General features: G+C 38.8%; 2 protein-coding genes across 2 annotated transcripts; one reads left to right on the top strand and one right to left on the bottom strand.

The window, feature by feature from the left end:
• The first annotated feature begins 19,054 nt into the window (after positions 1–19,054).
• Positions 19,055–24,673, top strand: LOC114279163 (putative L-type lectin-domain containing receptor kinase S.5). Its single transcript, XM_028221362.2, has 2 exons — positions 19,055–20,587; positions 23,523–24,673. The coding sequence occupies exons 1-2, from the start codon at positions 19,309–19,311 to the stop codon at positions 24,365–24,367; spliced, it is 2,124 nt and encodes a 707-aa protein (XP_028077163.2). The 5' UTR covers positions 19,055–19,308; the 3' UTR covers positions 24,368–24,673.
• Positions 24,674–26,916: 2,243 nt separating this feature from the next.
• Positions 26,917–55,132, bottom strand: LOC114279164 (2-oxoglutarate-dependent dioxygenase DAO). Its single transcript, XM_082891195.1, has 3 exons — positions 54,544–55,132; positions 27,617–27,932; positions 26,917–27,343 (listed from the first exon to the last, which is right to left on the bottom strand). The coding sequence occupies exons 1-3, from the start codon at positions 54,888–54,890 to the stop codon at positions 27,095–27,097; spliced, it is 912 nt and encodes a 303-aa protein (XP_082747321.1). The 5' UTR covers positions 54,891–55,132; the 3' UTR covers positions 26,917–27,094.
• Between the last annotated feature and the right edge of the window lie 16,957 nt (positions 55,133–72,089).

Raw genomic sequence — 72,089 nt, 5'->3', positions numbered from 1 at the left:
ATTCTTAGTTATGCCATTCGGAGTCACGAATGCCCCTGCTGCTTTTATGGACCTCATGAACAGAATTTTTAAACCGTACCTTGATGACTTTATTGTTGTATTTATCGATGACATATTGATTTACTCCAAAAGCATAGAACAGCATGAACATCATCTGAGACTTACCCTACAAACCTTAAGAGAACAGAAATTGTATGCTAAACTGTCTAAATGTGAATTTTGGCTTGACCATGTTATGTTTTTGGGGCATGTTGTTAGCAAAAATGGAATTTCTGTTGACCCGCAGAAAATTGAAGCTGTAGTGAACTGGCCTAGACCAACAAATGTGACTGAAGTCCGAAGCTTTTTGGGACTGGCTGGATATTACAGAAGATTTGTCAAAGATTTCTCCAAAATTGCCCTACCATTGACTCAGTTAACTCAGAAGGGGACATCATTTGACTGGACTGACCAAAGAGAATCTGCTTTCCAGGAGTTGAAAACTCGATTAGTGACTGCACCGGTTCTTACCTTACCTTCAGGTACGGATGGTTATACTGTATTTAGTGATACTTCTCATAAGGGTTTGGGATGTGTTTTAATGCAGAACGGGAGAGTTATTGCTTATGCTTCCCGATAGTTGAGACCACATGAAAAGAACTACCCGACCCATGACCTGGAACTTGCTGCAGTGGTGTTTGCACTGAAAATTTGACGTCACTATCTGTATGGGGTGACATGTGAAGTATACACCGACCACAAGAGCTTAAAGTATTTCTTCACACAGAAAGAACTGAACATGAGACAGCGGAGATGGCTGGAACTGATTAAAGACTATGACCTACAGATATTGTACCATCCGGGAAAAGCCAATACCGTTGCCGATGCATTGAGCCGGAAATCGATTGGAAACTTAGCCTGTTTGCTTACAGGACAGAAAGAGTTGCTTTGTGACCTTGAAAAATCTGAAATTGAAATTGTTTTACGAGAACAAGGTGGAACCTTAGCTGCTATTTCTGCTCAACCGGCGCTGATTGAGGAGATTAAAGAGAAACAGCAACTGGATGACTTCTTGAAGAAGATCATCGAAGAAAGAGAATCTAAACCGAGACCGGGGTTCAAATTTGAGAACAATGTACTGAAATTTCATGAAAGACTGTGTGTACCAAGTGATACTGAACTGAAAAGAAGAGTTCTGCAAGAAGGCCATAATTCGAAATTGTCTATCCATCCGAGGAATACGAAAATGTACCAAGATCTGAAACCGAATTTCTGGTGGCCGGGAATGAAGAAAGAAATTGCTGATTTTGTATCCAAATGTCTTCATTGCCAACAGGTCAAAGCTGAACATCAACGACCTGCCGGACTATTGCGACCCCTACCCATACCAGAGTGGAAATGGGAGCATATCACCATGGATTTTATTGTGGGATTACCTCGCTCCAGAAAAGGTATGGATTCAATTTGGGTTATTGTTGATAGATTAACCAAATCTGCTCACTTCTTACCTGTCAAGACAATCTATAACGCGGACAAATTGGCTGTTATCTATATTGATGAGATTGTAAGACTGCATGGAGTGCCTGTGTCTATTGTTTCTGACAGGGATTCGAAGTTTACATCGAGGTTTTGGCAAAGCCTACAAACTGCAGCGGGTACTGAACTGAGACTGAGTAGTGCCTATCATCCTCAGACAGATGGCCAATCAGAAAGGACCATCCAAACTCTGGAGGATTTACTGAGAATGTGTGTCCTTGATTTTCAGGGAGACTGGGAAAGTCATCTGCCATTAGCTGAATTCGCCTACAACAACAGCTACCATTCGAGTATAGGTATGGCGCCTTTCGAGGCATTGTATGGCAGGAAATGTAGGTCTCCAATTTGCTGGGCAGAAGTTGGAGATGGGCCTTTGCTTGGGCCCGAGATTGTGTATGAAACAACTGAAAAAGTGAAACTGATACAGCAGAGACTGAAAACTGCACAGAGTAGACAGAAAAGTTATGCAGATGTCAGAAGACGGGACAGAGAGTATGAAGTGGGTGATCACGTTTTTGTGAAAGTGACACCAATGAAAGGCCAGACTCGTTTTGGAGTCAAAGGCAAGTTAGCGCCGAGATATGTCGGACCGTATGAGATTATTGAGAAAATCAATCCGGCGGCGTATCAAGTTGCGCTCCCTCCTGAAATGGAACACATGCATAATGTTTTCCACATTTCTATGTTAAGAGATTATCTCCGGGATCCGTTCCATGTAATAGAGCCTACCCACGTAGTGTTGAGTGATGACTACACTTACGAAGAACGGCCTATACAGATTGTAAACCGACGGATCAAGAAACTGAGGAACAAAGAGATCCCGCTAGTAAAAGTTGACTGGCAGAACCACGGTGGCGTGTATGCCACTTGGGAAAGGGAAGATGACATGGCCAAACGATATCCTGAACTGTTTCCACTGAATCCTGTTTTCTTCCAGAATGAAGGTAACTCGAGTTTAGAGGACTAAACTCTTTATAAGGAGGGGAGACTGTAACAACCCCCATACTGTTTACTGATTAATGACCGATTGATTACCGATAATCACCGATTACTGTTAAACGGAACTGATAATGACTGATAACTGACTGATAATTGAACTGATTAAAAGTACTGAACTGACTGACTGAAATTGGAAACCGAATTGATTGAGTATATGTTAGTTAAATTGCATTCTATCTGTTTGACTGTATGATTATCTGTTCATGCTTATATGTTTAAACTGTAAATTGAAGGCCATATCGGCGGCCGAATTAGAAACCGATTGATGTTCCATGATCCTCAGAATTAATGTGATTTTATGGTATAATTATCTGAAAATTGATTAGGTATGATTAAATTAAGCTAATTAAAGAGTTGGACTTAATTACCGTTTTGCCCTTGAGTGGGCCACTATCTCACACATCTTTAAGCCTTGTATACACTCATACACTTGAGCCAAAGACAACATTTCCTCAGCCATTTCCCCTCTCATTGCCGACCATAGAGAGAGAAAAACTAGAGGAGTGGAGTTCATCTCAATTTTGCTTGTAAATTGCTTGGTAATTGAAGAAATTGTTGAAGTGATTGCATATTTGAGCTCCCTTCTTGAACTACAAGACTAAAGGTAGCTCCATTGTCTTCTTGTTCATGTTTTGAGTTGATTCTTGCATGATTCATGTCATATTGAAGGAGTGTAGAGCCAAACATGGTTTAGATGTTGAATTGTGGCTTAATTGTTGCATGCATGTACATATATTGAAGTTTTGAGGTTGTAAGTCCATGTTTCCTCACATGCATGTCCATCTTTTGGTCATACTCCATGAATTCATCATGTTCTTGAAGAAATGAGTCCATTTGAACAAGCTTTGAATGTTGAATTTGGTTTGAATCCATGCATGTTTGCATGTTCTTCATATTCTTGAAAATGGGTTTGAATATGGTTTTAATTGACTCACCTTTGGGGCTTGAATTCATAAATTGAGCTTTGAAACTTGTTATACATTGAATTTAGTTATGTTTTCCAGAATTTGGGCCCAAGAGGTCGAGTTTGGAGTGGTAGAATGCTTGGTTTGAGCTTGGGAGGCAAATCTGGAAATTCCAGATTTGGCTTCCTCGCTCGAGCGAAGGGTTCCCCGCTCGAGCGAGCACCTTTGCCCAGGGCTCCGCTCGAGCGACCATCGAGCGACCATCGCGCGTAAAATCTCAGCATCCAGTATTTTTACTGTTTTGCAGACCGCTCGAGCGAAGGATTACTCGCTCGAGCGAAGCCTTTGATTTTGGACTTACGCTCGAGCGGAGAAAGTCTCGCTCGAGCGAGGCTCCTAGTTTCAGCAAAGTTTGCAAAATGTTTTCTAAGTGTATTTTTGCATCCTCATCCCATCCTAGGCATTCTTAGGCCTAGTTTAAGACATTTAGATGAGGATATCGTTGTAGAACACACCAAGGCAAATTAGGGATTAAGTTATGATATTTCCCAACTGTGTAGCTTAGTGTGTGTTCAACCTGTGAACTGTGTAGGGTTGGCAACTGGGGAGACACGCTCTAGCATACTGTAGCCCAGAACTCTGTGAGTAACAATTGTGTAAAGATATGTTCAACTGATATCTTTTGAATACTGAACTGAACTGTTTATTGAACTGGTATTACTGAATGAATGTATGTCCTTTATTTCTGAACTGTACTGTGGCATCCTTAGTACCTACTGCTTACTGTTACTGTTACTGTTATAGAGATCTCTGTTGGTTCCCTCGTGGAGCCACTACTGTTTACTGACTGATGGCCATCATTACTGTTCGGTCTTTTAAGACCTACTGTTACTGTTATGCTAATGGATGTACCACATATGACTGTTTACTGTACTGAACAACTGAAATACTGATTGAATTGAACTGTTTTCATTACTGTAAGGACATTCATTCTAAACCCCTTTACGCTTTATGTTATTCACTGGGCTTTAGCTCACTGCTCATATATATATGTAGGTGTACAGGCACCAGATCGGAGCTAGGAGCGTCAGGGTAACTCCAGTTTTGTCAAGCTAGCCTTTGTGCCTCACTGCGAGGTTCCGAGTTGCCATGCTATGGCTTGGGGATGTTTTGTTTATTTTCCCCCGCCTGTCTTCATACTGTCTAACTGTTCTGTATAGACTGTCAGTTGCTAACTGTACTGTTATCAAGGGATTAGGTCCCTGTACTGTGTGACTGTAAATTTTGTATAGACTGTACTGCTTGTACATGTATGAATGCATGAAGAATCTTTTGGCATACCGACTGTCACAGCTCATTGGACATTGTATAATTACTGTATTGGCTTCCGCCGGGCCCTGTACTCTGTTTTACTGTATTACTGTTCTGCAGGCCTTCGGTAATCTCGGATTACTGGCCGGTTATGGTACTAAACCCATAGGGCCGGGTTTGGGTCGTGACAGAGTGGTATCAGAGCGATACTTACCACGAGTTATACCGCACACACGTGTCCAAGTGAGCTATAGGGTGTCCTAGAAAAGTTATTAGGGCATCTCATGAGCATGGTAAGTGTGTGGTTATGTTATGACTGAATACATGCTAATGTGGTAAACTGCTAAACAAATGACTGCTTATGTTTAAAACTGTTATAACTGCTTATAGTGAAATGGACAATGCAAATGAACCTGAATCCTCGTCTAGCAAGGCAAGAATGGAAAGAATGGAAAGAATGATAGAACTGATAACTGCTAGACTTGAACAACAACAGAACCAACCGCCCCCACCTCCTCCTCCTCCGGTACAGCCGGAACCTAATGTTAATGTGAATGATGGGGATATTATTGCTCTGACCCAGAAGTTCAGCAAAATGAAACCGCCATCCTTTCAGGGAGGCCTTGAACCGTTAAAAGCTGAAGCTTGGGTTCTGGAAACAGAGAAACTATTTGAAGTATTTCCGTGCTCAGAAGCGAATAAGGTATTGTTAGCTACCTTCACCCTCCAAGAAGAAGCTAGAAGGTGGTGGATGTTGATCCGTGATACAAATACTGTTATGACTTGGGCTCAGTTCAAGGAGTCCTTCTTTGAAAAGTACTTCCCTCAGTGTGTCAGGGATAGAAAAGTGACTGAATTTGAACAGCTGAAGCAGGGCACAATGTCCGTTGCAGAGTATGAAACCAAATTTACTGAACTTGCCCGTTATGCACCGCACATGGTGGATACTGAATATAAGAAGGCCAGAAAATTTGAAGGTGGCCTTAATGTGGCAATACTTGACCGGATAAATGTTTTGAAATTACCGACTTTTGTGGGTGTTCTCGACCGGGCATTGATGGCCGAGTCGAACATTGCAGCGGTGAAACAATCTGAAACACCAACAACTGAATGGCATGGTAAAAGGCAGGGTTTCAAATTCCAGAAAGGCAAGCACAACCCAGCCAACAAGAAACAGAATACGGGGTCGACAACTAGCCCCAGCCAAGGGAGTGGGTTCATACCACCCTGTCCTGAGTGTGGCAAGAAGCACAAGGGGGTCTGCTACAGAATATCTGGAGCCTGTTACAGGTGTGGCAAGGTAGGCCACATGGTTAAAGACTGCCCCTCTGCTCCACAAGCTAGTAGTAAAGCTGCACCAAGCGCAGCAGCATCAACTGTAGCACCAAAGCCTAACCCTAGAGCTACCGGGAAAGAGCCTGTGAGGCAAGGCCGAGTGTTCGCACTAGTACCGGGAGACGTGCAAAATACTGAGACCGTTGTGTCAGGTATTCTCTCTATTTGTACACAAAATGCATATGTATTGATTGATTCGGGGTCTACACATTCTTATGTATCGCATGCTTTCTCATGGAAATTGAATAGACCCTTAGAACCTATGAACTATCTGCTAGCCGTATCATCACCCGTAGGGGGATCCATGACATGTGCTTATATGTACCCCGTGTGTGAAATCATTGTTGGGGATATGCATCTGTTTATTGACTTACTACCATTGAACATTGATCATTTTGATGTAATATTGGGGATGGATTGGTTATAAAAATATCATGCCACTATTGATTGTGTGACCAAGCAAGTTGTTTTCTGTCCACCTGGTTTGCCAGAATTTGTGTTTAATGGGAGTGGAGTAGTACCTCCTCCGTATTTGATTTCGTCAGTGAAAGCTGTTAAATTAATTAGAAAGGGGTGTAAAGGATATCTGTGTTCTGTACTGACTGTGTCTACTGATGATAGTATTAAAACTGATGTGAATTGTATTCCTATAGTCAGAGAATTTCCAGATGTTTTTCTAGATAATCTTCCAGGAGATTTGACTGACAAGGAGATTGAATTTACCGTTGATGTGATTCCCGGAACACAACCAGTTTCTAAAGCTCCTTACCGAATGGCTCCAACTGAACTGAAAGAACTGAAAGTGCAATTGCAAGAACTGTTAGACAAAAAGTTCATCAGACCTAGCACTTCGCCATGGGGTGCTCCTGTTTTGTTTGTCAAGAAGAAAGATGGCTCACTGAGACTGTGCATTGACTACCGTGAACTGAATAAGGTAACTGTAAAGAATAAATACCCATTACCGCGTATTGATGATTTATTTGATCAGTTACAGGGTGCACAAGTGTTTTCCAAAATCGATCTCAGATCGGGGTATCATCAACTGAAGGTTAAACCAGAAGACATTGATAAAACTGCTTTTAGAACAAGGTATGGCCATTATGAATTCTTAGTTATGCCATTCGGAGTCACGAATGCCCCTGCTGCTTTTATGGACCTCATGAACAGAATTTTTAAACCGTACCTTGATGACTTTATTGTTGTATTTATCGATGACATATTGATTTACTCCAAAAGCATAGAACAGCATGAACATCATCTGAGACTTACCCTACAAACCTTAAGAGAACAGAAATTGTATGCTAAACTGTCTAAATGTGAATTTTGGCTTGACCATGTTATGTTTTTGGGGCATGTTGTTAGCAAAAATGGAATTTCTGTTGACCCGCAGAAAATTGAAGCTGTAGTGAACTGGCCTAGACCAACAAATGTGACTGAAGTCCGAAGCTTTTTGGGACTGGCTGGATATTACAGAAGATTTGTCAAAGATTTCTCCAAAATTGCCCTACCATTGACTCAGTTAACTCAGAAGGGGACATCATTTGACTGGACTGACCAAAGAGAATCTGCTTTCCAGGAGTTGAAAACTCGATTAGTGACTGCACCGGTTCTTACCTTACCTTCAGGTACGGATGGTTATACTGTATTTAGTGATACTTCTCATAAGGGTTTGGGATGTGTTTTAATGCAGAACGGGAGAGTTATTGCTTATGCTTCCCGACAGTTGAGACCACATGAAAAGAACTACCCGACCCATGACCTGGAACTTGCTGCAGTGGTGTTTGCACTGAAAATTTGGCGTCACTATCTGTATGGGGTGACATGTGAAGTATACACCGACCACAAGAGCTTAAAGTATTTCTTCACACAGAAAGAACTGAACATGAGACAGCGGAGATGGCTGGAACTGATTAAAGACTATGACCTACAGATATTGTACCATCCGGGAAAAGCCAATACCGTTGCCGATGCATTGAGCCGGAAATCGATTGGAAACTTAGCCTGTTTGCTTACAGGACAGAAAGAGTTGCTTTGTGACCTTGAAAAATCTGAAATTGAAATTGTTTTACGAGAACAAGGTGGAACCTTAGCTGCTATTTCTGCTCAACCGGCGCTGATTGAGGAGATTAAAGAGAAACAGCAACTGGATGACTTCTTGAAGAAGATCATCGAAGAAAGAGAATCTAAACCGAGACCGGGGTTCAAATTTGAGAACAATGTACTGAAATTTCATGAAAGACTGTGTGTACCAAGTGATACTGAACTGAAAAGAAGAGTTCTGCAAGAAGGCCACAATTCGAAATTGTCTATCCATCCGAGGAATACGAAAATGTACCAAGATCTGAAACCGAATTTCTGGTGGCCGGGAATGAAGAAAGAAATTGCTGATTTTGTATCCAAATGTCTTCATTGCCAACAGGTCAAAGCTGAACATCAACGACCTGCCGGACTATTGCGACCCCTACCCATACCAGAGTGGAAATGGGAGCATATCACCATGGATTTTATTGTGGGATTACCTCGCTCCAGAAAAGGTATGGATTCAATTTGGGTTATTGTTGATAGATTAACCAAATCTGCTCACTTCTTACCTGTCAAGACAATCTATAACGCGGACAAATTGGCTGTTATCTATATTGATGAGATTGTAAGACTGCATGGAGTGCCTGTGTCTATTGTTTCTGACAGGGATTCGAAGTTTACATCGAGGTTTTGGCAAAGCCTACAAACTGCAGCGGGTACTGAACTGAGACTGAGTAGTGCCTATCATCCTCAGACAGATGGCCAATCAGAAAGGACCATCCAAACTCTGGAGGATTTACTGAGAATGTGTGTCCTTGATTTTCAGGGAGACTGGGAAAGTCATCTGCCATTAGCTGAATTCGCCTACAACAACAGCTACCATTCGAGTATAGGTATGGCGCCTTTCGAGGCATTGTATGGCAGGAAATGTAGGTCTCCAATTTGCTGGGCAGAAGTTGGAGATGGGCCTTTGCTTGGGCCCGAGATTGTGTATGAAACAACTGAAAAAGTGAAACTGATACAGCAGAGACTGAAAACTGCACAGAGTAGACAGAAAAGTTATGCAGATGTCAGAAGACGGGACAGAGAGTATGAAGTGGGTGATCACGTTTTTGTGAAAGTGACACCAATGAAAGGCCAGACTCGTTTTGGAGTCAAAGGCAAGTTAGCGCCGAGATATGTCGGACCGTATGAGATTATTGAGAAAATCAATCCGGCGGCGTATCAAGTTGCGCTCCCTCCTGAAATGGAACACATGCATAATGTTTTCCACATTTCTATGTTAAGAGATTATCTCCGGGATCCGTTCCATGTAATAGAGCCTACCCACGTAGTGTTGAGTGATGACTACACTTACGAAGAACGGCCTATACAGATTGTAAACCGACGGATCAAGAAACTGAGGAACAAAGAGATCCCGCTAGTAAAAGTTGACTGGCAGAACCACGGTGGCGTGTATGCCACTTGGGAAAGGGAAGATGACATGGCCAAACGATATCCTGAACTGTTTCCACTGAATCCTGTTTTCTTCCAGAATGAAGGTAACTCGAGTTTAGAGGACTAAACTCTTTATAAGGAGGGGAGACTGTAACAACCCCCATACTGTTTACTGATTAATGACCGATTGATTACCGATAATCACCGATTACTGTTAAACGGAACTGATAATGACTGATAACTGACTGATAATTGAACTGATTAAAAGTACTGAACTGACTGACTGAAATTGGAAACCGAATTGATTGAGTATATGTTAGTTAAATTGCATTCTATCTGTTTGACTGTATGATTATCTGTTCATGCTTATATGTTTAAACTGTAAATTGAAGGCCATATCGGCGGCCGAATTAGAAACCGATTGATGTTCCATGATCCTCAGAATTAATGTGATTTTATGGTATAATTATCTGAAAATTGATTAGGTATGATTAAATTAAGCTAATTAAAGAGTTGGACTTAATTACCGTTTTGCCCTTGAGTGGGCCACTATCTCACACATCTTTAAGCCTTGTATACACTCATACACTTGAGCCAAAGACAACATTTCCTCAGCCATTTCCCCTCTCATTGCCGACCATAGAGAGAGAAAAACTAGAGGAGTGGAGTTCATCTCAATTTTGCTTGTAAATTGCTTGGTAATTGAAGAAATTGTTGAAGTGATTGCATATTTGAGCTCCCTTCTTGAACTACAAGACTAAAGGTAGCTCCATTGTCTTCTTGTTCATGTTTTGAGTTGATTCTTGCATGATTCATGTCATATTGAAGGAGTGTAGAGCCAAACATGGTTTAGATGTTGAATTGTGGCTTAATTGTTGCATGCATGTACATATATTGAAGTTTTGAGGTTGTAAGTCCATGTTTCCTCACATGCATGTCCATCTTTTGGTCATACTCCATGAATTCATCATGTTCTTGAAGAAATGAGTCCATTTGAACAAGCTTTGAATGTTGAATTTGGTTTGAATCCATGCATGTTTGCATGTTCTTCATATTCTTGAAAATGGGTTTGAATATGGTTTTAATTGACTCACCTTTGGGGCTTGAATTCATAAATTGAGCTTTGAAACTTGTTATACATTGAATTTAGTTATGTTTTCCAGAATTTGGGCCCAAGAGGTCGAGTTTGGAGTGGTAGAATGCTTGGTTTGAGCTTGGGAGGCAAATCTGGAAATTCCAGATTTGGCTTCCTCGCTCGAGCGAAGGGTTCCCCGCTCGAGCGAGCACCTTTGCCCAGGGCTCCGCTCGAGCGACCATCGAGCGACCATCGCGCGTAAAATCTCAGCATCCAGTATTTTTACTGTTTTGCAGACCGCTCGAGCGAAGGATTACTCGCTCGAGCGAAGCCTTTGATTTTGGACTTACGCTCGAGCGGAGAAAGTCTCGCTCGAGCGAGGCTCCTAGTTTCAGCAAAGTTTGCAAAATGTTTTCTAAGTGTATTTTTGCATCCTCATCCCATCCTAGGCATTCTTAGGCCTAGTTTAAGACATTTAGATGAGGATATCGTTGTAGAACACACCAAGGCAAATTAGGGATTAAGTTATGATATTTCCCAACTGTGTAGCTTAGTGTGTGTTCAACCTGTGAACTGTGTAGGGTTGGCAACTGGGGAGACACGCTCTAGCATACTGTAGCCCAGAACTCTGTGAGTAACAATTGTGTAAAGATATGTTCAACTGATATCTTTTGAATACTGAACTGAACTGTTTATTGAACTGGTATTACTGAATGAATGTATGTCCTTTATTTCTGAACTGTACTGTGGCATCCTTAGTACCTACTGCTTACTGTTACTGTTACTGTTATAGAGATCTCTGTTGGTTCCCTCGTGGAGCCACTACTGTTTACTGACTGATGGCCATCATTACTGTTCGGTCTTTTAAGACCTACTGTTACTGTTATGCTAATGGATGTACCACATATGACTGTTTACTGTACTGAACAACTGAAATACTGATTGAATTGAACTGTTTTCATTACTGTAAGGACATTCATTCTAAACCCCTTTACGCTTTATGTTATTCACTGGGCTTTAGCTCACTGCTCATATATATATGTAGGTGTACAGGCACCAGATCGGAGCTAGGAGCGTCAGGGTAACTCCAGTTTTGTCAAGCCAGCCTTTGTGCCTCACTGCGAGGTTCCGAGTTGCCATGCTATGGCTTGGGGATGTTTTGTTTGTTTTCCCCCGCCTGTCTTCATACTGTCTAACTGTTCTGTATAGACTGTCAGTTGCTAATTGTACTGTTATCAAGGGATTAGGTCCCTGTACTGTGTGACTGTAAATTTTGTATAGACTGTACTGCTTGTACATGTATGAATGCATGAAGAATCTTTTGGCATACCGACTGTCACAGCTCATTGGACATTGTATAATTACTGTATTGGCTTCCGCCGGGCCCTGTACTCTGTTTTACTGTATTACTGTTCTGCAGGCCTTCGGTAATCTCGGATTACTGGCCGGTTACGGTACTAAACCCATAGGGCCAGGTTTGGGTCGTGACAGGAGGTTAATGTAATTTTATCAAAATTATGAGGCTACTCATAATTTCCTTAGTACACGAGTAAGGTTATTGTAATTTACTAAAAGGAACCATGCAGCAAGAAAAGTACATGCAAAAATACCCATAAAATTAAGTGATTTTTTTTCTTCAAATTATGTATAATATGAATTACATCCAAAATAAATCTGATTCATAATTTTATATGTAAAACATTATTGTAAATATTTTTTTAGGCTCGTAGCCCTTCATAAACAAACGGTTGTTGAACTTTGAAAAAATGGTAGCTGGACAAAGCAAACAAATTAGTAAGGACAAATAGCCAAAAACAAAAAAACAAAATAAAAATATTACATTCGGTGCTTGCTTTGCTGTCCACAGATAATTTAAGGGCAAATGTAACTTATTTATAACATAACATCTCGTTTTAGGGAATAAGATGGTTGACTCTATTTAATTAATGGAATAATTAATGTAAAACGACCCGGTAAAACCCACAAAAGTGACATAAATTAAGTTAAATTAAATTAAATTTTATTGATTGGCCCTCCATTTTCATGATTTTGTTCAGTACAATACAGTTTAGCATCGGTAGCGTTGCGATCTCATCAATCTTTTAGGCATTACATAAGCAAAAATATTTTTAAAAAATAAAAAAATTTATTAAGGGTGACTCAACTCTCTAAGTCTTTGTTAACATTTTTTTCCACAAAACATCAATCACGTGAATTTTGCACTAAATTATGTATGTAGGTTTCACTACTCTTCTTTTCCCCTATAAAATTTGTTATAATTAAAAGGATTTTGTATATTAAATTTTTTTAAAAATAAATTTTGTTAATAATTGGTGTTAAGTCCTGCCTAATGATCTTTTAGACAGATAGGTCTCATAAAAAAAATCATTTTTTGGTTTTAGATTTTATGTTCTTTGTGAGCATGAGGTCTGTTTTTAAAATTTTTACTTTTGATACGCTTTTTATCCTTATTTAAGGATTCAATACAAAATCATATACATTACATACATTATTTGTAATAATAAAAAATTTATATTTTTAGAGTTTATTTATTGAGTTCATTAAACAAGAACCAAATTGGATATGAAATTACGTAAAAATAATTGTGAAATTTTATATTTTCAAAATATGAAATTTTACAATTTTAAATTGAAAAGTGTGAAATTTTGTAATTTCAAGATTGAGTGAGTGATTAGTTAGTGGCCAAAAATATAGGTAAAATTCTTTTAGTCAATGAATTCAGTTTGAGATTCTTGCATTGGATTGAAAAGGCTCATGGCAATATGAGTAGGGATGGCAATGAGAGGCAGGCAGACACTAGTTTCCCATTTTCATTCTACTATAACAATTTTTTTCTCATTTTTCATTCCCCATCTCTCATGGGGACTACCCTTCTCATTCCCTAACATGTTTGGATTTCTTCCAATCCAACTTGACCCTTTTTTTTAATTTTTTTTTAAGGTTCGCAACCAAAGCTAAATATATATTCAATTTTATTTTATTTTTTGACTCAACAACAAAATTTAAAACATATTAGTTAATTAATTAAAAAGTTTATTTTTAAAAATAAATCATAATAAAAAAATATAAATAAATCATCTTCTCATCAATAAAGCCTAGGCATAACTTGAAACAAAACAAAAGCTTATAAGAGGGAAAATAAACTTCAAAAAGTTCTAGAATTTTAAAATAGAATCCAAAAAATAAAAAAATAAAAAAATATTTTTCTGGTTTGATAATAATGATACTTAAAAATCAAATTATACAATCAACATGTAAATGAATCATCTCTGTCCCTATTTTGCTCACACAGCCAAAATCAAATTCAATGCGAGTACATTATGTATAAATTTACATGTATGTATTTATATATAGAGAGAGAGAGAAAAGAAGAATAGGGTTTTAGAGAGAGAGAAAGCATAAAATGTATTGTTGACCATCGTCGAAAGCTAGCGGAGGGGGTTGGTTGTTGTTGTAGCGAGCGACGAGGGTGTCGAAGCAATACACCACCATTTCTCTATTTGCAGACACCATTTCTGTTTAGTGAAAATATATGGGGAAATGGACAGGTATCTATTCCTGACCCATTCCTGATGGATATTTTAAAAACACCACTTACTTCACCCGATGGGTAAGAAAAAAAGAAAATTTTCATATATTTAGGTCGAGTCTCTATAGATATTCATAAGGTAAATTCTCCATAGCCATTCCTAAATATGAACTCAATTTGAGATTTTTGTCGAATCTTAATTTAATTACAATCAACTTGTCACCACTTCACAAACCTATGCAAACCTTTCATGGGAGGGAAGGGTTGCCCCTCCAATATCAAAATACTTGATGACCTTGATGTAGATATTAGCACATTGCTACGAAGCATGAGTGTGGATACAGATATGGGTACGAGTACGATATGGGTATAGTTGGGGTACGTCAATTTTTTTTAAAAAAATTTATAACTAAACATCTAACATATAAATCAAAGTTTCAATATTAAAATTAAAAGGAGAACAACTTGTCTATAAAGTTATATTATTCTTTCTTTTTCTTTTTGATTGTCTAAAACAGGATGTAAAAGAGAGCAAAACCATGACTTATAGATAAAGGGTGTTGGAAATAAATTACTTGATATTTTTAAGATTGAAAGAAGAATAATAAAGACTGCAACAAATTCTAGCAATTGCAAAAAAAAAAAAAAAAACCTCACCGTACCGGTTGCATACCCATGCTGTATCCACAACGTACCCATGCCATACCCACGACGTACCCAAATACATTTGTTGTAACCGACATGTATTCAGCGTACCTAGTACTTGTACCCGCACACGGAAAGTACCCGCACGCGGTAAGTACCCGATCCTCGTACAATATGATTTTTGAAGTACCCGTGTCTCATAGGCACATTGATATGGTTAAAAACGTTCCATTTTTTTTTTTTAAATTCTCCTTTTTTTTTTTTTTTTTTTTTTCAAAATTTTGCTTCTAGGTTGACTTGACTGACTGACTTCCATAAACTCGAAAGAAATTAGGGTAGGAAACTTAGAACTTTAAAACTCAAAAGTTATTGGCTCCCACTTCATTTGTTTTAGAATTGTTTACTTTCTTGTATGAGCATTGTTATTTATATTTAAAAATTAGACTCATTTTTTAAATTTAATGATGTGATAATTAATTAGAATATCTAAGGTAATACTATCTCTCATATATTTTTTAATTATCAACCAATCATATAACTTATACATAATTAGGTCTAAAAAATAGATATAAAAAATGAATTTGTATATCATTTTCCTTCTTGTATTTATATATTATTACATAATGTTAACATCGAACCTGGTATAAAAGTTGATTTGAAGTTATGTCACACATTTATTTATTTATTTATTATGTCCAATTATCTCTATGCAATTGCTTCAAATTTTGATTTCTTGTTTTTCTCTAATTTTCCCTCCCCTCCATCCACATTCAAATGCTTATATTTCGGTGATGAACAATTAAAATGTTGGTATCTTAGATTTTGATGATACACCTATGAGGTGTGCATACCTTCTTATACGTGTAGGCTTATATTTCGGTGGTAAACAATTAAAATGTTGGTATCTTAGATTTTCATGATACACCTATGAGGTGTGCATACCTTCTTATACGTGTAGGCTTATATTTCGGTGGTAAACAATTAAAATGTTGGTATCTTAGATTTTCATGATACACCTATGAGGTGTGCATACCTTCTTATACGTGTATGTGTATGTATATACATACAAATATTTATATGAACTCATTAATACCATTCATAATCAAGAATATCACTATATTAAGAAGAATACCATATTGAAAATTATTATTTAATTAAGAGTGTGACGCTTGGTATTAATAAAATATGAATGAAGATAAATTGTTTACAAGTCTCAAATAACCTTTGGTTAAAAAAAATCTCAATAAAATCACTCAATGTTTCAATAATCATAAGAGGGAAATATAATGTGAAACCCTACTGGGTATTTTGCCGTTGCATTGAGTACAGATGCTTTCATGTCTCTTCAACAAACAAAACAAATAAATAAAAGAAGTACAAAAGAAGCCATTCTAGTTTTAACATTTAATTTACACAAAATATAAGACATGCCACTTGATGAGGCACAATATAGGGTCATCTAATGGTCTTTTGATTTCAAATTAAAATTTGATCAAATTCTATCAAGCGTGCCAACCATAGATGAGCCTGCTCTCCTTTATCTACTAGTTTAATTAGCGCGTGTAAGCTAATTTCCAGGAGGTTCATGTAATCACATATATATATATATATATATATATATATGAAAAATGCCTCCGACCCCCAAGTGGGGATGCTGGGGTCGTGCGTGTAGGGCCCTAATTAGGCGAAAAAAAATATTTTTTTTTCTTTTTTTCTTTTTTCAGCTAATGAGGCCGCGTCACGTTACTTGGAGTCGGACCCCCACTGGGGGTCTGTAGCATTGTTTTTATATATATATATATATATATATGTATAGTAATAGTGGATCCAATTCCAAAGGAGAAATTTGAGATTTTTATTTTATGATTAATGATCCTCTCTGTTTTAAACGAGAAATTGATATTATCATTTTAACATTATTGATTGCAAATAAGTTAATCAATTGTTGTCAAAACTCCACATTGATTATTTTTTTTATTTTTTATTATTTATTTTTTCATTATAGGACTCTTTTAGTATTAATGTAGTAGCTGTTGGAATTGAGTGTGCGGATATAGGAGTATAAGGTTTGACTTTCTTTCTTAATTTATTGTACAATTTGATATAATTCTCTTCATAATTATAAATATTGGGCTAATTTTACTATTATCCCCTAGTATGATATATATTTTTTATATTTATTATTTCATAACAAACTTTCAAATTCATGTTTTTTCAGTCTATAATTTTTTTATGAGCTGTGATTGAGGCCTCGAAATTGAGGCTCGAAATTGCCTCAAATGCATTTTTTTTTTTCTGGGCTAATACATTACAAAAAAATAAATAAATAAAAATAATAATAATAATAACAAGCAAAGCATCAACCAAAAAAAAAAAAAAAAAAAAAAAAAAAAAAAAAAAGGGAAATTCGAGCCAAATTTGAGGCCAAAAATTTGAGGCCTCAATCTTTTTCCTTTTTTTATTTAAGTTGATATGATTTAATAAGAGAAGTTTGTCCCAGTCAATAAGGGTTCGTTTGGAAAGAATTTTTTTAATATGATTTTTTGATTTTTTAACTAATTTAGCTTGACTAAATTAGCTTCATTTAGAAAGAATTTTTTGATTTTTTTGTGAGAAGAAAAGGAAAATGATTATGATTTAGATATGACATTTTGTCTGATTGAGTTATTTAGTCGATTTAGGGTTCGTTTGAGAAGTGTGTTGACTTTTTGACTATTTTAGCTTAGGGTTAAAAAGCTTCGTTTGGGAAGAACTTTTTAGTTTTTTTGACTTTTTGTGAAAAAAAGAATGTTATGATTATGAGTTAAATGTGATACTTTATTTTATTGAGCTAAATTTTTTTTTTTTTTTTTTGTGTGACCATTTTAGTCAAAAAAATCCCAAACCTCAACTTTCCAAACGAGCTTTTAGTATTTTCTTGCATTTTTAGTCCCAACTCACTTCCAACTATGTGGTCAAATGATAAATGAGACTTGTAACTATTAACTAGTATTATCATATTTATTTGGGGGTGTTTGGGAATTTGATTTTTAGATTTTTTTGGTTTTTTTTTTTTCACTACAAGACAAATGTTTTACAAAATAAAAAAAACAAATCCAAACAAAATATCACATCAAACCTTATAATCATTTCACTTTTTCTCTCACAAATATCACATCTAACCACAAAAAACTTAACTATCTTTCCAAACATAAAAAAAATTTTCTCCAATAATATCTTACAACTAAAAAAACCTACAAAAAAATCAACTTCCCAAACACTCATAGTATTATCATATTTTAGCTTGATAACATGATATTTTTTTTCTAGATTTTTATATTTGTCATATGTTTCATGCTATCATATACTCTTGTGGTACTAATAGTTGTTTTGCAGATCATAACCTTTTTGTTGGGTGTAATGGGTTGGGGTGATAAGGATTTTTTTGTTAAGTGTGTTTTGTCATAGTGATAAGGACTTTCTTTTAAGTGTGTTTTGTCACAGAACTGCCAAAGGAGGAGATTGTTAGATTTTTATAATTGGTAATTCCGCTTGACAAAACTCCTTTTAGTTGTAATTTTATTTTCTCTTTTATTTTAGTGAGGCTGTGAGCGTTTAGATGCGAATTCAACCCAATTTGTATATGTGTAGAGGAGTTTGTGCTAACATTCTATATCTTAAGCATTCCTCATTTACTACTTCGCTGACTATAGAAGAAAGTCAAAGTGGTTTGACCGCTCGAGTGGTCTTTTGTGCACTCGAGCGGTGAAATGAATCATCTAGTATCTTTGCTTGTAAACTGAACTTTTAAGAAATATATTTTACTGTTCAAGCGGTGGATGTTGCGCTCAAACAGTTAGCCTATATTTTCATAATTTTTTTTTTGTATTTTTAGAATTCAGTGAATTTTTTTTTAAAAATTCATAAATATTATACTTTTAAGTGTATTTATGGTAAGTGTGTCTAAAAATTAAAAAAATTTCTTAAAATATTAAAAAAATCATTGAAAACAAAAAAATACATAAAATAAAAAATTAGAATTTTTTGAAAAGTAATTTTTGAAAACTAAAATCAAACAAGCTGGATAATAGTTAAAGAAATAAATGTGAAATTAAAATAATCTCCAAATGATTGATTAAAAAAAAAAAAAGTAAAGAAATCTTTTATATTAAATCCAAAACCAAATTTAAAAAATTTTAAAATTCATATGATTTTTACCTAATTTTTTTTTAATAATATTTTGATGGTTAGAAAATAGATATTTCCATTGATAGCATTGAATAGAATAGAATATGATAGAATAATGCAAATAGTCTAACTAAAAATTGTGACCAGGTAGTTTCCAAGCAATGGGATACTCCATGCCTTCAAAGTTCAAACGAATCCCTCGCCTCTTTAAATATTTTTCAATTCAGCTCAGGCAGTTCCCCTCCTGGTGTTCTCTTCTCTCTCATCTCCACCTCCATCTCCATCTCCATCTCTAGTTCTTTCTCCGAATCCACATTAGCCAACCCAGTCAAGCTTGCTGACACTGAATGGGCTTGGCGGCGAAGCTCAGCGCCACCGTCCTCCTCCTCTGCATGTTGGCGGCGGCGGCGCCGGTCTCCGCCCAGAACCTCAAACCCTTCACCAAACCATTCGGACCCTTCAACGACACCCCCGCCCACTACGAACCCATATTCGCTGTTATACAATCAGCAAGAATCAGCAACAATGCCCTCCAAATCACCCCAGACACCGCCTCCCTTTCCGACCAATTCAATTTCACCTTTGATCAATATGGACGAGTCATGCTCAGACAACGCTTCAAGCTCTGGGAAGACAACAACAACACCACCAAACCCAACAGAGTCGCTTCTTTCAACTCCTCTTTCCTTGTCAATCTCGACAGCGTCAATGGTTTCGTCCCCGCTGAGGGACTCACCTTCGTCGTCGCCCCTGACCTCAACATTCCACCGCTCAGCTACGGCCAGTATTTGGGCCTAACCAACTTAACCACCGATGGAAACTCCACCAACCATTTCATCGCCGTCGAGCTCGACACTTTCAAGCAAGACTTCGACCCAGATGCCAATCACGTAGGTCTCAACATCAACAGCGTCAGATCTGTAAACACTACGTCGTTAACCCCACTCGGAATCGAGCTCTCTCCGCCTGGAAGAACCAGTTTTTTCAATGTTTGGGTTCAGTACGACGGAACCCGGAAGGTGATTGAGGTTTACATCGCGCAACAAGCTAACAGATCTGATCCTACGCCGCCGAGGCCCGCCGTGCCGGTTCTCAGATCGGATTTGAATATCAGGGATGTGTTGAATCAGTACTCGTATTTTGGGTTCTCGGCATCTACTGGGTCCAAAGCCACCAACTCGACACAGCTCAACTGCGTCCTGATGTGGAACATGACGGTGGAGTATTTCCCGGAGGACAAGCAAGAGTGGGTGAAGATCCTCCTCGGTGTCGGAATCCCGGTACTGGTGGTGCTGCTGATTGGGTTGGTGGGTTTGGGCTATTACCTCCGCAAGAAGAGGATGCCAAGGTCTAATTCCAACATTTTGGGGGCTCTGAAGAGCTTGCCTGGAACCCCGAGAGAGTTCTTCTTCAAGGATTTGAAGAAAGCTACTAACAATTTTGATGAGAAGAACAAGCTGGGTCAAGGTGCTTATGGCGTTGTTTATAAAGGGGTTCTCCAAAATGAGAATTTGGAAGTGGCTGTCAAGTGTTTTTCCAGAGGGAGTTTGAAGGGTGAGGATGATTTCTTGTCTGAACTCACCATCATCAATCGTCTTCGCCACAAACATCTTGTTCGATTGCTCGGTAAGGTCCTTTCACTACTCTTGCAATTATTCCATTTTTTTTGGGTTCTAGTTCTTAATTGTTATTCTTCTTGGTAGAATTGATAGCACTGCCTAGTAGTATGTATGATCCAATAATTGACTTTACCCAAAATCTCTTGAAGCTAAAGATCGTTGACCATGTGAACTCCCCCCTATGTATATATCAATTTATCTAACAAATTATTTTGTTACCAATTTGACCCCCCAAAAAATTTATACATACAATAATTATATGATGCAAAATCATAGCCCATCATATGATTATTGTAATCTAATTTCGTGAATTATTGTAGTCTAATCATAGCCCGCCTCATATTGTATCCGACCCGACTCTCATATCCACCCATATATACGGTAAAAAAAAACGGGGCCTTTATGATTTACCCCATTGATATTTTCTTTTTAATGCAACGTACAATCTAGTTTGAATTGACTTTGCAACATTTTGTCTTCTGTTGAAGGTAAAGGGTGTGAGAATTTCATGGTAGTGGACCCAAATGACGGGGAAAAAGAAGAAGGTGAAACCAGTAAATTATGACTTTATGTGATATGAGAGAAGGTTCCAAAATATGGTAGGTCGTAGGAGCAATATCGTACAAACAGAAATTTTCATATGGATTGATCCGATCGAATTTAGACTATTCACTTTTAAACAAAACACCCTTCAAGATGACTTTTAGTTGCAAAAATGTCATCACCGCATCATTTTGTTAAAATTTTCTGGTTAATTTTTCAATAAATTAAAATTTTCTGATATGGTAGGTAAGGCCAAAAAAAAGCGAAGATATGAGAGGGTAAGAGACTGTTAAAATACACTGCGTTCTCTGTTATGTGAAACAATAATACACCCTGAGCCTAAGCTACATGGAAGTGTCCATAAGTTCACTCTTGAGCTGCAAACTAGGTTTTCAAAGCCAACCTACCAATGGCTAATGATACCATGTTAGAGAAGCATAACATCTTAAACAATCTTCCTAATTTAGTTTTTTTGTTAATTACTGAAAAAAAGATCACTGGTAGCCATTATTTTTGTCCTTAGAATCAAGCAAAATGACCTGTAGGATAAATCAACATGCTATGGGCTCAAAGATTATATTCTATATCCTACCAGTGAGACAAGAATTTGAGATGAGACCAACCCCTATGAACATGAGTTGTCTTTGTGCAAAGCAGTCAATGTCACTTCTGTTCCAGAAAAGGATTTGAAAAACTAAGCAAGCATTGCTAGAAGAAGTGTCTAATGTTGCAGTTGAGATGGCTATAGAGTAAATGCTTTAATTCTACTTTTGTTTGGTTCAAGCTAGCTCTATCTAAGAACCAAAGGTGTAATGGTAGTTTTAGATTAATTTTGTACCATCAGTCTGAGAAGGAACAAAAATAGAAAATTCCTTATCAAAAACCCACCAACCGTCCCATGACCAGGATGCCTCCAGACAAACAAGTATTTTTTATTTATTTATTTTTTATGTATTTATTTATTGCCCTTTCGGAAAATTAAGAGTTAGGGCCACCACTTGCTTACAATGCAATATCGGTAAGCAGTTATCGTCATTGGCAAAGCTGTGTTACACATAATGAAGAGGAAACTTCTTATCCCTGGCCTTATCCTCCTTGTCGGAGTTGTCATGGGTGACTTTGTCAGCTGAAATTCATATTTCACATTAAAAGATTTAGAAGTTTGGTTTAGACTATGCTTTTGACAATGACATCGACTTCATTTTCATTTTGAAATTTCACTCTTAATTACTTTGACTTGTATTTATTGATAATTCAATAATTGGACTATTGGCAAGTACTACTACAGCTCCACTAGTTCTTTAATGCCTCTTTCCTTGTTTGGGGACCCCAGCAAGTGTGGAATGATTAGATGAACATGTGTTGGTCCAAAAGACTGAATTTAATGGTAGTATTTGTGGGTCATATAGAGGCATCTTACATTAAGAAGCAGAGACACTTAAATGTTGATAGGAAAATTTTCGAAAAATTTAAAACACGACACGACACGACACATGAGGAACATTGCAAAATATATAGTTTTATATATTTATTATGTGACATATATAAAATAAATAATTACTGTATGTTATATATATTAATATTTAATTCAAATAAAATGATTTTTAAAGTTTAGAGGATGAGATTACGTATAAACTTACTTTATTTTTCTTTTAATATTGGATTCCAAATTATTTTATTTAAACTTGAATGTGTTTCATGTGTGTCTAAACAATACAAACATGATGTTCAAGTGCCCGAGTTTAGAAAAATTTTAAAAATAACAGGACATGTGGTTGGAAAGTGTTGTGTCGTGTCAGGGTTTCACATAATAACGCTACCTTCTTAGAAGTGTCGGTGTTTCTTAGATCTTACGCAATTCAAGGACTACAATCTGTGTGCTAAACCCATTCAATTAAGTGACTTTCATTTCTAAAATCTTACTGTAAGATGCTTTATCTCTATCCGTACACAGTAAAGATAAATTTCTGATGGCTAGGACTTCTTTCCATCTGTGTAGAACTGAAATTTCTATCTTTGTCACCATGAGAAGGATGATAAATTAGAAAAGGCTACCTAACAAATAGTAAGGCAAAGCATTTCACTTCTCACTTGAAAGTGTGCTTTGGGATATGATATGCTGAGTCAAGTTTGAAACAGATTGCTTCAACCAAGCTGTGTAAAAGATTCAGGTGAGACTATATGTAACCACAAATTTTTTTTTTTCTTTTTCCTTCTCATTTCAAAGCAAAGCACAGTGATAAAACTTAATCAGTTAGTATCAACAGTGAAATATGTACATTGGTTTTGTATAACTGTGTTGATGTGGTCTTAATCAAAGATGAGTTTTTATAGAAAAAAATCATGTATAAACCGTCTCTTGTGCCTACATATGTCTAACAAACATCTCTCTGTCACAGGATGGTGTCACAAGAATGGGAAGCTGTTGCTGGTTTACGACTACATGCCCAATGGCAGCCTTGACAAGCACCTTTTTGGCGGAGCAGATAGCAAGCCACTGAGCTGGACTCTGCGTTGCAAGATCATCTCTGGGGTAGCCTCTGCTCTACACTACCTCCACAACGAGTATGATCAAAGGGTGGTGCACCGTGACCTCAAGGCCAGCAACATCATGCTCGAGTCTGACTTCAACGCCAGACTCGGCGACTTTGGCCTTGCTCGTGCCCTAGACAACGAAAAGACCTCATACGCAGAGGCCGAGGGCGTGCACGGCACAATGGGCTACATTGCGCCTGAATGCTTCCACACAGGCAAGGCCACCCAACAGTCCGATGTCTATGCATTTGGGGCAGTTTTGTTGGAAGTAGTGTGTGGTCTACGACCTGGGACCCAGATTGGCGGGTTCCAATTGTTGGTGGACTGGGTTTGGTCTCTGCACCGTGAAGGCCGGTTATTGGATGCTATGGACAAGAGGCTCGGGAACGACTACGTGGTAGAGGAAGCTCAGAAAGTGCTGCTTCTAGGTTTGGCGTGTTCGCATCCAATTGCAAGCGAAAGGCCTAAAAGTCAGGCTATCATTCAGATAATATCGGGTTCGGTGCCTGGGCCACATGTGGCGCCATTCAAGCCGGCTTTTGTGTGGCCATCAATGCCAATGGGAGACGAAGATATCAGTCAGGCAACTACGATAGACACGAGATCCTTTGCAACCTCCCATTTTGGGTCAGGAGGATGGACTCCACAATGCGTCAGCCGAGAGTACAACAGCCCACACAATCACAGTGGCAACTTCAGTGTTGTGTAATATCACTTATTACGAACTATTGACAATCAGAGTGGCAACTTCATATTTTCTTTCTCTTTTTTTTTTTTTTTTTTTTTTTTTTTGTCTGTCTTTTTTCTTTCTTACCTGCTAGTTATTTATGTTGGAGTAGGAAATTAAGATTTCCTTCCTTTTTTATATTATATTTTCATGTATTTACTCTGATTTGTTTATTGAGAGACGAGGAGGCCAGGGGAGGAGAAAGGGGGGCCCTTGCTTTGTGTAAATTTGGTTGGGGGGTGTTGTACAAGATTTGATTTATAAAACTTGTATTAATCTTGTTAAAAAGGATGTTCCAGGATTATTCATCTGCAATTTTGTTGTACTTCTTCAACTTTTAGCAACCCATCAATCTGAGCCTTTCTAGTAAAAAAATGTTGTTTTTACAGGAAATTTGCGCTAGAATGTTTACTTATGGAGTTGTTTTAAATGATCAATGTAAAATTGATGGCCAAATTTGTTTAAAAAAAGGAATAAGTCAAAGAGTCATTGGGTAGTGTGAATGATAAAAGTGAAATGATGTTATTTTGATGGTTGTACATACACAATAATTGTATATACTTTGCTAGTCAAAGAACAATAATCATGGATATTTTATGAAGAAAAAAGAAAAGTAAAATTCTATTATACATATCTAACATCATATATATTTTTAGTTATATTATTATTTTTTAATTATGATTAATTTTTTTTAGTTATAATATTATTTTAAGATTTTAATTATGATTTTTTTTTTGTAGTAATGATATAAAAAATATAAAATAATAATGTTACAGACTCTTAAAAAACACAATCCTTATAATCCCCACTCACCTATAATTGATCCAGGAAGGAAAGAAAAAAATAATAATAATAAAACAAAAATGATTAGTTTACATTATTTTGAGAGGAAAAATGCTTGGGAGCACTAATTAGTGCTCCCACTAATTAGGTGGCAGTGGGTCTCACCATTAATGATGTGATGTTTTGATTTTGGAGTTGTATTTTTTCTTTTTTTTTTTTTACTTTTTTAATGTATTAGTGCTATTAGTGGTGATGTTTTTAGTGGGATGAATCATTGTTGTTTTGAGAGTCATGGTCATGGAGTCCCTAATTTTAGGGTCCCAAGCATTTTTCAAAAAGCATTTATTATGTTTGTTTCCAATTTTTTTAAAACACTTTTCAAAAAATTCTATTTTCTTATTTTTCATATTTTTTATTTTTATTGAATTTTTAAAAATATTTTAAGCAATTATTTTAATTTTTAGACACACCTAATATAAATACACTTAAAAAGTATAATTTTCATGAATTTTTTTTTTAAAAATTCACTAAATATAAAAAATACACACAAAAAAAAAAACGAAAATTAAGTATATATATTTTTTTGTATTTTGTGTATTTATTAATTTTTTAAATATATTTTTACAAATATTTTAATTTTTAAATATATCTAAGTAAAGTATATTTAAAAAAATAAAAAAACTGTTTAAAATTTTAAAAATACTTGTCAAAAACAAAAAATATAAAAAATAAAATATTTAATTTAAAAAAAATTAAAACCAAACATGAGTGTTTCACGGGGCTGCGCCATTGGCATGGTAGGTCCAAAAGATCACTGCAAATGCTCAATAATTGAACGTGCAAGACAAAAAGCTGTGTTGTTAAGGTACGAACTTTTATTGACAACCCACCTGATTAAATTGACCAGGACTCTTCTTTCTTTATGCATCCATGTATCACGTGTCATAATTTGTGATTGATAAATAAAATCATGTATTTTTATAGTAATGTCATATATTTTTTTATTTAATAAATGTTATATTATGTATTTTTCTTGCTTTAATTAAATAAAAAATATTATCAAATATTAAACTTACATTTTTTTAATACATAGTTATGGATTTTTGAGAATAGCTGAGGGTTAAAAAGAAATTTTGATGCCACGTTAGCAATTTTCATTTAATTATAAATAACAGTTGATGGAAAGATAAAATTAATTTAAAATTAAATAATTCAGGTATAAAAATTAATATTATTAAAAAATAAAAATAAAATTTTTTTTTAAATGATAATTGAGAGACAAAATAAATTATTTTCAAATAAAATGCCATGAGTTGCTAGGTGGCACCACGTGATGCCAACGTGACATTTTTTTTTTTGAGTAAAAAATTCGATAAAGGTTAAGAATTGAAGTATATTAGTAATAATCACATACTATAAGAACTAAATTGAGAAAAATTGCTCACAGAAAACTCTATTGAATATGTGAATCTTGATAAGTATTGTTCATTGATCTAATTAGGAAAAGTTAATTACCAACAATTTTTTAAATATTTTTATAATTTAAGCAAAGATAAAATAAGGGAAACTCATGATAGCCCCACAAGGCTAACAGTTCTAGCATACGAGCCACTTTTTTTTTTTAAAAAAAATGTCAAAAGTCAAAACATGTAAGTGCAACTTGCATAAGTTGAGCTGTCACGAGCTTTAGATCAACACCAAAAAAAAAAAAAAAAAAAAAAAACTATTGCCGAAGTTTGAACTAAATCTTTTGTCAAAATCAAAACGAGATCAACTTGGAGGTAGTAAATTATAAATCTTCGATACATTGTTTATTATTAAAGGAGAGGCCATATAATTAAGCTTTCCCAATTTTTATTTCACTGGTTTTTATCTTTTATTAAAAAAAACAAAAAGGTAATGATCACTATGATTGAACATTGCTTTTTAAGAGTCAGTGCGTAGAAGATCAAGAACTTCACCGGCAACCAACTTGATTGAGGATCGAAGATTTCTGTAGTATTGATAAGTAAAAGGAACGAACAAGCGAGGGTGTGAGGAGTCCACTAATTCCATGGGGGCTTCCACTGTTTCCTCCTTTGGTCCCAACATAAATGATGCAATTGATATTCTTGTCCTTGCTTCCTTGCATACTACTCTATGCTTCACATTGCATATTCTTCCATTACTCCATACCTTTCACATTCCAACACATGTGAGAACAATAACCCAAAAAAAAAAAAAAAAAAAAAAAACACAATCTTGTTAATTAATTTTCAGATAAATTACAATAAATCTGCTTAAATTATGACTTGTATTTTACATATTTGAATTTCAAAACTCAGCAGTTAACTTTCTCAAAATAATACATTCCGATATCTATTTCAGCAAAAAGCGAATCCACAAATCATGATGAGAATTGATTCAGAGTTTAAAGTTTGGGGTTTAGAGAGTAACAGATTTACCGACCGTAGCAATGTCTCCGAGATTGACAAGGAGGGATCCTGGCAAAGGCTCCACCGCCACGAATGCACCAGACTTGTCCATGATTTCAAGACCGCCAACGCTTTCATCGTCTTGAAGTATGGTAAGGAATCCTAAGTCGGAGTGTATTCGCACACCACAGGAGCCTATGGTCTCAGGAGTGAAGTTATATTTGTTGATCTTCAACTGACAAGGCCATCCCTCAAAGGAAACCCTAACCAGACCCATTCCTTCAACAATCTTGCACGCAATATCCATAGTCAGATTGTGTACTGCTTGAGCATACATTTTTATAGTTTCTCTGGTAACAGTTACAAATAAAAAACAGTTACTTGCGTATTGAAAAAACAACTTCAATACAAAGAGGGAAATACCCACATGCAAGTGGGACGAGTCGAACCTCCCTGTTGTGCATTTTTATTAATTTAGATCACAGGAAAGTATTGCATACGCACTGTAACACTAATTAGTTGGGAAAACACTATGTAAAATGCGTCCTAAATGCACTTTAAAATTAAAAAGAAAAATTATATAATTTTAATTTTTTGAGTCATAACTAAAAACAATATGAGACATTGTAGACCGCCTGAACTCCGTTCCGCGCGTGCGGGCGCGAATCGTGGTTCTAGCTACTACAGTTTGGACTCCTGTCATGGTTCTGAATCTAATATCACAAAGTGCAATGTAAGACTGATAAATCACCAAAGAGTCCAAATCTGGCAAATGGTTTTGAAAAAATTAATTTTGAATAAAAAGCGCCAAACGTGGATTGCTTTGCCAGATTTCAGAGTCGCCACCTAAATATTTTATTTTGGGAAATTTAGGAAATCCTGACTCGTGCCAAAGGCCACGTGTCCGTCATCACCAAAGTTGCCTCGGCTCGGAAACTTGGGTACGAGAGGGGAATGTCCTGAAATGAGCACCCCCGTTCGCCCGATCAAAGGATCGGCTTCTACTAGACATGATATGTTGTTTTTGAAAACACATGTGTTCTTATTCAGATTATTAGCTAACCTTACTATGTGATGTGCATAGCATACAAGTATAGACTCAATCGCAAGAATTAGAATAAAACACCTCATATTTGTTTTTCGAAAATGGTTTGGAAGTGCTACTCGCAAGTAGGCTAAGACGCAGATTTGCCACTCTCAAGTGGGCTTAGAAAACAACGTGATTTTGCCACTCCGCAAAGTGGGCTTAAAACGCACATTTTGATGAATTGTTCCAATTCAAACAATAAAGCCTTCATCCACAAGCATTCATGCAGTTAAACACTTAAGCAAATAGCCTCATGGCAAGCATGCTATCATGGCAATCACTTACACACATGCAAGGATGCTAAAGAGTAAACACTCACAGTGTACTCCGAGCCAAAACAGAAGCTAGTTAGAAATCATGCATGATCCTAGCTATGTTAAGATACCTAATGCAACACATGCAAAAATGCAACTAAAATAGGCTCGGCTATCTAGAATGGCATATGAATGCAACACTTGATAACATGCTTTGAAACACGTATTCAAGAAACTGTATTGAAATACAAAGCAGTTTGAATGATGAGCCGAGCCCGGTGCATGCAAGACGAATGAATGATGCACGCATGCAAAGCATAAGTATGCTAATTGAAACATGCCCTAAATTAACCATCGAAAGCTGATAAGTAAAAGCGAGAAAGAAATGGGGTTGTAAGACATGCATCGCATACATGCACGCTTATTACAACATTTTCCCTCTCGACGGAGGGTCCGAATAATAAGCGCTAAGCTAAGCTACTTATTACAAACCAACTAATTAACTAACCTAGTTAACTAATTAGTTATTACAACACAAATTGATTAACTAAGTACGTTAACTAATTAAGTACAGAACCAAAGAATTAGCTAGCTAAGCAAAACAGTTAAAAGGCCTCGGGGCGAGGGATGCATGCATGCTCGATCGGCTTCCTCTCGGAAATCCACCACTGTGCCTCATGATGCATCTGTTTGCACACTTCTGTACTTCTGAAAATTATGCCAACTTTAAGAATGCTTCTAACCCACCTTAGGAACATGCTGAGGGATGGTCGGCCAAGAGGGATGGCCATCGGCCAGAGTTGATAGCTATCGGCCACTTTTGATAGCCGATCGGCAGCCTTGGTGTCCGGTCGGTAGCTTTGATGGCCGGTCGGCCACTACTTCTTGCAATTTCTCCTTTTGCTGCAATAGAGCACAAACAGAGGCATGGCAGTGTATTTACAAGGAAATGTGTGTGTAACTACACTCCTTATCATGTCTCAAGCTCAAAGGAGTGTAGTGCTCAGCTCTTGAGCCACCAATTACGCATCTCAATGCATGATGGCCAAAGAGTCAAGCTTGCACAATATTGATGAATGCACAAATAACACATAGGACTCGATGAACCTCTACCTTATCATACATGATCAAAGGTGACGGCGACCTAAGGAATAAGGCACGTTTCATCACTTTGAGTATGAAACGTCCCTCGTTCCTCGTGTTTGGATTAATGTCCGATCCAAACACAATGCAATGCAACACACATGAAAACAACATGCTTATCTACCAACATGCTAATCTTGACATGTTAAGGTGGTATGTACAAGATTCCACCATGTAAATAATGCATGCAAGGCATATTAAGGAGCTAAGAGCATTAAAGCAAGCAAAGAGCATCATACAAGAGGCATGCAATACAATGCTCAATGGACTAAACCAACACCAAACATACCTCATGCATGCCCAAACAGTGGCCAAAATGATTCGAAATGATAGCATGAATGGCAAGGGAATGATGCTCATGCAATGGCTCGTAAGCTAGGCATAAAGGTGCAACCCTCAAGAGCACCTAAAAAGTGAAAAACATGGAAGTGCGGCAACACTATATGTTCTTAAATAACATGCCAAATGATGCCAAAGCATGCAAATACCTCAAGCCAAGCATGCAAGATACCTCAAAACTCAAAGCTATTCAAGGCTATTGCACTACAAGCATGCATAACAAGCATCATACGATCAAGAAGCCTCAAAACAGAGCTAAAGTATGTTAAAACATGAGTAAAAACTTGTTGGAGTGGAGCCAAAACATGCTAGAAAAATGGGTCAAAACACCAAGTATATTAGGCTAGTGAGCAATGTTTACACTACAAGTGTAAGAAGCATGCAAGAGGTGGCTCTACCAACCAAAATCAGAGTTACAACATGCCAAAATAATACCAAAAAACATGCTGAGATAGAACCAAAACATGCTAGAATAACAAGCTAACTCATTAGGCATGCAAGGCTAGCAAAGAGGATTTACACTACAAGTGTAAGGAGCATGCAACAAGTGATCAAACCAACTAAAAACAGAGTTATAACATGTTAAAAAAGTCACAAAAACATGCTCAAACTAAGCCTCAAGAAGGGAGAAATGCATGCTCATTTGGTGAGCCATCAATACATACATGCAAGACAAGAGGAAAGGGGACCACCCCCTCCCATTTGGAGCCTCAAAACACACTTTCCACCACTGAGATTCCTCTGGAATTCAGTGGTGAAAAGGGCAAACAAAGATGAACTCAAAGGCCTTAAAAGATGGCACCAAACTCAAGCCAATAAGGCACACAAGAGGGTAGAACACCCTCAACACCAAAGAGGTCTTAAACAACCACTTTAAGCACTTGAAAATAGAACTTTTTACAGTTGAAAGCTAAGCCAAAAGAAGCATGCAAAGATGGCTAAGTAAGCAACTACAACAAAGCTTTAAAGAGGATAGAGACTCACTCTTGAAGAACAACTTCAAAACAGTAACTTCTGAGGCAAAAACCAAGCTTTTGAGCTTCAAACAAACCCCCAAGTACCTCAGCTCAAGAGTGAAGGTGTTTCACTAGGTGCTTTAGTGCAAAAGTGTGATGAAAAAACCACTTTAAGGCATAAACTAGTGCAAATATAGAGAGAGAGGGAGAAATCAAGAGAGAGAGAGAGGGATATGTATAGCCCTAAGCAAATTTTATGAACTTCTAAAAGGGGAGAGGAGCCTCCCCTCTTATAGAAATCCAAGTCTCAAGCTTGTTGAACAAGCTAGAAGCTTAGTGCAATCCCTCCATACCTATGGAGGATGCATTCTATGCTCACTAGCTGGCACAACTGGCAATTAAAATATCTACAAAAGCAAAGAAAAGGGCCTCGGCCAAAAAACATGGCCGACTGGCCATCAGTGAAACCGATCGGCCACCATTGATGGCCGATGGAAAGATGGCATAACCGATGGGTATGGGGCCTGGCCGGCAGGCCACCCCCTTCCCTCAGAAACAAAGCCACAAGCTCTTGGTCCACAACCAAGCACAAAATAGACAAGTTGAGAGGCTCCAAGGCAAGGCGCACAACTGAGGCCTTCAAGAACTCAAAACGAACACGAGCATGGATGATCATCGAGTGTTCAAACGATGACGTCCAAGTCTTGAGGACGGTCAAAAATGGGGTGTCTACAATTGTCCCTCTTTGACAGAACTTGAAAGTCATGAGATGATGGGAGTGAAAGTCAAAGCCCAGAGATGACCCATTTTTGACAAGGCCGAAGACTTAGACAAACTTACAAAATAACAATACAGAGATGCATTCGCGGGCTGGGAAAAAATACAAATGACATGCATAATGCAGAACATAACTTATGATTATGCAAAGAGAACTGTAATGAAGCATTTATGCAAAATAAATACAACATTTTATGTGAATGTTATGCAAAGAAATGCTACAGCAAACTCGTACATAAGCAAGTAAACGCGAACCAAACTACATCTCATGTAGAAAGGATGTAAGAAAATTATACAATTCTCACTGCGTTTCACGCAGAGAAGGCCAAAAGCGACTACCGAGAATACTCGGAGTCTCAAACACAACATCCCTCAGCGTATCACACGCGAGAGAGGGAAAGCAACATCTCTCAGTGTATCACACGTGAGAGGGGGAAAGGCAACACCCCTCAGCGTATCACACGCAGGAGAGGGAAAGGTACAACTTCTCAGCATATCACACGCAAGAGAGGGAAAAATAACATCTCTTAGTGTATCACACGCAAGAGAGGGAAAAGCAACATCTCTCAATGTATCACACGCGGGAGAGGGAAAACAACATCTCTTTGCGTATCACACGCGAGAGAGGGAAAGACACACCTCTCAGCGTATCACACGCAAGAGAGGGAAATGTATAACTCTCAGCGTATCACACGTAAGAGAGAGAAAAACAACATCTCTCAGCGTATCACACGCGGGAGAGGGAAAACAACATCTCTCAGCGTATCACACGCGAGAGAGGGAAAAGCACACCTCTCAGCGTATCACATGCAAGAGAGGGAAATGCAACACCTCTCAGCGTATCACATGCAAGAGAGGGAAAAGCAATATCTCTCAGCGTATTACACGCGGGAGAGGGAAAGAAACATCTCTCAGCGTATCACATGCGAGAGAGGGAAAGGCACACCTCTCAGCGTATCACATGCAAGAGAGGGAAAAGCAACATCTCTCAGTGTATCACACGCGGGAGAGGGAAAGGTACTCCTCTCAGCGTATCACACGCAAGAGAGGGAAATGTACACCTCTCAGCGTATCACACGCAAGAGAAAGAAAGGTACAACTTTCAGCGTATCACACGCAAGAGAGGAAAAAGCAATATCTCTCAATGTATCACACGCGGGAGAGGGAAAGCAACATCTCTCAGCATATCACACGTGAGAGAGGGAAAGGCACACCTCTCAGCGTATCACACGCAAGAGAGGGAAAAGCAACATCTCTCAGCGTATCACACCCGAGAGGGGGAAGGCCAGCACCTCTCAGCGTATCATACGCAAGAGAGGGAAAGGCACACCTTTCAGCGTATCACACGTAAGAGAGGGAAAAGCAGCATCTCTCAGCGTATCACACACGGGAGAGGGAAAGGTACTCCTCTCAGCGTATCACATGCAAGAGAGGGAAATGTACACCTCTCAGTGTATCACACGCAAGAGAGGGAAAGCAACATCTCTCAACGTATCACATATAAGAGAGGGAAAATCAACATCTCTCAGCGTATCACACGCGGGAGAGGGAAAACAACATCTCTCAGCGTATCACACGCAAGAGAGGGAAAGGCACACCTCTTAGCGTATCATGCGCAAGAGAGGAAAAAACAACATCTCTCAGCGTATCACACATGAGAGAGGGAAAGACACACCTCTCAGCGTATCACACGCAAGAGAGGGAAAAACAACATCTCTCAGCGTATCACACGCGAGAGGGGGAAAGGCAACACCTCTCAGCGTATCACACGCAAGAGAGGGAAAAGCAACATCTCTCAGCGTATCAGATGCAAGAGAGGGAAAGCAACATCTCTCAGCATATCACACGCGAGAGAGGGAAAGGCACACCTCTCAGCGTATCACACGCAAGAGAGGGAAAGGTAACATCTCTCAGAGTATCATACGCGGGAGAGGGAAAAGTAACAGTGCAAGCACTGAGGAGTTGTATAAACATCGGAGTGCGTCCAAATGCTTCTAACAACGGTATAGCGTAAACTCTGAGCACACCCGGGTGTTTCTAACTAACGAGGTGCTAGTGTAGACATCGGGCGTGCCCGAATGTCTCTAACTGATGAGGTGAAAGAGAGGAATGGCTTTACCCGAAAATTCTCTAAATGAACCATACATACAATATCATGTGGTTGCACCAGCCTCAAATGAACCGTACATACAATATCGTCTGGTTGCTCCAGCCTCAAAAGAATCGTATATACAATATCGTGCCTGCATAAGAAAGAAACTCAACGGGTATAACATAGTAGAAATACATGGTTGACGTTACATCAATATATAACTTCAATACAAGATAAACGTGTGCATATATAATGCAAACAAAAAGGTGCATAACAACGCAAGAGAGACGTGCGTAATAATGCAAGTGAAAAGTGCATAACAATGCAAGTAGAACCGTGCATAGCAATGCAAGTGGAAGGGTGCATGACCGTGGAAGTGAAATGTGCATAACAATACAACTAAGTGCGCATAACAATGCAATTGAAGTGTGCATAACAATGCAAGTGAAGTGTGTATAACAATGCAACTAGAGTATGCATAACAATGCCAACCTTGCATACATGACAAGATACACTAACACAGCATATTCAAAGGCGATTCATCGATGTTGCGGTACACAAAAGGATACGGAAAAGGATACACTTTGTTTGTACTATGTGCCACGCACTGGAAACACAGTTCAGAGCTTCCACGAAAATTGCTTGAGCTCAAAGGTGTATGTTCTTGAACTTTCTTGAGAGATGAGGGTATAAATCAACAGAACAACCCCAAACAAGGGCATTGGAGGTCCATCGGCCACAAGAGGGAGCCATCGGCCACCAGATAAGATAGTTGGCCAACAATGTGGCCGGCCGGCCAACAATTTGGCTGATCGGCCAAACATGGCAGATTCGGGGCAGTTTGGTCCATTTGCCTCGGGTCTTTAAGTATAGGGTTCCAAACCCTATTCTTTCACTTTCTCAAGCCCGAAAATTCTTCCCCTTATGCTCTAGGCCAATTTCTTCCTTCGATCCGTGCTTTATACACACTTTCAAGCATCCCACAAACATTTGATTCGCGAAACCTTTGAGATTTCAAACACTTTGAACCGATTGAAAAGTGTTTTTGGTGCCTCATTCTTGATTTCCATCGCTTGGGGTTTGTTCCCCCCGAGTTACCCTTGATCTTCATGCCCTCTTCCGCACTTCGACGTTTTCTTCCATTTTTCATTCCTCGGAGTTGACTTTTTGTTGACTTTTGGCATTCTCACATATTTTCCACATCTTTGACTATTTTCTCATTCTTCTTGAGATAGCGGATGACATTCCACATGATGGGGCTCCTCCGGGAATGGAGATGGATCCCGAGTTTGAGCCTTTGCCGCTCAGCGTTCGACCCTTCGATCCAGCGTCATACGACCCTGATGTATACGTATTGCCTCCCGACGGCATCCACCAGTTCAGGAGATTCGTGCGAGGTGCACCATAGGACCTCCTACTACGCGAGTCGGAGTTACACTTATCCTATGGGGCTGCTGAGGTATACTCTTCCTCTTTACTTTCTGCAATGTAGGTCATATGTCTTGGATAGCCAATATTGTTCTTCATCTGATTAATCCAAACATACTTGTGCATCACATGCCTAGTTCATTCTGAGCACATTCATACATGATACTTCTGTCAATTTGAACATATGTACACTGTATTTCTATCAATTTTGAACACATGCATACACTATATTCCTGACATTGCTTTGCATTTGTTTATCTTGGACACAGGGAGATTCTTATGCCTTCCAGGGTTATGGGAACACCATTGCACGAGACTGGTACATGGAGCTACCCGATGATGTTCGCCATATCGTTGATGAGGCTGACTTTGGTGTATTCTGCATGGGACTCTCGTGTCTCACTGCAAGTTGGCCTCTTCTAGGCGCATTAGTGGAGAGGTGGTGGGATACCACCGATTCTTTCCACCTTTCTACAGCAGGGGAGATGACGATGACTTCCTTCGACTTCTTCATGCTCACCGGCATTGAAGCAGGGGGTGATCCGATCCCTTTCGACACTGATATGGGCGAGTGGGATGTCGCTCAGATTTTTTTGCTAGGGACTCGCCCACCTCTCTCCCGACCAGGGACGGTGCGATATTCGTGGTTCACTGACCAGTTCAGGGGGGAGATGCCGACGACCCGTGAGGAGGTCGAGCACTACGCCCGGGGGTTCTTTATGTTCTTGCTTGGCACTACTCTATTCGCCGACCGGGTGAACACCGTTGGCCTCTACATCTTGAGTGCACTAGTAGACATGTCTCGCATCCGGCGATATGACTGGGGCGGCGCAGGCTTGGACACATTGTATGGATATATGAGTTTCTCATCTTGCCAGAGCGGGCACCTACTAAGAGGCTACTGGAGAGCCTGGGAGGTATATCTTTCCCTTCTGCTTTACAGTCCTGCTTTACAGTCCTACTTTACATTATCTTTGCACCACACACACTGCATAATACGCAATCTGCTTTACACTAGTTGTACACTGCACACATTGCACAATACATTGCACATCATCCTCTAATTTCTGCTTTATCTGTATACTGCTTTGCTGATAAACATACTCATTATTACCCTTTTACATTCTGTAATTGTGGGTATATGCCTACTTCCCGAGGCTTGCGCCAGAGCCGGAGGTTGAGGCGCCTTCCATGGTTCCATATTCACGTAGGTACGAGTGAGATGCGAGTGGAGGCCGTGAGAGTCTTTCTCATTCTTTCGCCGATATTTTGACATTGTAGCCGCAGCGGAGGTATTTCAAACCTTACAGTTCATCTGAGCTTTGCTTTATATTGCACTTTCAATAGCAGATAACAACCTGTATATCCATCATTTACAAATCACCCAGTAGCCCTGGGTAGTGCTACTTGACGCAGTTAGGGACCGGTTTATGGGTGCTCGGGAGACTTCCCAATTCCGGGTTTTGCTTGAGGGTCCAGTCTGTCGAGCATGGTACTTGGGTGAGTGCTTCCTACGATAGAGCCTTGGTTTACCCGAGCCGGTGGTTCCGATGCCGCCTCCTTCGCACATGAGGCATATAGAGAGGTACACCCCGCAAGAGATGACCGATTTCACAATAGGTTGGGATGCCGACTTCTTCAAGCTTGACGACGACTACACCGTCTTTATCCAGACATATCTCATGCAGTCTCTGGCCAGTGTTCGCTGAGGTGAGAGAGAGAGACCTGTAGCCACAACAGGAGGAGTGGGAGGATCTAGGGCGACCCAGGCCCATGGTAGGAGGGGTTCCCGGAGGGGACAGAGAGCAGAGTGGCCAGACCTACCCACTACTATGACATGCCGAGGACGGGCTGGAGAGACTTATCAAATTCCCATCGCTCCTCCCCCAGCTGATCATGAGCTCATCGGAGTTCAAGGCCCGACCTCGGTATATTCTATACTTTACATTTTGTACATTCATTTCATTTCAGTTGATATCCCGTAGATTACTAATTACCTTAACACTTTTGCAGGCTTCCATAGAGTACACTGGGTAGGCTTTGGAGCTGTCGGCTTCGGTGATAGGGATGCTGCAGAGGAGCATGGACCTGCTCATTATTTACGGTATCCCAGGAAGTTCTTTCAACCTCTGTCCCAAAACATTCTATAATTTGCTCTATATTGATCTGATGCATCACATTATCAATACTGCATTTGGTACACCACACTCATATATCACTCACGGCACCGATACACTGCATCTTATATACTGGCCACAACCCTCATACACCGCAATCATTCACCGCTCACGGCGTTCATATACTGCTCACAACATTCATACACTGTAATCATATACTGCATTTGATACCATACTCAGCTTTGCATAGCATAACTGATGCATTTGCCACATTGTTCTTTTCAGGCCCTATTTTAGATACCAGCCACAGCGGGCGCCTCAGCTGGACCTTCAGTGCCTCCCCGAGCAGCGGGGGGAGCGGGACACGGGACTCCAACGCACAGCCGAAGCAAAGCTAGGCGTGCTCACACCGGGAGTAGTTCGCGGGAGCCTGGCCCAGATGATGATGAGTCTAACGAGGAGGCGGTGAGTCCATAGTCAGAGTCGTCTCAGGATAGAGATGAGGCCGGAGATGGTTCGGGTTCAGACTCAGGTAACGGAGCTGACGACGGTAGTTCTGGGCCTTCGTCGAGGAAGAGGACGAGAAGGGCTTCCCACTCTTGAGGCAACTGGCGCCGATTCAGATGTTTTGTTTTTGCTTTATTTTTCTTTTTTTTTGCCTGTAATTTTTGCACATTGTATAGCCTCAGGCAGTTTTATTTTCTTTAAAACTTTGTACTTTTGCAAAAAGGAAACCATGATAGAATGAAAACAGCTTTTTTATTGAAAAATTGTTACATTCTACATTTTAAGCATCGCATCGCATCACACAACATGTAAATGAGATTGAACTTTGTTTGAAAACTACACACTTGAATTGCATTGCCTTAATCAGGTAGCGAGCCAACTGACAACTGAAAGAACAAAACAACTCGATAAGCAAAACCAGGACTTGACATGCTAACCAAATGTGAATACAACTCGATAAGTAAGACAAGAACTTAACAATCAATGCAAAATACAACTCGATAAACAAAAATGCAACAACTCGATAAACAAATCGAAATAACATAGCTACGACTTCGCAAAATCGTCACAATAAAGCATTTGAAGTGGAACAAAATAGAAGTTCTCAACACTTCCAACACATGGACAACTCAGAGAACAAAGGAGGGGCCATCGGCCAAGGTGGGAGGCCACCAGCCACGATAAAGAGCTATCGGCCGCAAGAACTAGCCAATCGGCTAAAAAAAATGGTCAGTCGGCCATCAGACTTGGCTGGTCGACCATCAATGCAGAAAGTGCCTAGATTGTTGACATCTGTCTTCCACTCAATACCTTATCTTCTACAAAAGCCCCAACTTCGTAGTTTCTCCATTTCAACTTTGTTTTTGCACCAAATTGAGACATTTCTTGTCCAAAATCTCACAAATTGGATTGCTAACTTGGATGGCTCGGAAAAGCTAAATTTTCAGGGCTTCAAAATAAATGCACTATTCACGCTGAGCCGCACCCCATTGCGTTTTCCGTTCCTCCATGCTGCGGCAAGGTGTTGGAATCCGGTAACTCATGTTTTTAGCTTTGGCAGACAAGAGATGTGTCCCACTTTCGAAGACTTCTAAGCTTTGATGGAGTCCGAGCGTGAGGAAGAGATCTTGCCCCAATTCAGTTTTGGCCACATCTAAGCTTTAGGACGAATGTGTGGGCTTACTTTGCATGACGATCGGTCTTTGATTCGTGACGGAGAATTGGACATCCCCAACTTGAGTCATCGATTTTCTGATGCCGGTGACCGCGACGATCATCACTGGCAGGGTTTTCGGCAATACGCCCTTTGCTTGTGCATGTTGTCTCATTTCTTGCTTGTCCCAGGCTTCGGTGGGTTTAGCGTCCGTTTGATTGAGGTTGCCCAAGGTTTAAAAGAGGGCAAGAGCTGTATTGCTATGACGCTAGCTGAGACATTGATGGGTTTGGATGCTTTCCATCGCCGAGAGACGACTAAATTCGTGGGGAGTCCACTACTATTGCAGGTAATGTTTCCCATCCTATCTCACGTATATTTCTCACATCACTCGGCCCTCAGGCTTAGTTTTTTCTCTCAAAACCCTTTTCTCACTTTTCTCTCCACGTACACCTCTCTATTCGTTAATCTTTTATTTTTCATCTCTCCCCAGATATGGTTGATGGATAAGTTGAAGGTTATGGACTCATGCCCAGCATATTCAGCTCGCGGCTATTTCTTCCGGCGACGTTTAGTCGATGCCCCAGATGAGGGATGGTGGTGCAAATGGATGTGCAGTCTGTCCGATGTCAACATTGCTTAGCGCTGCCCCTGGCTCAATCTGCCGGCGATGAGTTACAGCATGTCTCGCCAGTCCGGGATTCAGTTGATCGGCTTGACACACTGTGTCTTTTCTTCCCATTTCGATTTCGGCGCCAATTTAGACATGATCAGACTTGTCCGGAAGAAGGGATAGAGTACCCTGCCGCATTTCCAGTCCGAGGTGCACAGCTAGCTCGGTTTGCCACAGCATGGAGGACGAGAGAGCTTCTGGCCCCCGCTCCCACTTTCAGTTGCACCCTCTCCGATGAGTACATAGCTTAGCTCGATGAAGAGGCGTAGGTTGGGCCTACTTTGGCATCAGAGGCTTCCACAAGCTCTGGGAGAGGTGCAGGAACACCTGACTTATCCATGCCTGAGTTTATTGCTTTATCAGTACTTTCAAGTTTTCTTTATGAATGTAATAAAAAACAACTTCAATTTGTATTCAAGAGTAGGAGAACTCTGTATTGAAATCAATGTAATTGAAGGTTGTGGGTACTGAAAATTTTTCGTTTGGTCCAAAAATGGTCTAAGTCATAAAAAGATTAATTTGAACAAAATCAACTTTTATTAAAACTTTTCAAAATCATTTTCGATATGGATCACAACGGGACACGCCCGAGATCTATCACTGAGATGTACAACCCCGGATCCAGCAACTGGAAAGTTGCTCTTAGTTTGAATAGCACTGCACTGGAGATCACAACCGAGCTCTTGAATGCAGAAAAGACGAAGATGACCAACATGATCACACGAACAAAGTTGATTTAGAAGTGTTTATGGCTGGACTTCAGAATGAAGTTGCCTACGTATCCTAAAGATGGGAATCAAGCCTTACGTAGTTCGGTGCCGGTTCACTCGTGTATTAACACTCTCATTTTGCGTTCTAACTTTTGCCAAGGCCGCCCTTTCTGGGTTTTCAACCTTGCGAGCTCAGTTTTTATTATTTCAAATTTTTCATGCTTTAACTTTTGCCTAGGTTGCCCTTTCAGGTTTTCGGCCTAGCGAGCCACTCAGGGATAGTATTTCTTCAACTTGTTCATGTTGATCGGCTGGGAGAACTCAAGGCCATCTAGGTCCATCAGAACAACAGCTCCACCCAACCAGATAGACTTGATGATGTAGGGACCAGCCCAATTAGGTCTGAACTTGCCCCTAGGGTCGTGAATGGGAGCTCGGTTATCTTTGAGCACTAGATCCCCCTCTTTCAAATTCCTGGACTTAACCTTCTTGTTGAAAGCCCTGGCAATTCTCCGTTGATAGCCCTGGACGTGATACAGTGCGTTCGGCCTTCTTTCATCAAAGAGCATCAGTTCTTCGAACCTGCTTTGCTGGCAATCTACCTCAGCTATCTGACACTCAGCCAATACCCGTAATGATGGAACCTCAACTTCGATAGGCAGAACAGCCTCCATCCCATAAACCAAGGAATACGGAGTTGCCCCAGTAAAAGTTTGAATTGAAGTCCGGTAGCCCCAAAGAGCAAATGGCAGCTTATTTGGCCAGTCCTTGTAGGTTTCCACCATCTTCTGCAGAATGTGTTTGATGTTCTTGTTGGCGGCCTCAACTGCACCGTTGGTTTGCGGCTAGTATGTTGATAACTTATGAAAAGCCACGTTGTACTTCTCCAACAAGTCGATCACCTCCTTCTTGAAGTGGGAACCATTATTCGAAATAATCTTATTCGGGACCCCGTAGCGACAGATGATGTTGTTTCTGATGAGCTTAGCGACATGCGATGCCTTCAACACAGCGCAAGATTGGGCCTCAACCTACTTCGTGAAGTAGTCTATCGTTACCAGAATGTACTCATGCCCGTTGGACCCCTTTGGAGTGACATCCCTAATCACATCAATCCTCCAGACTAAAAACGGCCATGGTGAAGTCATGTTGTACAGCTTCGACGGCGGAATGTTCATGCGGTTTGCATGGATCTGACATTTGTGGCATCGCCAGACAAAACCAATACAATCCTCCTCCATGGTTGACCAATAATAACCCTGTCTAAGGATCTTTCGGGCTAGCATCACCCCATTCATGTGTGCTCCGTACTCTTCTCTATGGATGGCCTCCATCAGGCGCTTGGATTCTTCAGCATCAATGCATAGCTTATGCATCCCGAGATGACCCCTCTTGTACAGTTTACCCCCGCAGATGATGAACTGAGTAGCTATTCTTCGAATTGCCCTCTTATCATTGGCATTTGCCCCTGGTGGATAAGCTTCCTTTTCCAAGAAGTTCTAGATGTCGTAATACTAGGGGTTTTGATATTGTACTTCATCTATGGCAGCAATCAGCTCGTAGGTCGGCACGAATTTCTATTCAATGATGATCGGACGTATCCGGACTCCAAAAGGGATGTCTATCATAGAAGATAGAGTTGCTAATGAATCAGTAAACCTATTGTTCTCTCTTAACAGATGAGCAAAGTTCAGTTTTTCAAACCGAGGAATCAGAACGTCCAGGGTCTGGTGATAGATTCTCATCTTTTCTTCTTTAACTTTCCAATCTCCTTTAGCTTGAGATACAACAAGGTTTGAGTCCCCGATGACATCCAACCGTTTTGCCCCTAGTTCCAGGGCAGCTTCCAGTCCAGCAATACATGCCTCATATTCTGCCTCATTATTCGACACTTTGAACTGGAGTTTAAATGCTAAGGGTATGCGGGAATTGTCGGGTGCTATCAGCAACACCCCTATCCCGTACCCGTATTGGTTTGATGCTCCGTCAAAGTACATCGTCCAAGTCTCTTCATCGACATACAGAATGGCCTCGTCTAGGAACAGATATTCAATTTCTTCATCCCCTTCAACTGGGTGGTCGGCTAGGAACTCCGCTACCGCTCTCCTTTTCACTGACTTGCGTGTCATGTACTTTAGATCAAATTCAAAAAGCAGAAGCAACCAACGAGCTAGCCTACCCGTAAGTGCCGGTTTCTCGAAGAGATATTTGATGGGATCTAATCTCAAAACCAGTATTACAGAGTGAGCTAACAGGTAGTGCCTTAATTTAGTGGTAGCCCATACCAAGGCCAGACAAGCCTTCTCCAGCGGTGTGTAGCGGGTCTCGTAATCCAGTATTTTCTTGCTCAGGTAGTAGATAGCCTTCTCCACTTTGTCCTCAGACTCCTGTGCAAGCATGCAGCCCATTGTCGTTTCAGTCACTAATAGGTATAGAATCAACGGTTTTCCCGGCTCAGGCGGTGACAACACAGGTGGGTTCTGTAGACATTGTTTGATCTGCTCGATAGCAACTTGGCATCGGTCGTCCCATTAGAACTTCTTTTCTTTCTTCAGGAGACCAAACAGTGATTCACAAGTCAAGGTTAATTTTACAATAAACCGTCTTATGAATTGCACTTTACCCAGAAAGCCTCACACCTCCTTTTCAGTCCTCGGTGGTGGCATTTCTAAAATGGCCTTGATTTTGGAAGGATCGACCTTGATACCCCTTTGTGTGATCAAGAACCCCAGTATTTTCCCTGCTGTAACACCGAAAGTACATTTCTGAGGATTCAGCTACAACCAATACTCTCTAATCCGTTGGAAGAATTTCTGCAAGGCGGTGTAGTGGCCCTCTCTTTCCTTGGACTTGATAATCATGTCGTCCACGTACACCTCAACCTCTTTATGGATCATATCATGCAAAATCGTGGTCGCAGCCTGTTGATACGTAGCCCCAGCGTTCTTCAAGCCGAACGGCATCACCCTATAACAATAGGTTCCCCACGGGGTGGTGAAAACAGTCTTCTCCCTGTCTTCGGGTGCCATCAAAATCTGATTGTAGCCTGAAAACCCATCCATGAATGAGAGCAGTGCATGCCCAGCAGTGAAGTCCACTAATTCGTCGATATGCGGCAGAAGAAAGTCGTCATTTGGATTGGCTTTGTTCAAATCCCTGAAGTCCACACATACCCGAATTCTGCCGTCCTTCTTCGGCATCGGAACTATATTGGCCAACCAAGTAGGGTATTCAGATACCAACAGGAACCCTGCGTCAATTTGCTTGGTGACCTCTTCTTTGATTTTCAGAGCCTAGTTCGAGTGGATCCTTCGGAGCTTCTGCTTAACAGGTCGGGCCTCTAGGTCAAGAAGGATCCGGTGCTGTACAATCACAGGATCGATTCCAGGCATGTCTTCGTAGGACCACGTGAAAACTTCTTTGAAATCTTTTAATAAAGTGACTAAGCGCTCGCGCTCCTCCGAAGACAACGTGGACCCGATCTGGACCACCCGTGGGTCCTTCTCAGTACCAACATTAATTGTGGTGATTTCATCAACCAAATTTACAAATCTCTCCTGCTCTTGATTAATCAAACGTTGTAAAACCAAAGGAATTTCTTCCTCGTCGTTTTTATCAAAATTTTGAAAGTCTTGATTAATGCAGTAAATTAAAGGTACAGAAAAGTACTCAGAAGCCACAGCCGTACCATTCTCATTAATAAAATCCAGCCCGCCTTATTCCTCTGTTACAATAGACTCAAAGGAAAAAAAAAAGACGACCTGGATAGGGTAGTGGCATTCGGGTTATCAGCCCCAAGAATACCGAACTCAGACTCAGAAGAGCTGGAATCTGATTCCGACTCCACAGACTTAGTGGAATTAGATTCCGGCTCACTAACTGACCCGGAACTGCTCGATAAAAAGCCCTCATCGTATTGCCAAACGAGGGAGGGTGTGATGGATGCATCAAGAATACCAGAAGGTGGGCCCATAGCCGCTTCATCCCCGATCATGGAAACTGATGAGTTATCCCCCAAGCACTCTGGTATAATCTGAGGATCTGAGAGGAGACAAGCCAGTGCCTCCCCTATTTCCAATTCTGTACACTCGGACTCATCCTTGCACTGCTCAGCCTCAGCTGGTGGGTCTGTCTGCTCTTTAGCAACTTCATCCCTGGATAACTGCAGATCAAAAAAGATTTCGCAAGCTGGGCAAGCGCCGCTTCTCTAAATTCAACCAGGGCTCCAGAAAGCCGCAAAACGGAAAGTCTTCCCTCTCCTGGTCAAAGCGTCCGTTCAAGGTCTCGTGGATAGGTCGGTGCACCAACTCATAATGCTTCTCGACTTGCTTTACCCTGGCTCTTCTAGCCATCTCTCTTCTTTTCCTCGCCCAATCCTCTTTGGTAGGCAGATAATATGGGTTGTGCGCCACTTCGGTCGATGCTGCAACGCCCTTCCGGCCACTTCGTCCCAATCCCATCCCAGGCATGTGTTGAAGCTTGTTCACGAGGTAGACAAATTGTGCACTGACGTATAGCCCCTCATTAATAGCTAGAATATTCTGTACAACCCGGGCCTTAGCTAGGGTGAGTCCTGACAAAAACACATCCTCCACGCCATGCTCAATCTCTAGAACTGGTATAGAAACCTCTGGCGGTGGATGTATTGAAGAATTTCCAAAAATGATTGCCACCCTCTTCCCGTGGGGTTACTTCAGCATTTGGTGTAGGGTGGAAGAGACGGCTTTCACCTGGTGCAGCCACGGCCGCCCAAGGAGTAGATTGAAGGTTACAGGAACATCCAAGACATGAAACTCAATGTCTTGTTTCCCCGGACCAACCTAAGTCTTAATCCGTACGGTCCCCATTACCTCTCGGCTGGTATTATCATAGGCCCGTATCACCTGGGCAGTAGGCACGAAATTTGCGGGCTTCAACCCGATAGAATATGCTGTTCTCGACGGACACACATTGATAGCAGATTCTGTGTCGACCAGGACCACCGGCGTCCATTTCTCTCTACACTCCATAGAGATGTAGAGTGGTTTGTTGTGATCTGAGCCCTCGGGTGGTAGTTCCTTGTCAGTAAAGGTCAAGGTCGGAGAAGCTCCTCTCGGGAAAACTAGCCTTACCAACCGCTCCGGAGTTGTATCGATTGAAAGCTTAGGCCTATCCATGGCTGTAAGGATAGCCTATCTATGAACCCTTGAGGCCATAAGCAGTTTCCAGATGGAGATGTCTGCTTGAATTTTCTTAAGTTGTTTCAGTACAGCCTCCTCCTCCAATAGTTTTTTTTTTTTTTTCTGCCTCTCCGCTTCTTTGTCCTTCCCGGACTCCTCCGGTTGGTCCAAGTGTGGGGTCTTGAAGTATCGTCCACTCCTGGTCATATGGTCAACCGCCTCAATGTACTAGGTGCCATCCAGTTGGTTCTACCCTAAATCTTTGTCAGTGTGGGCAAGACGTAAGTCATCGTCTTCCCACTACATGCTTTTGGCAACTGATAGACAACTGTCCGGCTCCGTTGTAACTGTTTCTATGCTCCCAGCACATTCCGTCCCCGCAGGGGCCTTGGCCTTCTTAGCCCTCTCAAGATCCTCGATCTTTTCTTGCTCAAGCCGCTTCAATGCAGCCTCCCGTTCAGTGTCTACTGAACTCAAACTGTCCAGATCTCGAGCAAAATTCTTTGCACCGGTGCTCTCCGGTGATCCCTCCTGATTCTCGACCATTCCGGCCACTGCTGATATTCCGACTTCTGATTGCCTCTATTCTGGCAGAGGTTCTTCAACAACATCCGGCTGGTCACTGAGCCACCCTATATTTTCTGCCGATCCATCCAAGTCGAACCAGTTGATGTTCACATCCCCTGAGTCCTGCTCATTAAAGAACTATAGCTTGGCAATATCCTCTTCCAGCTCTGCTAGGTTATCTAACCCCTGACTTGGTCCATCTTCCCGGACCACACTGATTTTTGTCCCAGCTGGCAACTCTACCCTCGGCTTAACCTGAACTGTTGATGTGATATAACCACTCAGGTTGTATGCAAAGCTCCCAGACCCCTCAGGCTCTGAATCAACATTCCCATCTGCCTCCAAAGTCATCCCGGTTCTGTCTTCGACAGTCACCACCACGGGTTCAGGTTAGGTTTCGAAGATGTTCAACATGCACAAGTACGTGCTGTCTAGGATGAACACCTCAGGCTTGGGTAGGTGGGGGGGGGTGTGATATATATGCTTGGGTCATATGGAATGGCCACGGTTTGGATCAGGTTTATGTGTTTAGGAGATGGAGCTTGGTTATGTGGTGGGAGTGGGTTGGTGGTGACATTTGGCTTCTCTAGAGGCGTGATCACCTTGTTGTTGATGAGATCTTGAATCTCATGACGAAGTCTGAAGCACTGGTCGGTGCCGTGACCATGCTGTTGGTGAAAGGCATAGTATTTGGCCAGGTTATGGGTTGGTGAGAGGTTATTAGGTAATGGCTGCGGTACTAAGGGCTTCAGATGCCCCTTCTTGATCAAGACCCTTAGGGCCGTTGACAGAGACATGTAAAATGGGGTGAACACCCTCTGGCCCCAAGGTGGGTATTTGGCTATTTGTAAGCTGGTACTGGACGCACCGGTGAATGGGGTTGTTGTTTTTAGTGCGGTGGTGGTGACCATGCCCACATCGGAAGTTCTAGCAGTTGCAGCATTACTCGTGCCTGCATTCGAGCTGTGGGTAAATGCCCTCTTGGACTGCTCTCTCTCGTGGTCAATCTGACCCTGTTTCATGGCGTCCTCAATCTGTACCCCAATCTCGTGTAAATCAGCAAAGGTAAGGAGAGTAAGGCGATCATCTTTTGCATCAGTTTGGGTTGGAGGTTGCGCATAACCATCCGTATCTGATTCTTCTCGACCGGCCTGGTGGTCATCATAGAAGCTTTGGCCTTCCAACGGGTTACAAAGTCAGAGAAGCCCTCTTTCAGCTCTTGTCTGGTTATCTCGAGATCACGAGTTGTGATCTCAATCTGTGTGTTGTATGAGTACTGAGCAATGAAGGCCTCAGCCATTTCTTCCTAACTTCTCTTGATAGAATCTTCCAACTTTGCATACCAGATGGCCGCGACACCCGACAAGGTCCGGCCGAAGAGGGAAAGCTTTTGCAGTCTGGAGAGGCCCATTGGCCTTAGGATATCTGAGAACAACCGCAAGTGTACCATGGAATCCCCAGAACCGTCAAAACGGTCTATATGCGGCATCTTGAACCGGTTCGGCAAAGTCACCGCTAAATCGGTGTATCCATCCTTTATGTCCGGAATGGAATTAACGCCTTGAGCTTTTTTGAATAGCTTTTCTAACTTGCTCACTTTCAGCACTGTTGGATCCACCTCAAATTCAAACGGTGTATCCACTAGATTAGCCGGTGCTTTGGATAGCTGAGGTAGGATTGGGGGTGAAACTGGCCCCGTTGGGACGTCCGTATTCTCCTGGACGTTTGCAGTATCCCCGAGCGTTGGAACTCTAAGTGGGGGTGGGGGTGGATGCGAAGCAGATGCTCTGACTTGTTGTGGTTGTTGCTGTTGCTGAAGCCTGGCAATTAGTTCTGCCTATTGAGCCACAATCTCTGCCTGACGCACGGCAACCTTTGCCTGGCGGGCAGCATCTTGCTGTATGGCTTGCATAGTCTCTTGGAGCTGATGCATCATGTCCTCCATACTTACCATAAGGTGTTGATCTGACTGAACAACAGGTATATCTCTCTCTACGGTAGAAACAGAAACCTCAGCCTGACTACACACTGGTGGGGTGGGTAAAGACCGTTGATCTGGTAACCATTATACTGATGAACTGTGCCTAACTGACCTCCGTTTAGTAACTGGGGGTAATGAAAAGAACACTACTTGTCCGTTAACTAGATCCTCAGATCGATGAAGTCTTCGACCTCTGGTCCAGAGTGCTCGGGGGGTATTTGCCTGGTCGGAAGCAATCATGCTAAACTACCTTGCAAAAAGATAAATAAAGCATAATAAGGAAACGATAAGTAGAAAAACGGACAGCACTTCAGCTTAGATTAAGACAACACACAGTTGACATTGTAAGCTGAACACACTGTTCTCAATATTGATCACTGTTCCCAAATTACTGCTCCAAATCTAATATCCCCAAATACTGACGTTCGCATACTGATACCCGAACTTGCAACTGATACATACAACCTGTGGAGACACACTTTGACAGCACATATCAAACAAGTAACAGCCAAAACACCCCTATGGAGGGGTAGGGTTTCCTTGTCCTATCTTGTCAGGAGCTAGGGTTTAACTACGCACGCAGCGATTTCAAACAACCTACAATCGGGTAAACAACCTGTCATAGTTTGGAATGGTCACTATAGTTTTCGATATGCAACTAGGTCGAATGGTCAAAAAAGGTGCCTCGCTAACAACCGAGGTTTGTGTTCCCATCGTGGCAGAGCCCGTAACCGTTTCGCCTTATGGCACGCTTTTCCAAGCAAGCCTCCGGCAAACCATTCAAGAATAGCAGACGGAAAACACTGTGACTTAGGCGCATCTATGGAAATGCAATGCAAAGAAACACATAAGTGTAGATAAAATAACATATCATGAATTCGAGTTAAGTTCTTTAACTCCCCAGCAGAGTTGCCAGAAACTGTAGACCGCCCGAAACCCGCTCCGCGCGCATGGGCGCGAATCGTGGCTTTAGCTACTTAGCTACTACAGTTCAGACTCTTGTCACGGTTCTGAATCTAATATCACAAAGTGCAATGTAAGACTGATAAATCACCAAATAGTCCAAATCCGACAATTGGTTTTGAAAAAATAAATTTTGAATCAAAAAGCGCCAAACATGGACTGCTTTGCTAGATTTCAGAGTTGCTACCTAAATATTTTGTTTCTGAAAATTTAGAAAACCCTGACTCGTGCCAAAGGCCATGTGTCCGTCATCACCAAAGTTGTCTCGGCTCGGGAGCTTGGGTACGAGAGGGGAAGGTCCTGAAATGAGCACCGTCGCTCGCCCGGTCAAAGGATCAGCCTTTACTAGACATGATATGTTATTTTTGAAAACACATGTGTTCTTGTTTAGATTATTAGCTAACCTTACTATGTGATGCGCACAATATACAAGTATAGACTCAATCGCAAAAATTGGAACAAAACACTTCATGTTTATTTTTTGAAAATGATTTGGAAGTGTTACTCGCAAATAGGCCAAGACACGAATTTGCCACCCTCAAGTGGGCTTAGAAAACAACGTGATTTTGCCACTCTGTAAAGTGGGCTTAAAACACACATTTTGATGAATTGTTCCAATTCAAACAATGAAGCCTTTATCCACAGGCATTCATGCAGTTAAACACTTAAGCAAATAGCCTCATGGCAAGCATGCTATCATGGCAATCACTTATACACATGTAAGGATGCTAAAGCGTAAACACTCACAGTGTACTCCGAGCCAAAATAGAAGCTAGTTAGAAATCATGCATGATCCTAGCTATGTTAAGATGCCTAAAGCAACACATGCAAAAATGCAACTAAAATAGGCTCGGCTACCTAGAATGGCATATGAATGCAACAATTGATAACATGCTTTGAAACACGTATTCAAGAAAGTGTATTGAAATACAATGCAGTTTGAATGATGCGCCGAGCCCAGTGCATGCAAGACGAATGAATGATGCATGCATGCAAAGCATAAGTATGCTAATTGAAACATACCCTAAACTAACCATCAAAAGCTGGTAAGTAAAAGGGAGAAAGAAATGGGGTTGGAAGACATGCATTGCACACACGTACGCTTATTACAACATTTGTCCTCTTGACGGAGGGTCCGAATAATAAACACTAAGCTAAGCTACTTATTACAAACTACCTAATTAACTAACCTAGTTAACTAATTAGTTATTACAACACAAATTGATTAACTAAGCACGTTAACTAATTAAGTACAGAACCAAAGAATTAGCTAGCTAAGCAAAACAGTTAAAAGGTCTCGTGGTGAGGGATGCATGCATGCTTGATCGGCTTCCTCCTGAAAATCCAGTACCATGCCTCATGATGCCTCTGTTTGCACACTTATGAAAATTATGCCAACTTTCAGAATGCCTCTAACCCACTTTAGGAACATGTTGAGGGATGGTCGGCCAAGAGGGATGGCCATCGGCAACTTCTGATAGCCGATCGACAGCCTTGGTGGCTGGTTGGCAACTTTGATGGCCGGTCGGCCACTGCTTCTTGCAATTTCTCCTTTTGCTGCAATAGAGCACAAACAGAGGCATGACAGTGTATTTACAAGGAAATGTGTATGCAACTACACTCCTTATCATGTCTCAAGCTCAAAGGAGTGTAGTGCTCGGCTCTCGAGCCACCAATCACGCATCTTAATGCATGATGGCCAAAGAGTCAAGCTTGCACAATGTTGATGAATGCACAAATAACACATAGGACTCGATGAACCTCCACCATATCATACATGATCAAAGGTGATGGTGACCTAAGGAATGAGGCACGTTTCATCACTTTAAGTATGAAACGTCCCTCGTTCCTCGTGTTTGGATTAACGTCCAATCCAAACACAATGCAATGCAACACACATGAAAACAACATGCCCATCTACCAACATTCTAATCTTGACATGTTAAGGTGGTATGTACAAGATTCCACCATGTAAACAACGCATGCAAGGCATGTTAAGGAGTTAAGAGCACTAAAGCAAGCAAAGAGCATCATACAAGAGGTATGCAATACAATGCTCAATGGACTAAACCAACACTAAACATACCTCATGCATGCCCAAACAGTGGCCAAAATGATCCGAAATGATAGCATGAATGGCAAGGGAATGATGCTCATGCAATGGCTCGCAAGCTAGGCATAAAGATGCAACTCTCAAAAGCACCTAAAGAGTGAAAAACATGGAAGTGCGGCAACACTATATGCTTTGAAATAACATGCCAAATGATGCCAAAGCATGCAAATACCTCAAGCCAAGCATGCAAGATACCTCAAAACTCAAAGCTATTCAAAGCTATTGCACTACAAGCATGCATAACAAGTATCATACGACCAAGAAGCCTCAAAACAGAGCTAAAGCATGTTAAAACATGAGTAAAAACTTGCTGGAGTGAAGCCAAAATATGCTAGAAAAATGGACCAAAACACCAAGTATATTAGGCTAGTGAGGAAGGTTTACACTACAAGTGTAAGAAGCATGCAAGGGGTGGCTCTACCAACCAAAATCAGAGTTACAACATGCCAAAATAATACCAAAAACATGCTGAGATAGAACCAAAACATGCTAGAATAACAAGCTAACTCATTAGGCATGCAAGGCTAGCAAAGAGGATTTACACTACAAGTGTAAGGAGCATGCAACAAGTGATCAAACCAACTAAAAACAGAGTTATAACATGTTAAAAAAGTCACAAAAACATGCTCAAACTAAGCCTCAAGAAGGGAGAAATGCATGCTCATTTGGTGAGCCATCAACACATGCATGCAAGACAAGAGGAGAGGGGACCACCCCCTCCCATTTGGGGCCTCAAAACACACTTTCCACCACTGAAATTCCTCTGAAATTCAGTGGTGAAAAGGCCAAACAAAGATAAACTCAAAGGCCTTAAAAGATGGCACCAAGCTCAAGCCAATAAGGCACACAAGAGGGTAGAACACCCTCAACACCAAAGATGTCTCAAACAAGCACCTTAAGCACTTGAAAATAGAACTTTTTACAGTTGAAAGCTAATCCAAAAGAAGCATGCAAAGATGGCTAAGTAAGCAACTACAACAAAGCTTTAAAGAAGATAGAGACTCACCCTTGAAGAACAACTTCAAAATAGTAACTTCTGAGGCAAAAACCAAGCTTTTGAGCTTCAAACAAACCCGCAAGTACCTCAGCTCAAGAGTGAAGGTGTTTCACTAGGTGCTTTAGTGCAAAAGTGTGAAGAAAAACCACTTTAAGGCACAAACTAGTGCAAATATAGAGAGAGAGAGAGGGAGAAATCAAGAGAAAGAGGGATATGTATAGCCCTAAGCAAATTTCTTGAACCTCTAAAAGGGGAGAGGAGCCTTCCCTCTTATAGAAATCCAAGTCTCAAGCTTATTGAACAAGCTAGAAGCTTGGTGCAATCCCTCCATACACGTGTATGGAGGATGCATTCTATGCTCACTAGTTGGCACAGTTGGCAATAAAAATATCTACAAAAGCAAAGAAAAGGGCCTTGGCCAAAAAACATGGCCGACCGGCCATCAGTGAAGCCGACCGGCCACCACTGATGGCCGAGTATGGGGCCTGGCTGACAGGCCACCCTCTTCCCTCAGAAACAAAGCCACAAGCTCTTGGTCCACAACCAAGCACAAAACAGACAAGTTGAGAGGCTCCAAGGCAAGGCACATAGCCGAGGCCTTCAGGAATTCAAAACGAACACGAGCATAGATGATCATCTAGTGTTCAAACGATGACGTCCAAGTCTTGAAGATGGTCAAAAATGGGGTGTCTACAGACATAACGAAAAAACTCATAAGTCATAATTAAAATAATGTCATAACTAAATACAACATACGTTCCATACGCATGTGATAACAGTTGTAGGGTGGTGGTCTTAACGGCGGGACAGCTGTGAATGTGGTAGAAGGATAGTGTGGACGGCGACCCAAAAGAAGAAGCGAGCGAGCGAGAGAGAGAGAGAGAGAAAGAGAAGTGGAAAGGGGTCACCATGGCGGAAGAGTGGTCGTTGGTGGGAAAACACTGGAATGGCTATTGGAGAAGGTTGTTGGCCAAAGTTGAGGCGAAAGTGAAAGTAGAAGTAGATGTGGGGTTGGGGTTGGGGTTAAGGTTAGGGTTGGAAGGATAGAGATGAGTTCAAAAATGAAAATTAATGTTAGGGTAGAATTGTAATAAAAAAAAAGATAGAAGAGGTGGGGGTCCAAAGAAAAAAGGTAGAGACATTTAGGAGTGATTTGTGATGATCTAAATAAGTATACTTTTTGATTTTTTATAAAATATGAGTTGAGTATGGATTATGTTTGAAGTGATGTGACAAAGAGGTGATATAACTTAAATAAGATGATGTAACTTAAATATAATAATGACTTTTTAATTTTTTTAATTTTTTAAATTATGGCAAGTAAGACCTTAATAACCCTCATATATAATTTATTATGACATGTCTTGTAGTTAATGTACACTCATAATACCGTAAAGGGCCTTTTACAGAGGCTATCGACTTCAGCGCAAAGCCAGAAATAGAAACAGAGAATTGTGAAGAGATTTGAGTCTTCTTATAATCCTAATTGTATATAGTAAATTTTCAGTCTCTTTCTCTATCGTGAATATAGTCATCTCACCAACCCATGTATATTTAGTATTTGAGTGTGATTTTTCTTATTGTTTATGCAAAATATTATGAACTTCAAATAATTTATCAAACCTCTCGCATGGGTGAGGGACTTACACAAATCCACATGTGAGAGGTTTGATAAAAAATTTAATAGATTATTTAGGATCTCTAGTATCACTCATTGTTTATTGATTTATTATGTGATTGGAACCAAAATTTTGCACAATATGATTAAAAAAAAAAAAAAAAACTTCCAAAGTTGTAAATAGCCCCCATAAATATAGAGAGGTGGATGGAGTGAAATCGCTAATAATTTAGATTGTATTTAATTCATAAATATATATAGGAATTTAGAGACACATTTCATCAATATTTCCTACCACCTAGTACCTATGGAGAGCAATAAACCTACCTTTGGTGAGGAGAGGCATCCAACTGAGTACAAAAGGCATCAACAGCTTGAGCAGAGGCCATGTCATATAGGCCTAAGGCCTCAAAATAAGGATTGAATTGGGTAGGTTCCTCGTATCCACTGCTGCGTATCACGCCCTTGTTCCGCTGCTTAATTTCGGCTGAAAGCTCCATTAATGACCGCGCCACCGCCTTCATCTCCGACGACAGTGCTGGAGGCAGGAATTTATGGTGGTTGATGATCCTAAAACAACCCAATTCCTCACATGCCTCTATCATCTTCCTTGACTGTCCTGGAAAGACTTCCAGATCAATTACAGGGACAGCACAGAGACTGTTTCTGGCCATGTTTTCTTATTTTGGATGACAATGATTGGAAATTATGGTTAGGTACTTGCAAATTTTAAAAGATGTTTTGAATAAATTTTTTGTGGGAAGCGAACAATATGTCGACACTCTATGTAATGCTTTCAATCAATTACAGTACAGAGACTGCTCGTGGCCATGTTTTCTTTCCTTTTCTTTTTTTTTTTTAATTTTTTCTTTTAGATAGCCGCCATGTTTTCTTATTTTGGATGATGACGATGATTGGAAATTATGGTTGCCTTTTTTGCAAATTTTAAAGTGTAATTTTACTAACCTACTTTTATCAATTTAGAAATTATTCAAATTTTTTATCTTATGGTTCAAATTTATTTTACGCGTTGATTTTTTTTTTTTTTTTTTTTTTCTGATTTGCAAATAAAAATTTTATTAAAAATAAGAAATTACAAGTACAAGAAAACGGAATGTACCAAAAGAGATTTAGAAAATATAATATCTCTACTATTACTGTTCACATCCACGCAACTAACTTATACTATACATAAATCTCGTACCATACAAATTGCTATTCTTTTTTCTAGATTCAAATTACCATACAAATTGCTATTCATCTTACAGTCAGTCACTCAAAATTATTTATCCAAGTGAATTAATTTGGGTCCCGCATATTTGAATTTTAAAAGATGTTTTGAATAAATTTTTGTGGGAAGTAAACAATATGTCGACACTATTATGTAATGTTTTGAATCAATTACAGGGACAGTACGCAGATTGTTTGTGATCATGTTTTCTCGTCTTGGACGACAGAGACTGTTTGTGGCCATGTTTTCTTATTTTGGATGATGATGATTGGAAATAATGATTTGGTACTTTGCAAATTTCAAAAGATGCTTTGAATAAATTTTTGTGTGAAGCAAACAATATGCCGACACTCTACTTGTGGTTTGGTTTACCATATGTTATTTGTGCCTAAATTATCGCCATTTTTCATATGAAGACAACAACAAAAGTACCAAAAAAGACAACTTTTGGGAGCAAAAATAATTATAAATGGGATTGTTGGAAATGTCCTAAATAAGTATATTTTGACTTTTTAGACTAAAAAGTTGAGAAAAAAAAGATAGTTATTTGGGATAACTTTTGACTTTTTACGAAAAAATGTGTATTAAACAATTGTATAAATTAGTATATAGGAGAAGATTGAGATAAAATAGACAGTACAATGGGATGTCCTAAAGGGCAGCGTGTGAAGAGTATAAGCTAGGAGATGATTTCCTCATTTTCTGGCATTGAATTGGACTGTGTTGTTCGCCTCGTGGGGCCCACCACGAGTCCTGTTTGTTAATTGGAACCGTTCAATGTGTAGAATTCATCGAGTACTATATGCTTGTAAAAAATCACATTGATCGGATATTGATAGCTATCTGATCAGCTTAGTTTTTTTTCAATTGTTAACTATAACACCATCCATTTTTTTTTTTATACAAAACTGATTTGATCATGTAGTTAGCGATATCCGATCAACGTGATTTTTTTAAAAGCATATAGTACTCGACAAGTTCTACACATTCAACAGTTCAAATTATCAAAACGGGACCCGTGATGGGCCCCCACGGGCCGAACAACACCGTGTTGTTTGTGCACCCGCCTATGCAATTTTTTCAAAAAAGTTAGCTCTATGTCTGTGGGGACATCAGAGTTGTTTGTAATAATTTTGTGTAAAATTAATTTTTTTATATATTTTTTTGGTGAATAGTGATAAATTTTTAAATTTTTTAGTAACTTTTTAGTTTTTTAAATTTTTTGAGGTATGCCAAACCAGCCCTAAAGCCACTGAGTAAGTTATATTATTTTCTTTTTTGGGGGCAAAATTAATTTTGAATTTTTTTGCGTATGTTTATTTTTATAAGTTAATTTATGTTTTGTTTTTTAAACATTCAATTAAACATGAGACATTGATCAGACTGGGTTGAGTTTGTTGGAAAAAAATGATTTTATAATGATTTTAATATGAAATTAAAGTAGATTTCAACCACCAGTTGATGTGGGATCAAATTGGTCTAAATTCTTTGTAACAAGATCTTTATACTACAAAAAGAATGACAAAAAATAATTAAGAATTGAATGAGAAATTATCTCATAAAGTTGGCCTCATGAATGAAGTATTGAGAATGGTATATAACCACTAATCTCACATTGATTGTAGATGATAGTATTGATGGGTATTTAAATTCCAAGTTTTTGATAAGAGAATGAGCCATTTGGGGCACCCAAAATTTTCGTAGGAAGGGAGTTATAGATCTTTCAAGGATGAGCTTGGGCCAAAATTATGATCCAAGTTGGTTATGCAAAAATTGTCACACGTGCGGTGCGTCGCTTGCCCAACCGTACCAGACCGGTCTGCGTCCGTGGGTTGTGGATTTCAGTATGGGTCCGTGGGTCGTGAATCTTGGGCTTAAGGCTTACCCAACTGGATCAGTCCAGGTTCATGGGTCGTGGATCTTGGTCTGGGTTCGTGGATCGTAGATCTTGGGCTTGAGACTTGAGGTTGGGCAGTTTTGCCTGCATTTGTTGCTAGCCTTCATGGCTAGGAGGCTCCTTCTCTTTCTCCCATTGTGTATAAAAAGAAACCATCTTATTTGGTTTCAGACACATAATTTTTTGTACTCATATTATATAATAAGTTTACTCCTATAATATTCTTCCTATGCTTCTAAGTTAGCGGGTTTTAATCGTTGTATCTTGGGAGACAGATGCCGATATACCTCCAGCACCCACGGTGATGCGACAAATCTATTTTAAGGTGACAATGGTATCACACAAGTTTCGGTTTGCTTTCTACACTATTTTATTTTAGTATATATTTTTCTGTTCACCAAGTTGTAATCTCTAGCTTGATTTCTTGTTTTGTATTCTTCAATTTAATTAAATATGAATATGGTTATTTTTTATTTAAATACACTTTTTTGTACAACAGAGTTTAGGTTACACTAGAAAAGATAAAGAAATCTTATTCCAAGCCCAGCCAGGCCGAGTTTAAAAATCTATCCCATACCTCCTAAACCCATTCAATAAACTCATATTATCGCTTGTTTTGGGAAATAGGAAAATAAACTAGTTTCTTGGCCCTTTTTTTTATTTTATTTTATTTAACTTAAAAAAAAAAAACGTATAAAAAAGTAGAGAAAAGATAAGTTGGCTTTTTCCTACTTTTCATAAAGGCCTTATATAATACAAGCAAAAACGCTGTGGCCTCTTTGAGGTTGGAAATCTCAATCTAATTTTCTCATATTTTAAAAAAAATTTTAACACTGAAAATTCCCATGTCATTTTGTGATTAGTCTAAAAAAATTTACATTAATTAAGTTAATTTTTAAATCCTCTTAATCATCGTCAATAATATATTACTATTATTTTCTTAAATTTTGTGATTTTAAAACATGCAATGATGTAATTACTATTTTTAGTTTCAATGGTTATGGTATGGAATCTATATCTGTAGTGTCTCGAATTTTAATCCCGACTTATTTATATTGAGTGATAACCGTTACTCCATACTTACCTTTTTTTTTGGACTTTTGAAAAGTTATAGGTTGCATTTGACTTTTTAATTATTATAATTAGAACTTCCTCCTCTTTGGTCTTGATTGATGAGTTAACTTGTTAGTTGGACAAGATTAGACTAAGAATGCCAGATTCAAATATTTATTTTGAGTAGTTTTCAATCTTTTGCCTTTTTCTTTCTTCACATTTTGAATCTTGATATGAGACTAGAATCATTGGAAATCTTATTTCCAGGGTTTCAATTTAAACACAAAATTTGGATTCTGCACGAGCAGATTTTATGAGAAAGCCATTTTTTCCCTGAGTTGATCCGCACGAGTGGTTTTAAAATCCACATGAGTAGATTTTGAACGTCCATACATCAATTTACGTGCTCTTTTCACTCAAATCAAATCTCTCTCTCTCTCTAACTTCTCTTTTTCTCTCCATTCTCTTTAAACTCTCACCAAATTTCACATTTTCTTCAATCTACAATGATCAAGCGAGATTTTGATACTAGTTCCTTATACAAAAATGACGAACGTTTCAGGGGCTACGTTTTGACCGGTGGAGATCAAATTCCGGCGAAATTGATTTTTAGAATTTTCTCCTCTTCTCACTTTGAGATAAAGATTTCTTTGCTCTTTTTCAATATCTCGTTATAGATAGACATGTGGTAGTTCTTATTGCATTAAAAACTTGATTTGTTGAGTATTTTTGAAAAGCATGTGATGAGGCTTAGGATTTTATGATCTAGAGTTAAATATCATGTTTTGTTATAAATATATGAGATTGAAATGTTTGAGGAATATGTTTAAAATGATTAGAGTAAAAATTCCTAAGTAATTGTTTATGGGTTAGGAGAAAGTGGGAAAAACTGGTGATTTGATTTTATTTGAACCATATGAGGTATTGTGTATTAAAAATGTAAAAATGGGTATGTATGACAATAAAGAAAGTCATCATAAATTTAATTTGTGTTAATTGTTATTTATGATTTTATAATTGTCAAGTTGTAATAATTGTCGAAAAATCAAAATTTCGGAGAAATAAAAAGGGTATTGGTAAATGTTATGTGTATTGAAAAATTTGTGGATTAGTTAATCTCGTTCATGAGGGTTGTGATGAAAAGCCCCAAATCCTTTGGTTATTTGTTTGTTTGAGTGATGGATTAATTTGTGTTACATATGTGTTGGATTATAAAAAGAAATTACTAATTGAGTTTTGATAATTAATGAGAAAGATGCGACAATTTGTTGTGACTATTGACAGTTTGGAGAGAAGGAAAAATAAATTTATATACTTTTGTGAAATGAGAAGTAAGAAGAGCTGACGATTTTTCTTTAAAACAAGTGAATGATTGTATTCATGAAGAATTATTACTTGTTGAACCAAATTTTAATATTTTGAATTGAATCATAAAGATAGAATAGTAGTGATGGAAGAGACTTTAATTATGAGTTTTGAAAATGGCGTGAATTGGGAGTTGAAGTAATTGGAGTTGAAAGATGAAAGTTATGTAACGTATAAATGTTGATAAAAGCTAAATCAAGAGGATGAAATTGAATTCATGGACTTGGTACCTGCTGTTTATGAGGTTGTATCCTTGGCCATCGGTAGAGAATGGTATTGACATTGTTGAATAATTTGTGAAACTTAGAATAATGTGCCAATTGTTGAGTTGAATGAAAGTGTGCACTGATATGGATTCCTCTCCCCTCCAGATTTGTGCCTGATAAAGTTTGGCGCTTTGACATGGGTTTCTCTCCCCTCCGATTCGCGCCTGGTAAAGTGTGAATAGGTTCATCTCCCCTCCGGCTTGAGGAACGGTAAAGTTTGGTCTTTTGAAATAGGTTCCTCTCCCCTCTGGCTTGCGCTCGATAAAGTGGGTTGTGGTGGTTATGACTTGACAAAGCCGGGGTCTGTTATGTGTCAATTACGCGTAGCGTGTCTTCATACTGGTGTTGTGATGAGAAAGGATGCATTATTGGCATTCCGTGCTTGTAACCGGTAAAATATGACAATGCATATTGACTTGTCTATTATTGTTTATATATATATGTATTTGTAAACGTTCATTTTACACTCTTGCTTAAGGCCATAATATATAGTAATTGTCCTTGTAGCTGTAATGAGTCAGAATGTAGGACGAGTATATTGTTTAGATCGATCTTAGGAGATCGTGGTAATGTGATGAATGGTTGAGATTTTTTTAAATGCAAATAAAAAGTTTTGAAAGGTAAGAACTGATCTTTGTTTCTTATTATGTTAAAGAGAATCTTTTAAAAAATTGTATTTGTGTAAGTATATTTTGAAGTATGAATTGCCACATTTCCTCTCTCTCTCTCTCTATATATATATATATATATATACGCGGAGCATTCATGATCATAACTATTTATATGTTGCTATTGTTTAGGATTATTAGGATTCTTACTAGACTTTTGTGTTCATCCTACATTACTAATCATTTTTTAGATATGGAGTGAAAAGTTGCTCAAAACTTGAAGTCTGTTAATTGTTGGCCATGGGACCTTTTAAATGCAGGCGGAATGCTAATGTGTTGTAAAAAGGGTTAATCCCTTTTATATATTTGTTATTTTGTAAATGATGACGTAATGGCGTGCATTGTATTTCATTACATGTACATGAGAGAGGACATTGTAATTTATTTATTCCTAAATACGTTTAATGTTTATTATTATTGAAATGGATTGATTTAAAGAAAAAATGTAACATTATCCGAATAATAACAGCCGAGGCATTACAATAACTATATCTATAATTCTATCTATACTATTATATAAAAATATTATTTGGTCAATAAATTTAAAACTTCTCATCCAATTTTTTATATTTTTAAATAATAAAATACAAAAATACATGTGTCATAAATTCATTGGTTATTTCACTTTAATTATGATTATTGATATTTTTAATTATTATGGTATATTTCAAAATTTGTAATTATCATCTTTCAAATTGTTAAATATATGGTTCCTTTATGATATTGATATAAAAAATAAACCAGAATTTTAAATTATAATAATAATAGAACACTATTTTACAAAACTTAGTTTGTTTATAGTACAACAGTAAATATAAATCCATGCAATACATATTAATCATGACCTATCACTACTAGAAATATAATTTTTTATGTCTATTTTTTTGCGACTGATTGTTTAGCCATCGCAAAAAATCACTTTATATGCCAAAATCTCATTTTACTCAGGCTCAATTTGGGAAGAAAGTTATAAGTGGCGTTTTGGCTTTTTGCCAAAACGCAAAAAGTGACTTTTTTTGGCCATAAATTGATTTGGGATGTTGGTTATAAGCCAAAAGAAAAATTATGAAATTACCCTCCATAGATGGAAAATGAAAGGGTAAAAATGTGTAATTTTTCAATTGGCTAGGGATACTTTGGTCATTTCATTATGATTTGACATTATAAACAAATATTAATGAAAAAAGTCAAAAGTCACTTTTTACCAACTTCCCAAATATTTGTCTAAAAAAGTCAAAAACTTGGTTAAAAGCCAAAAAATCACTTTTTACCAAATAAGCCTTAAACCCCAATCATGTTAAAAAAAAAAAAAAAAAAATGGTGTAAAACTTGCCCTAGGTTTCACTCTTATTTCCCAAATCTTGATTTCTCTCTCTCTCTCTCTCTCTTGATTTCGCTCTATTTTCTCTCTCGATCACCATGGTCATTTGAAGAAGAGACCTCAACGGTATGAACTCTCTCTCTCTCTCTCTCGGTCAATCTAACTCTCTCTTGGCTACGAAGCTTTGGTTCGAATCAATCCTTTTTCTCTATTTTCATATATATATATATATATATATATATATCTGTGTTCATTCATTGCTGAGTAACTTTGATTTATACCGAGATTCACATATTTTTCTGATCTGCTTTTAATTTTCGTCTATATATCTTTACTGTAAGTTCGATAGTCATGATCGGTGATGGATTTCTGTGGTTCTACATGTATAGAAATTGGATCGGCGTGTGCTCTGTTTTAACTTAATCGAAGTTTAATTTATAATTTCGTTTTGTTGTATTCATGTGATTTTGCAGTGATTGCTCATGGAATCAATGTAGCAGATGTGAAAAAGCTTCAAGATGTTGGGATCTACACTTGAAATGGCTTGATGATGCACAAGGTACATTGATTTTCAATTTCGATTTTGTGAAGTTTTTAAGTTTGGCATTTGCATTGAGGTTAAGGTAGCCAAAACACGTTTGATGATTATTAGATGATTTTGTAGATCAGTTGATACTTAATTGGAAGAAAACTTGTATATATATATATATATATATATATATGTATTTGAAATGTTTAGTTGAATTAATACTTGCTGAAAATTTGATCGAATTTTTTTCTATGTTAAATTACATCTAAGATTTGGACTTTTGAATCGGTCATGCTAACAAAAAACAACTACATTTATTTGTTACTTATTTTAGATTTTTGATCATTTGATCAAATTTTCCTAAAACCGAACTATTTGGTACATGTATATATGTACCAGATCTGGTGCAATGCATTTTCAAGCTCTCTTTACAGTTTTCAATATCAATTTAGTTTGATGAAGCTCGGAACTAATTTAGATCTTAATTAAATGATGAATTACTTGCTACTGATATCTTTCTCGCTTTTGAATTTGAATTCGATTCATATAGCTAAATGCACAGAATATTGAATATTAGTATGAGAAATACACAAAAAATTTAATTTGTTCATTAGTTTTTTAATTGGATCGATATTGGCTTGTATATTCTTACCTTAGTTGATACATTTGTGAGGGCTTTGCGTACTCTTCTCTGTCCTTCCCTCCGCACTCAGTAGAGTAACTTTTTATTTGGTTCAATTTCTTCTGCTAGGTAAAATTTATTGCTACAGTTTGATTTGGTCACTATTTACCATGATCCGAGAGTTCCAACTGAAATTGCAGGTCATTCAAGATTTTGTTTTCATTGTTTGAATTCATTATTGTACGAGGAATTCCATTCTTGCAAATTTTTGAACATGCAAATTTGGATTTAATAATCTACTATTATGACTAAAGCCTGCCACTGTGTAACTTTACTGCAATTTCTCGTATTTGGACTACATCGAGCTTGAAGATGCTTTACATTATAATTTTTCATGATTTTCACTGCAATCCATGATAATCCCCTGAAAAATATCTCTTTTAGATGTGGACTCATTAACCTTTTTACTTTTTAGATACTTTCTTGAAGAATACTTGATCTCAACTAATCTATGGAAAGGACAATCCTTAATGGAGATTGGGAAAAAGAATCCAGATATATTTTTTACAGACCGTGAAGGAAGGAGAAATACTGAATGCCTATCTTAAGGCAATGATAAAGAACGAGGACTAAAAGGAAGAACTGGTATAGAGGTATTACATTATCAATTATTTTTTGGTACCTGTCATCTCTTCTTATTTTGAACAAATTTTTTAAAATTTATCAATGTTTTTCTTTATTTCAATTGTGACTCCATAGTCCAAGCCTCATTTGTTTCAGGGCATGATTATGTTCAGTAGCAAAATTGAATTTTCATATTTCATAAATTTCATGTGGGCGTGACCAATGTATGGTAGTCATCTTTTATTTCTTTCTCATGTGCTGGGATGCACAGGCCCTTTAATTCTCTCAGCTTAGTATTGTTCTTTTTAATTTATCTTTAATAAACTGAACATGCTTAATTCTCACCTGATATATTTAAATCTGGTCGTGTCCTTGATAACATTAATCTTTCTAGACCTTAAGCCCTCTTTTATCCACTTTGCTGAACTTGTAAAAATTCAGTGGTCAATTTTTCTAATACTACTACATAGTCAATTCTGACCTGTTTATTTTCTACTTGTCTGAAGACTGGTACATGCCCTGGACGTATAACTTGTGAGGAGAATCCTTATTAAGCCTCTTCTCTTAGTGGGTAGTGTGAACTTAACACATTCTAATTGTTATTGGGATTTACACCTTCAGTTAGTCTGTATGTGAGCCTCTGGCAAATTCATAGTGATATTACAATTCTTGGTCTTTTGGAAGTGAGGGTCAAATGACAGGTGTCCTGGTGTAGATATTTTCAGTTCTAAGGGACTAACTTTATGGATTCTTAGTTCATTGCTATCTTATCTGACAAAGGTACTTGGAGCTCATAGTGTAGGTGTACATGACATCATTTCTATTTTGTGTTTTAAATCTTGGTTCATCTTTGAAACTGATGGATGTATTTAAATATGCCAAATATATTTAGTAACTTAAATATGCCAGATATATTTAAATTCCTTTTAAGATAAATTTGGGATGAAAAGAAGTTTTTAGGATGGAACGCATAATGTCAGTCTCTCTGAGTATATTAACAGAGTCATCAAAGCCATGTATATATGTTATTTCTCTCACTGCCTAATTTGGTAGTTTGTTTGTTTACTTGATAGGTCCTAGACGAAATAACATAGAATTGTCAACTTATGTTTTAGGGAAAAGGTGTAGATTTTTGATAGAATTAGCAATGTTCTAAGGTCAAAATCATTTTGGCAAGAGGAACTTTTGCAAATATCCGTATTGTCAGCAAGCTATTAAATGGAGAAGTTGGAACTTCATGTTCCTGCAGGGGAGAAACTTTATGTGTTTGATGCAACAGTGGTCAGTTCATTAAATGTTAATTTTCTGCATGTGCTTTCATCTTGCCTATTCATGTCTTTGTTAGTTTTGTGCCGAACAAAAAAACTGCCAACCTCTATGATACTAATGCTTTTAATTTCCACAATGATAAAGGATCTAATCAAATTTATTGTGAAATTGTTTGTTGCTTATAAATACTATTAGGGTTGTCATCATTAAGAGATCTGTCATATTTTTTTAATGACTTGGGTCTGGAATTCAGCTTTGTTAAACAAAATTCTGTTACTTTGAACAACATGGTTGAGAAATGAACCTTCATATGCCACAAATAAACAAAAGAAAAATCTTATTTTAAGTCATTTTGTATAATTTATCTATTCCTGAAAGATAGTAACAATATCCCCTATTACAATTTACTCTTTATTACTAAATTTTTGTGGTTAATCCACTTTTTCAGAGGTACAAGGCTGTTGCATAGGATATTGTTGTATTAGAATTAAGCATTTTCTTTGGTGGTGTGTAGGATATTATAGCAATGAGTGGGGCTGATACAAGTGCTATAATCTTTGATCGGCCATCAGGAGAGATTTTATTTACGCTTAATGGTCATTCAAAGAAGGTCTAGTGCTTTCCTTTCTTTTGTTTATTGTTTGAGTTTTATCTACTTAAGAAAATCTTTTGGCTATGCACACTTGTCTCTTCTTTTTCCTATGCTCTTTTTGTAGGTTACAAGTGTTAAATTTGTAGCTGGTGAAAAATCTAGAAATCCCCTAGATGTTGATTTGTGATTATGTATCAATTTTAAGCGGAATATAACAATCCCAATCAAACAATCAAGACAAAGAGACACAAGCGATTTTACGTGGAAAAACCACAATTGGACATCTCCAATTGTGATAAAAAAAACCACGGGCAACAGCCACAAGAACAATCCACTAAGAAGATTTAAAGGAATTACACAGGTATACTCTCAATTACCTAGCGAATCCACAACGCCTAATTGAACCAACCTCTATGTGCCTCTTCCAACCCCATCTTTACCTCGGAATTGTCTTTCCAAAGAGCCACTCCAGGATTCACCGAAGCTTCAGGCTCGAATTCTTCAGACTCCACCGAAGAACAACTCTCTCTTTTGTGTATAACAAACCAAACCTTTGATGTACTCTCTTTAAATCATGAGTTGAATACTCAATAAAAACATCAAAGAAAACTAACAAAATATCCCCAGATATAATCCTTAAGAACCAAAAAAAAGATCTGGAGGAGTTCAATCAATACCTTAGTTTTGGGAGAAAACCAAGTATTTATAGAGAACCAAAAATAATCCTAGATTGGGAAGAAAACAAACTCCTTGAGAAATCCGGATTCTGAGGCTCGCTCGAGCGAAGCTTTTCTGGCTCAAGCGAGTAGTGTATTTTTCATGATTTCTAGTAGTGCCTTGGCTCGAGCGACGGATCCTTGGCTCGAGCGAGGAATACACTCTTTCAGGTTTTTGTATGGACGCAATCCTTGGCTCGAGCGCGCATTCCTTGGCTCGAGCGAGAAAGCCCTAGATCGAGCGAGAACTCCTTGGCTCAAGCGAGCAACGATGGACATGCAATTTTGAATGCAATTTTGTAATTTGCTTCGGCCGCGAGCTGACCGGGCAGCTCGACCCCCGTAAAAATCAGCGAAGTGGCAATCTTGAAAGCATTAACATCACAAACTTCTCTGAACGGCACAATTCGGGTTGGATTCGCATCTAATAAACTCATAGCCTCACTGAAATAAAAAAATGCAAATAAAATTACAACTCAAAGGAGTTTTGTCAAACGGGATTGCCAAGAAATAAAACCTAACAGCTGGGGGTGACTTGGTTGTTACTGGTTCAGCTAATAAAGTAAACCATGCCAACTTCCATTGGATTTGAATTTTTAATTTTTTTTTAATTCTGTTGCCTTTGTGTTCTGCTTGTTTGTGTGGTTTTCTCATTCTAGTTGCTAATGCTGTTATTGTGGGTTGATTTAGGTATACGTTGGCTGGTATGTTTTGGGAGTATTGGGTTGAGTTTTATCAATTTTGCAGTTTAAGATGTTCATTATAATATGCTCAGCTTTTAGTGATTAAAAAATATACCGATGTTGATATTATTGCTGCAAAATGACATACGCAAGAATCCTGCATTCAGGATAAAAATTTGCAGTTATTTTGTAGGTACATATCTAGTATTTGAAATTGTAAATGGCACCTAGGTTGTGTTCTGGCTGTCTATTTTGATTTTCATAATTTCTTTGCAATGTTTATTAAGTTTTCATTATTTCTTTGCAATCTTTACCTTTTCTTTGCTCTGTTTGAGGCTTTATATCTAAAGAAAGATTTAGAAATTAGGTACTCTATGTTCTAATCTATTCCCTCTCATAATGTGTATTGATCAGGTGCAGGCTTGGATTTGAGGAACATATATCTCCATGGTAACAAATTGGAGCTCAACTGGTACCTTGTATAGTGGTGAACAACAGCATTGTAGATTTTAACTTTACCAGCATTCTATTTGGATTGTATTTTTTTCATAAAAGCACTTTTTCCAAGTTTTTAGTTGTAATAACTTTCACATATGGCTATGATTTTGAGACTCAAATAGAATGCGTGATTAAACTATAACGCTATACTATCTGAATTCTTGTCATTGCTATTCCTAGAGTACTTAACGTTACACTTTTTATGCGTCTTGTTTTTGTATTTTTTTTTTTTTTTTTTTTGTAAAGGTAACAAGATGGTTGCCAAAAATCACATTAGTGTTTTCTTGGTTTTTTGCGACGGCAAAATAGCGGTTGCCATAAGAAGTTCAGGCAGTCGCGAATAATTTACGACCGTTGCTTTGCCGTCGCAAAAAGTATTTGCCACCCCCACATTTGTGATCCCCATTTGCCGTCTCATGGGCCGTCACAAAAAGTCTTTTGCGACTGTTTTTTATTATTTGCGACGGTTTATAGCGGTGGCAAAAAGTGCTTCTTTTATCAATATTAATTTTTAAATTTTATTATCTAGAGTTTTACTTTTTTGGTTCAAATTTTACATATAATTTTTTTTTAAAAAAAAATCTTTAAGATTTTTTTTTTTTAATTTTTAAAAGCTAAGAAATATATTTGGCATAAAACTATTAGCACATCAAGTTATATATCTAATATTAAATCCTTCAAGTGGAAAGTCCAAAACAAAATTTTATTCATAATTAAGCCATATGACATTTGAAATTTAAAATATTTAAAATTGAAAATATGAAATTTAGTAATGCTATGTGATCGTATTTCGTAGTATCTGATGTAATGCCATAAAGATAATAATTAAATGTGTCAACGCCCATCAAATGATATGAGGTGTTACAATTCATGGTACTAAAATCTGATATCAAAATATGGTAACATAATATTACCGTGACGACCTTACCACATATAATGATTAGCACTTAATTAATTAAGGAGATTTGAATTTGAATTGCCAATTATTCTAATTTAATATAGAATTTATGAAAATTATGGAGACTGATTCGTATATGATTTTATTGAGGATTTATATTTGGAGCCTTTTGGGAGTTTGATTAAAAATCTGATTCAGATTGATAAATTTAAATATAATTAATTGGGCTCTAATGGAAGTCAAATTAGACTAATTAAATTATGTGGGAATTGTGAATAGGCATGATTAATTTAATTATGTGTTAATCAAGATTTATTATGAATAAGTGTTATTTAATTAAATTAATCTTAACCATAAATTAAATTATAGAATGATTTAGAATTTGAGGATATATGGGTGTGTGTGTGCAGAGAAATCTATGTGTGTACATGTGAGTGTTGTGTTGGAGCTCAAAGAAATGTGCAAGTATGTGCACATGTTACAAGAAATGAGTGTATGTGTGTATATGTGTCTTGTTGTAGGCACTCCATTTTTGACCGTCCTCGAGACTTAGACGTCATCGTTTGAACACTCGATGATTTTGTATGCTTGTGTTCGTTTTGAGCGCCTGAAGTTCTTGGCGGAGTGCCTTGTGTAGACGTCCCCGAACGCCCCAGGAGGACGAGTTCCCCCCCCGGTTCTGTTCGTTTTGGGTTCACTACAGTTCAGGACTCTCAAATTGTCACGGTTCTTAATCTGAACCAAAGAGTCCAAATCTGGCAAATCGTTTTGAGAAACAGATTTTTGAAAAGAAGTGACAAACATGGACTGCTTTGCCAGATACAGAGTCGCCACCTAAATGTTTTTTTATGGAGGAATTTAGGAAACCCTGACTCGGTGCCAAAGGCCACGTGTCCGTCATCACCAAAGTTGCCTCGGCTCGAGAGCTTGGGTACGATTGGGGAAGGTCAGCTATGAGCACCCCCTCTCGCCCGATCCGAAGATCGGCCTCTACTAATCATGATATCCAGTTTTGAAAACGTTATGTGTTCTTATTCTATTTATTAGCCTAGAATTACTATGTTATACGCGCAACAAACAAGTATAGACCAAATCGCCTAAATTGGAACAAAACATTGCATGTTCGTTTTGAAGATGGTTTGCTACTCGCAAATAGACTAAAATGCAGGTTTTGCCACCCTCGAGTGGGCTTTTTGAAAAGTTGGTTTTGCCATTATCTAGTGGGCTTAAAACTCACAGTTTTAATGCATTATTCCAATTTAGGTAATTCAACCTCCATCCACAGGCATTCAAGCAGTTATATCACATAAGCAGCTAGCCTCATGGTAATCATGCTGTTATGGCAACATTCACACGCATGAGGTATGCTAAAGCATAAATGCTTACCGAGTACTCCAAGCCAAAACAGAAACTAGTTAGTAATCATATGCATGATCCTAGTTTAAGATGGCTAATGCAACACATGCAAAATACAACTAGAAATGGGCTCAACTATTCTAAACATGGCATGTGAAATGCTACAACTAACACGTATTCAATTTGGAATTGAAACACAATGCAGTTAGCATGATGTGCCGAGCCTGGTGCATGCAAGACAAATGTATGAATGCACGCATGCATAACATAAGGTATGCTAATTTAAATATGCCCTAGTCTACCATCATAAGCGGGTAAATAAAAGGGAAGAAAGACGTGGGGTTGGAAGACATACACACACTCACGTACACTTATTACACAATTGCCCTCGCTCGGAGGGTCCAAATAAATATTACAGTCCGAATAAATAATACTAAATTAATTATTATAAAATTTCTAATTAATTAACAAATTAAACGCAGAATTAAAGTGGCCACAGCCCCCGCCTCGAAATGCGTGGATGATGCATGCTTGACTCGTCTTGCCCAAAAATCTGTACCATGCCACTGTTGCCTCTGTTTACACTGCCTTGCCTCTCTGAGGACTGCCAAAGTCCAAGGGCATGCTCTCTGGATGTTGGGGAATACCACCGACCAAGTAGAAATACCATCGGCCTAATAGGATGATCACCGGCCGCCTTTTAACCTGTCGGCCACAGATTACTGGCCGGTCGGCGCTATATTTAGCCGACCGGCCAAAGCTTCCTACAGAACCTGCAATTGACAGCAACAGAGGGCAAGCAGTGTATGGCATGGAATTTTCAGGCAAATGTATGCATGGCCACACCCCCTATCATGCAATGGACTCAAGGGAGCATGGCCCTTGACCCTCGGGCCACCAATTGCCACTCACAAATTCCAGCACTGAAATATGATGCTAAACAGCCCGAAAACATGGAAAATGGCACCCGATGCATGAGATGAAACCCGAAACTCGAAATTAGGCACATGGAATGACTTATAGCTATACAAAGCATGCATTATTTGATCATGAAGCATGAAGACAGAGCCAAGGCAGTCCCAAAACATGAACATTTTCAATTCAAAGCATGGCCAAAAGATGCTAGCGTGGTGGACAAAATAGCATGCAATCTTGACTAGCAATCATGGTTTACATGGCAAGTATATGAAGCAAATGTAACCTCACCAAACCAGAAAAAATTAGTGAATAAATCATGTGAAAATAGGTCCAAATAACCACTGATATGCAACCATGGTATGCAAAAATAATGAGTTACTTTGGAGGGCCATGCAAGGAGTTATTAAGCACATGCAAGGTAGACATTTAGCATGGCATAAAAAACTATGAAAATCAAATATGGTAGTCCTAAAACTCACCAAATTGACCCTGAAAAGTGACTTCGAAGCATGCAAGGTAGGGTCTCTTTGGAAGGCCCAAAAGGCCACCAAACAAGAGAAGGAGAGAGGGGGTCACCCCCCTCTAATCTTGGCTCTCAAAATAGTGTTCCAGCCACTGAAAATCCACTGGATTTCAGTGGCTAGAAGGCCAAACAAAGCATGCAATTGGGGCTTAGGTGTAAGGCTCAAAACAAGGGACAATCAAGCATACAAGGAAGCATGTGGCCTCAAATAAAATAATGCCCTTAATAAAACATGAAGATGATGTCAAAAAAATCCTTTTTCCAGTTTATAACAAGTCTCAAAAATGAACATAAATAGGGCTAATCTACCATGCAAAAATGGCCCTAAAAGAGAGAATAGAGACAAGGGACAGCAGCGGGCCCCAAACAGTGAAGAGCCCCTCAAAAAAGTTGAAGAGGGGCTCAAAGTGAAGCACTTTACAGTTTACATCAAGTCTCGAAAATGAACAAAAGTGAGGCTAAATCAGCATGCAAGAAAAAGGCCTAAAAGAGGGATAAAGAGGCAAGTGGTAGCATCTGACCTCAAACAGAGGAGAGCCCTTCAACAAAGTTGAATAAGGGCTCAAAAAAAGACATTTCACAGTTTATTACCAAGTCCAAAACAGCTCACAAATAAGCATAAAATATCATGCAAAAATAGGCCTAAAAGAGAGTTTAAACACAAAGGGGGAGGAGGAGACCTCAAACAGCAAGAAGTCCTTGATCAAACATGAAAAGGATCTCAAAATATGACTATTTACAGTTTAGGTCGGAGCCCAAAAATGTAAGCAACAAAGGCTAAGATTGTATGCAAAATAGAGCAAAAAGAGAGAGAAATGAGGCTCACCCTTGTAGTCTAAACTTC

The sequence above is a fragment of the Camellia sinensis genome, chromosome 1, assembly GCF_055761805.1.
Source record: "Camellia sinensis isolate YWXY chromosome 1, ASM5576180v1, whole genome shotgun sequence".
Lineage (NCBI taxonomy): Eukaryota > Viridiplantae > Streptophyta > Magnoliopsida > Ericales > Theaceae > Camellia > Camellia sinensis.
Note: the sequence above shows the minus strand (reverse complement) of the source record. Positions and strands in the feature narration are given on the sequence as shown.

What these genes read in the sequence shown, in the direction of transcription:
- LOC114279163 (XM_028221362.2), top strand. Translation starts at nt 19,309, where the DNA reads ATGGGCTTGGCGGCGAAGCTCAGCGCCACCGTCCTCCTCCTCTGCATG. An exon ending in ACATCTTGTTCGATTGCTCG is followed by an intron (nt 20,588 to 23,522) that starts GTAAGGTCCTTT and finishes TCTCTGTCACAG; the next exon opens with GATGGTGTCACAAGAATGGG.
- LOC114279164 (XM_082891195.1), bottom strand. Translation starts at nt 54,890, where the DNA reads ATGGCCAGAAACAGTCTCTGTGCTGTCCCTGTAATTGATCTGGAAGTC. An exon ending in GATGCCTCTCCTCACCAAAG is followed by an intron (nt 27,933 to 54,543) that starts GTAGGTTTATTG and finishes AACTGTTACCAG; the next exon opens with AGAAACTATAAAAATGTATG. An exon ending in ATCTCGGAGACATTGCTACG is followed by an intron (nt 27,344 to 27,616) that starts GTCGGTAAATCT and finishes GGAATGTGAAAG; the next exon opens with GTATGGAGTAATGGAAGAAT.